General features: G+C 42.0%; 5 protein-coding genes across 10 annotated transcripts in view; 3 read left to right on the top strand and 2 right to left on the bottom strand.

Moving 5' to 3' along the window:
- The window catches only part of tead3b (TEA domain family member 3 b), a 62,726-nt gene extending 52,183 nt beyond the window's left edge, over nt 1–10,543 (bottom strand). For 2 of the 5 annotated variants that reach the window (XM_086040140.1, XM_086040143.1), the window contains exons 1-2: nt 10,358–10,542; nt 9,914–10,003 (exon numbers count right to left, since the gene is read on the bottom strand). The gene's annotated coding sequence lies outside the window, so the exon portion shown is untranslated. Of the gene's footprint in view, nt 1–9,913; nt 10,004–10,357 lie in introns of all 5 variants that reach the window. The other 3 variants (XM_086040142.1, XM_086040144.1, XM_086040139.1) reach the window with 2 other exon arrangements.
- Nucleotides 10,544–14,487: 3,944 nt separating this feature from the next.
- LOC147141737 (tubby-related protein 3-like) lies at nt 14,488–27,778 on the bottom strand. 2 transcript variants are annotated; one of them, XM_086041200.1, is made up of 13 exons: nt 27,551–27,778; nt 24,438–24,567; nt 24,231–24,344; nt 24,030–24,158; nt 21,578–21,697; nt 21,269–21,414; nt 21,117–21,194; nt 19,732–19,896; nt 19,067–19,179; nt 18,517–18,625; nt 18,343–18,441; nt 17,532–17,703; nt 14,488–16,429 (listed from the first exon to the last, which is right to left on the bottom strand). In XM_086041200.1, the coding sequence occupies exons 1-13, from the start codon at nt 27,563–27,565 to the stop codon at nt 16,296–16,298; spliced, it is 1,524 nt and encodes a 507-aa protein (XP_085897326.1). In that variant the 5' UTR covers nt 27,566–27,778; the 3' UTR covers nt 14,488–16,295. The 2 variants fall into 2 exon arrangements, with proteins under 2 accessions (XP_085897326.1, XP_085897327.1); XM_086041201.1 differs by having other exon boundaries at nt 21,269–21,411.
- Nucleotides 27,779–31,313: 3,535 nt separating this feature from the next.
- On the top strand, nt 31,314–55,752 carry adora3a.2 (adenosine A3 receptor a.2). Its single transcript, XM_086040445.1, has 6 exons — nt 31,314–31,393; nt 36,823–37,363; nt 37,490–37,713; nt 44,839–45,040; nt 49,035–49,461; nt 53,647–55,752. Exons 5-6 carry the CDS (start codon nt 49,082–49,084, stop codon nt 54,293–54,295), a joined length of 1,029 nt encoding a protein of 342 aa, XP_085896571.1. The 5' UTR covers nt 31,314–31,393; nt 36,823–37,363; nt 37,490–37,713; nt 44,839–45,040; nt 49,035–49,081; the 3' UTR covers nt 54,296–55,752.
- Nucleotides 55,753–59,067: 3,315 nt separating this feature from the next.
- On the top strand, nt 59,068–64,332 carry LOC147141735 (adenosine receptor A1-like). Its single transcript, XM_086040967.1, is given in 3 exon segments — nt 59,068–59,524; nt 63,671–64,297; nt 64,299–64,332. Coding segments are annotated over 3 exon segments (1,017 nt in total). The 5' UTR covers nt 59,068–59,168.
- A 3,968-nt stretch (nt 64,333–68,300) lies between these two features.
- Nucleotides 68,301–69,135, top strand: LOC147141734 (uncharacterized). The gene is made up of 2 exons (XM_086040966.1): nt 68,301–68,458; nt 68,541–69,135. Exon 2 carries the CDS (start codon nt 68,572–68,574, stop codon nt 68,914–68,916), a length of 345 nt encoding a protein of 114 aa, XP_085897092.1. The 5' UTR covers nt 68,301–68,458; nt 68,541–68,571; the 3' UTR covers nt 68,917–69,135.
- Nucleotides 69,136–72,089: the final 2,954 nt, after the last annotated feature.

The following is a 72,089-nucleotide window of genomic DNA, read 5'->3' as shown; positions in this document are numbered from 1 at the left end:
AACACACACACACACATATGCGTGCACGACCACTGGTGAAGTCAAACATTTGCACTGCGATACCAGCTGAGAGAAAAACAATAGAGTTGAGAGTAAAGTCTCATTCACAGAAAGACTCATTTACCGTATGGAAATCACATCGCCACAAATCTTACTCCCATTTGAAAAAATATTTCCTTTCACATTTCGCTAAATCGCTGAATCGCAGCCAAGACGTAAGATACAGCATTTATCAGCCCATGCCTTTTACACTGTGAACCCAGCAAAGGCGGAATATAGCCTCAACCGTGTGCGCTTTAACACAGTAACACGGCATCCCGCCATGAGATAATAGAGATGACGTCAGCATTTGTTTTGACAGCTGCTTTCAACACAATGGGACAGAAGAAGTCATTGTCGGATATGCAACTTCATACCGCTGAATCTGGAAAAATGGACAGACAACCTTTCTCCACCTATTTCATTTCGATACAGAACAGAGAGAAAATGTGGAAAAGACTTAACTAGTCAGCCCAGGCGTGATTTACAATCAAGGCCCAAGTGTTCAATTCCAAATGAATGCCATTCGCCACTTGATTTTACTGTTTGTTTCCATATAAATGTCAATTAACACATATCCCATATGGTAAATGACCCGCATGCGTAGATGCTCGAAATACACTTAATAATAAAGCATCAGATTCATACACGGCTTTTCTGAACACTCAAAGACGCTTTACAATGGATACAATATTGCCCTGGGCTAGGCTGATGGAAGCGTGACTGCCAGTGTGCGCTTGCGGCCCCTCTGACCACCACCAACCATTCATACCAAGCCATACACCATTGTGAGTGGCAATAGAAGGCAAAGTGGGTGAAGTGTCTTGCCCGAGGACACAACGGCACAGGCAGAGCAGTATTCGACCAACTGACCCCCCCAACTGACCCTCCTGAGCAACCGCCGCCCTAAATAATAAACTCTGCAAACATCAATATGACAAACGCCGCTATTAATTAAAAATACAGTGGAACCCCACTATTCATAGGGTGTAGAGACTTAGCACAACCATGACTAGCAAAAATCTGCAAATGATTGACACTACCTTATAAAAGCCATGAAATAAAAATTCAGGAAGAAAGCCCCAGTAGTAGTAGTAACAGAAGTCGTTTACATTTACAGACAATGTTTTCGAACATTTATTCGTGTTGTTTGGGCAGACGCGAGTGTATATACATCACCGCTTCTGATACCCGATAAGTATCAGGTTTTTATCCACCTTTGGAAGAGGCCTGACTCTGATCTGGAGATATCCGGTTTCATGCAAATTCGGAATTGAGTCACTCGAACCATGAACCATTTAAATTCAGCCTGAAGTGTTTGGAGGTCCCTCCAAAGTTTTACACAGAGATCCAACAGAATTGTCTTATTACAGCTGTAACAGATGAAGATGGAATATTGGCCTAACTATCCCACAATCACAAAATGAGATCCATGACTCTTTTAGACACATTTCTGAATATCTACTTCATATCCTTAGCCGAATAGCATAATTACCTAAGTATTTTTTTTAAATGTTTTCAACAAACAAGAATAACACAACAAATTCAACAAACAAGAAGAGTCCCATTGCCTCCATTCAACTTTTGTGGATAACCGTGACCTAGATGACTGAGAATCTACACAGACATATAGGAAAAAAAAATTTTTTTTAGCAAGCACACTGGCATTTCTGCTTGTGACAGTAAATTAAAAAAATATTTGGGCAATTATGCTTTTAGGTCACCAGTATGCTTAGCAGCTTATTCCATTTGTTTTCTGTCAAAATATGATCAGCCCCTTCCAACTGCCTGAGTTGCTGCCCCCAATATAAGCTCAACATTTGACATACAGTAATACATATAATGTTCGAGGAACTACACGTTGCCAGACCCCCCCGGCCTCTTTGACGGCCATGTCTGGCCCATGTACTTGAAACACAAGAACATCCTTTTATTTATAAGTTAATAAAGCTTAGATTGAAGATATATTTCCTCAGCAAACCTGCTCCAATTATGTGTCATGTGACTACTTTATCCGGTGACGGTCATCTGACCGGAGTGAGCAAACCGTGGCTACCTGTAATGCTAGCGCTGCATATTTATGCATAAACATGAATAAACTACTAATACAAAAACTGCTTTCAACACACCAGGACAGGAGAAGTGACTGAAACCTTCCCTGACCGTAGCCAGCTATGGCTCACAGTGGCCGTGTTTGTGATTTATAGTAAAAGCTAAGCTAAAGAACTAACATCTGATGTCATTTACTTGAGAGATGTTACAGTATACATATATAAGTCCTCCACAACGGACCATCGTAACAGACTAAACGTCTGCGAGAGGCACTTGACCCAGCGAGTGAGAGAAAGCCAGGGCACTGAATCAATTGAGATGAAACACCTCCAAATCTGAGACCATGGTCCTCAGTCAGAAAAAGGTGGAGTGCCCTCTCCAGGTCAGGGATGAGGTCCTGCCCCAAGTGGAGAAATTCAAGTATCTTGGGGTCTTGTTCACGAGTAAGGGGAGGAACGACAGGCGGCTCAGTGCAGCGTCTGCAGTGATGCAGACTCTGTATCGGTCTGTCGGGATGAAGAAGGAGTTGAGCTGAAAGGCGAAGCTCTCAACTTACCGGCCGTTCTACGTTCCCACCCTCACTTACTGTATGAAAGAACAAGATCCCGGATACGGGACACATTAAGCGGCCAAAATGAGTCGAGCCGCTGCTCCGCCGCATCGCAAAGAGCCAACGAGGTGGCTCGGGCATCGGATTAGGATGCTTCCCGGACACCTCCCTGGTTAGGTGTTTGGGGCAGGGCATGACCCACCGGGAGGACGACCCAGAACACACTGGAGAAACCGTGTCTCCTGGCTGGCCTGGAGAATGCCTTGGGATTCCCCCGGAAGAGCTGGACAAAGTGGCTGGTGAGAGAAACGTCTGGGCTAGTATAGACGATTACATAGATGGAAAAAAATGGGCTATGCTTAGTCAGACTAGTTTTAAAAGGTTTCCCATCAATCGTTTATCGCCTACAAAATGGGTGCCGTCACAGGCGGATAGGCGGACCGGTCCGTCACATCGACAGAACGCCCAGCTCTGGTAATTAACATCGGCTTTGATCACCTTCCACTCGTCATCCTCCACGTAAGAATTAAACATGAATCCATCTGGAGGGGAAAGACTGACAAGCAGTGAGGCAAGCACCGCGCCAGACTTGCTGCTGTTCTTTCTTTTCTTCTTTTTTTTTTTTTTTTTTTTGCTCCTGAAAACCTGAATCAGCATATTTTGAGGTAGAAAAAAAATCGGAAACATTCCAGAGAATGTAGCGGAGGGAAACCAATCTCGCCTGGATTGGTCATTTTGTGGCTAGGAGCAGTTACAAGTCGTAATGTGCGAACGCTCCAGGACATGCAAGGCCTTTCAGCCAGTGAATTCATCTCAACATATAAATTGTGGCATAACAAAGCAATTAAACACCACCAAGGCTCATGGCTTAGATTGTGAGGTGGGGGGGGGGGGGGGGGGGGGGTTGGTTGTGGAGGGAGGGGGGGGGGGCAATGAAAGGGGATTTTCATCAAGGGAACTCTGAGCCAACTTTGTTGCACACTTAATGTGGGCCTATTCAGGCCTACCATTCGGACAATTGCGCACTGTTATAAGAGCAACTAAAATTAATACCTCTGAGCCGCAGAGGGAGATCCTCCCCCAACCCAAACAGCCTGAACGAGGGGATTAAAGTGGTTTCACATGAGTGCCCTTGGGTCACCAGAACTGAAGTGTGACACACTGTGAGTTTGCGTGTGTGTGCGCGTGTATGTTACCCACAATGCTTATCACAGTAGCCCACACACTTGTAACCTCGAAGCCAGTTATTCCCCATCTTCCTTTTTTTTAAGGGTACTTTCATGTGGAACGTCATTCGGAGGTTGGGCAAGGCGAAAGCCATCAAAAACAAAGACGACAGTGTTCCCGAATACTCCCCTGCATTGCCTCAGCGAATTATCTGGGAAAAGCTCATGGTCTGGAGGAGATGGATGTAAACCTGCGCCGCGTATTATCATCCAGACAATAACGATGGACTGGACACTCTTTAACAACGACTTTTGATTGCAGTATGATGACTCAGTTTACATGCAGCCAATAAAACACAAATATTGGCAGTAATCGGGTTTTTAAAAGCCATGTAAAGGCACGCAATAACCCAATTATGCCATTATTCGGGTTTTTGAAATTCCGAAGATCATGCATGGCTTACTGCCTTTCCAACACGAATATGCATGCATGTAGGCGGTAATCGGAATATCCCGAATGCACGGGACACTCTCCGCATGCTCAACTGCTATTTAGCGCGAAATACTCGTTTAGCGATAAACGAAACGTGGCGAAAGCGAGAGTAAGTACGACACCGCACTTTTAAAGCGAGGAGGAAACCAACAGCTTCATTCGCGCGGTGAGTGACATGAATATAATGTGTTTTATTGACGGAGATGGCGTAAAAAATTGCGTCATGACGTCCGGGCATCTCCGTTTCAATCGGGTTCTTTAAATGTTGTGGGTGACTCTGTCCATTCAAGCCACGTAAACGGGTTATTTCGAATGACTCAGAAATCGGAATTTTTACCTTAACCCGAATATTAACTGGATGTAAACGTAGTCAATGTCGACATAAACAGTGGGAGAAATAATTTTATGATGAATGCTCTCACTTGTAAAGAACTCCTATTTTTATGGTTGCTTATTGATTCTGGTAATAGACAAAATAAGTCAAAACAGAGTTAGAAAATACACACACAAACACAATGCAAAAGTACTTGATCCCTTACAACTTGGTCAGAATTGTGACTTCCACAGATTTGCTGGTGCCCTTATGGCATGCAGCTGTGCACAATCAACCAATTAGCAATATTTCTGATCTTAACCGGACATGTGTATAAAGCACACCTGTTCTCGGAATCCATTTCTTACCTGTCAATCTCTATACCACCATGGGCAAAACTAAACAGCTGATGTCAGGGACAAGCCCTGAGTGACTTACAAAGCCAACAGCAAAATGCTTGTTGTGAAGGTGACAGCTATCGGTGGCATTATCACCTATTGGAAGACACAAATAAGTCCCCACGCAAGATCTTGCGCCATGTTTCCGCATGATCATGGGAAAGGTTAAGGGAGCAAGCTCATCGTACACAACAAGAACTTGCTAATGATCTGGAGGCAGGGACCTCAGTCACCAAGTAAACAGTTGGTAACACACTGTGTAATGGACTTCAGTGTTCTGCAGGTCCCGAGAGGTGCCCGAGAAGACTTGTGCAGGCCTCTCTCATGTTAGCCAGTGAACATAAAAATGACTTGAAGAAGGCTTGGGAGAAGGGTTGTGCTCCGATGAGACCAAAGTTGAACTATTTGGCATCAACTCAACCTGTTGTGTTTGGGGGATAAAAAGCACAAGTATGACATAAAGAGGCTTTTTGCGCCCCCCTCCCCCTCCCTCCCCCGATAAACATCTGACCTCCAAGCGACACCTGCTATTCAAATAAAATACAAAATCAGCATAGTAGTAAGAGAATGTAGCAAATCCAAGCCTTACTCTGCCCTGCCTCCAAAATGATTTTGTTTGTTTTTCCCAAAGCAAATCATATCATAAAGACATGAGTTAGACTTATCAATTAGACATACAATCATTTAAAGAAAAGTTGTTACAAAAGGTTACATTTTCCCACTATTTGCAGTGTCCAAGTTTTTGTGTCCCGGTGATTTGGAGGTGGGGTAAACAATAACTTTAAATATCATTAACATTTTTTAAACTGGCTGCATGTATCTATTTAAAAGGGCAAAGTGAGCACAATCATGGAGGCGGTTAGTTGCTTTACATATTAACCAGAAATGCATTAGCTTGAACCTAGACCGCTGCAATAAACAATTCCAAATAAATGTTACATTTAATTTAATGTGACTATTTGGAGACCATACTTGGCCACTTTGTGGTAATCAATTATCATGGAGACAAAATCTGGAACATTGAGTGTGATGAAAAACAAAGAGGTTAAAATTCTATAATTATTCATTTACAGCCAGATTTCCACTAGGTACCATGCATAATGTTTTGTACAAAATCCTACCAAATGAGGATTGTTGCATTGAACTTCACTTCATCCACATGCATTTACTTTAGAGGATATTTGGGAGTCTGTAGTGTCCTTACGGTGATATAAGCCACATAACAATTGTATAATACAACATTAGCTTCATCGATCAGATACTTCCTTAAGTTTTTTTGCCGATTGAGCGCGCAACATTAAGAGTCAGCAAGTGTGGCACAATCTGGCCTTTCGGCAGTGTGTCCATCAAACTGCATATTGTACCACATAATTGTCACATTAATGTCCTTCTGCTGAGAGCCTTGCGCTTCACTGTGAGGCCCGCTGTGTGTGCTCATCACACACACTCACGCATACGCACACACACATCCACACACACAAGTGGTATTTGTTCGAGGCTGGCTCGACAGAAGGGCAAGTGTCCACCATTTGTGCCGTGCGACCACTTCTGGTCCTGCTGCAAAAAAAGGCAAAAGCAAATTGCGCACAAATGGAGCCCCAGGGCTCATTACGTCCTTCTTCAACAGGTTTTAACACAAATGGGTGAAGCCGCCGCTGACAAACGGTCGACGGCCCGGGGTCCAAAACAAACAAACAAAATGTTGCACTCGAGGCTCTCAGTTGCATGAAATGGAAATATGATGCTTTCTCTTGATTTGTGCTGTTCTTCAGGAGAAAACGTGCTCTCTGAGCAGCTGATAAACATCCTGAAGGAACACAGCTGGGGCCGGTGAGGATGGGGTGATTGAGGAAAAAAAAGACAAACAGACACTTTAGGGAGATAACAACTCCCAAGTAATCTAATTGACCTCAATGACATGGCCTGAGTTAAACAGCCTTGCCTTTGCACAAGCTAAATCTGCAGTGATTGAGAAACACAGGGAGGCCTGCTACATTCACGCTGCTTAAGAACAATGGAGGAAATCTGTTGGAGCAGCAAAATGCTTAATCCCTTCCAGATTTTCCCTCCCCAACAGCATCTATTATAAAGCATCTTCTTGGCGTGTCACGTTTTACCCGGGACAACAATGTTTGGCTCGGCTTGTTTGCATTTCAGAACATCACTTCCACATGTTGCACGCCCGTCGCCTATCGGGGTGGCGCAAACGGCAGCCTGTCACTAAGCAGTTCAGACACACATACATGTGCCCATTTTGAGCACCTTAACCCATTTCAAAAACGCAAGAGACCCGACACAACAAGAAAAAAAATGCTCCTATTCTGGGTTGTTCTCAATTTGCCAGAAAAAAAAATTCTGATAACCGATTAATCGGCCAATCAGTTAAAAAATATATATAATGGATAAAATAACTTCCGTTTTTGGCCCTAAACACTTTAACAATCAAAATATGGATTACAGGCACAACATTTAACTGTTTTACAATAAACTGGTCTTTAGTATTTAACTTTACAAACAGAGGAAACAATTCGATTTTTTGTTGCCGTTTTCTTTAGGGTACATGTTTCAATGTAATCATCTTTATTTTATTTTGTAATAAGTTTATGTGTAAGAACAAAACTAGAAAAATCTGGCAAATAAATAAATAAAATCAGCTTGTTTTTGCCGATTTAAAAAAACGCCAATATTGGCCAATTAAATCAGCTGGCTGAATAATCGTTCGGACCCTAATGATATTTCCACTGACAATCGTGGAATCCTCTCCCAAACTAGAAGTCTGGCATGGTTCCAAAAGTGACCTTATCTGGCTTATCTGGTAACATGTGTTGCCATTACTTGACATTGCAAGAACTGTCATTTTGGACAATATTTAATTAAAATAAAGCACATTTTCATCAGTTACAAGACGCAATGGTACTATCAAGTATTGGTACTTGGCATCGGCGAGTATTCATATCTAGTAATTGTATTTCCAAAAAAGGTGGCATCACTGCATCCCCAGTTTTGCAGTGCACAAACATAGACTGCAATTCTTTTGTTGTGATAATTCACCAGAAGAAAATGTAGTATGCACTGCTATGCAGTATTTCTTTAAACAATCCCGCAAACTAACTAACTAAAAATGACAAAGTGACAAGATAATTAGTTTGTAACAAAGAGGCACCCAAACCGAAACATTAACAGGTTTTTCAGCTCATCTGCTGCCAACCGGACAGACAACATTCTACTGTTTGTGCCAAACCTGTGATTTCAGCTGTAAACACACAAAAAAAAAAAAAAAAAAAGTGCCATAAGAGCTAAACATTTGGCTGGTGTCAAAGAGGAGTCAACAACACAAAAAGCAACAGGTCGCTATAGGTTGAAGTGACACTCACGTTGTTACATAATTAGCCTGAGTACACTCTACAATGGCTTGTCACTGGGTGGTACTCTCAAAACGTGTCTGCTTTTGCACACTTGACCCTTAAACATTGACATTTTTACAGCTTGGGAACACACAGGTACCAGTTTTGCCACGGTTACGTTGGAGAGCAGTAATTACGCCTTTAGGCTAACATTAGCGTAGTAATGTACCTCAATTGTAACCTAGCTTCTGAATGGTACCCTAGATAGATAGATAGATAGATAGATAGATAGATAGATAGATAGATAGATAGATAGATAGATAGATAGATAGATAGATAGATAGATAGATAGATAGATAGATAGATAGATAGATAGGTCTGATTCAATTTTACTTTAAACACTGACAATATCATTTAACATGACACACTTAAAGGCCCATTCATTATTATCTGTATTGGACAGAATTTGAGTTTCACAAAGTGTAAAATGAAACCAAATTCACTTGAGATTTGATCCAATTTAAATTGAGTATTAATGTAATGAAAACAAACATCTGAATTTAAGACTAATGTTCCCATACAGATTCAGATCACCATAATTAGATAGTTGGGCAGACACAGATCCAATTTGAATTCAACACCGACAATCCCAATCATGAGGATCGGGCCCTTAAACTGGAGTTAAGTCGTATCCCATTGGTGGGTCAGAAGCTTTATCATGAAACCAAATGCAAACCAGTTCTGATCCAATTTGAATTTAATGCCGACAATCCCATTAACAGTCACTAAAAATCTGCTGAATATTTGAGTTGGACAAGAGTTTCAGGTTTTCTGTGCACCAAATACACTCCAGGTCTGGTCCCATTGATGTAATGAAAACAATGATTTGAATTTAATACTGAAATTCCCATATAGATATACAGATCAGGTCAGACACTGATCCTGTTTGAATTGAGCATTTAAGCATTCTCATGAATGTTTCTTTTATTTTTTTTAATTCCCATCTGCATGCCATCTTTTAATTTATCTGATGCTTGTTTTTAAATAATCATTTTAATCTAATCATTCGAGATTTTTGTAATGTGTTAATATTTAATTTCTCTCTCTGTAATGCTTTTATTGTTTTATGTAAAGCACTTTGAATTGTCTTGTACATGAAATGTGCTATGGAAATAAATTTGCCTTGCCTTACCACCAACAATCCCATACGTATGAAGAGGCAGTGAACCCATTGTGAAAAGATTTATCCGATTTGGTCTGCATCATGAACAAATTCAGTCCAGAACTGATCCAGTTTGAATTTAACACCGCCAATTCTGTTAAACAACAATCAGGCACTTAAAAATCTGTTGAATATGATAGATAGATAGATAGATAGATAGATAGATAGATAGATAGATAGATAGATAGATAGATAGATAGATAGATAGATAGATAGATAGATAGACTTTATATTCATTGTCACTTGAAGTGTTTAATAACGTTTTGGGCACTTTGTTCTACACCCAAATGACAAGTTTCAGACAAGCGTAGTCCAGAAAAAAAAAGTTTCTCTTACCTCAGCAAATGCGGAGTTCCGAACCAGACTCAACCAGTCGACTATAAAATCGCCGCAAAACGGTTCTGCTCTGCTTGTTTGGTGGAACCGCTGCGTGGAACGACACACACAAAGCACACATGTCGGTGCGATTGTTCGCTGTCAAAACACCATCACGGAGCTTTTTTTGTGTGTGTGCGTCGTTTTTCGTCCCCCGAGCTCGTCGGCGGTTCTTCCCCGCCGAAGACATCCCACTCTCCGGTAAAAGGAGTTCAACAGAACCGTATAAGCAACACCAGCGCGTTTCCTTCCTTCCTTCCTACCCTTCCCTCCCGCTCCGCGGAAAAATGTCAAAAATGACAATGATCCGAAAACTTCACGGAGGGAGAGCAGCGAGCGAGTGAGCGTGGAGGGAGGGAAAAAAAGAAGCCTCGGTGGTAAAAAAGAATTTTGCGTGGAACTTACCTTGTTACAATTTGCTCTTCCCGCCACACAATCTTGCTCAATATACCGACTTTTTGGGACAATTCCGGAGCCCTTGTTTTGCCCTAATATTTTCTCCGGAGGTTTGACAGTATACGTGGAATGTTAAGTATGACTTTGGTATGAAATCAACGCACTACACTGGAAGGCGAAGGGGGGAGGGAGAGAGAGAGAGAGAATGAAAAAAAAAGACGTCCGCGGAGGAGCCATTGGTGAGCGTCAATCAACAAACTTCTGGGCGGGACTCCGGCAAGCTGGAGCGCGGCCGAGGGAGCCTCACTACTCTGCAGCGGAGGGGAGGAACCAAATACACTGTACAGTACACATAAAGTACTTTGTTACTGCCCTCAAGTAGGTTTTTTTCCCCCTCGCAAAACTGGACTTTACACAACTACATGGGTGTAATCGTTTTACACCACTGAAATGAATGAAAATGACATTAATCCGTTCTAGTCTCGCACCCCCAAAAATAATAAACGTTTTTGCAATGTGTTTTTCAATGAGTCTATATTTCAATAATAAAGCATAGTAATAATAGAAATAGAAAGCAAAGAATTAATCCCATTGCGTGTGATGATTATGTCATTGCAATTTGGTCACCGGGGGGTAGTATAATATGGCCATGCACACAGACTTTCCCAACTGCTGTAAGTGACTCGGTAAACTGCAGTAATATCCGTCGTTTTTCGCAGAGGATAAAGAAAACTTGCCTCTGAATATTTGTCAGTCTACATGTGTTGCTGCACCATTTGTGTTCAAATATCAGTTGATTAAAGGTTAAAACACCACGACTATCGATGCTTTTCTTTAGCCCGTCTAGCACGTTTTGCATCGTTTGTTAGCATAAAGCTAGCAGAAGGCAAAGTTCTGTGCTAATTTTGAATGCAAAACGTGGAATTCTCTTTGATTGTTTACTTTGGCAGCCAACTTCAATTGGGAGTGGCATTAAACAGCTTGAAGCCTATTTTTTCCTTTCGGAATTCTTCATTATCCGCCAAACTGCTGCTTGTTGTGTAGTGCAGCACTCGCATCTCAGATTTGGCTCACAAGTCTGAGCAAAAAATTGGCTGAACAATGACTTGTACCTCAAACACTTTTAAGACAGGTCACTCGTATCTCAACTCACAACTGTATTTATTTTTTCTGATAACCTTTTACTTTTGTGTCATTCAAGAATTGGCAAACATGTTACTTTGCATTATTATTTTGACCTACCCCGCACCCCCATCCCCACACACACAGATTTGGGGATTTCGAAAAATCGTTATGCAACCCAACTATTTTTCTAGAGCACTTTTTTTTATAAACATATTGGTGGCCAAGCATTTGCACCCATACTAGCACAATGGTTCGACTCTTAAAATATTCCTTCATTTTTATACTTTTTTTCATTCAATGCAGGGGTGTCAAACTTATTTTTTGTTGCTGGCTGCATCGTAGTTACGGTGTCCCTCGGAGGTCAGTTTTGACTGTGAACCCATATAAATGAATGATCGCCTTATATGATCACATATACACAACATATTGATGGATAAGTAGTTTTGAAATTATTGATCTAATTTTTTGAAATTGTTCAAGAATTTGTAACTTTATTTTATAGGGCAGGATTGGTATCAAATAATATCTTATATCTCAGTGTTATTAAAAGTGAAAACAATTAGCACGAAATGTGAAGTTGACGCACATGATTTGTCTTCGCGGGCCACATTAAATGAGGTTGCGGGTCGGATCTGTCCCCCGGGCCTTGAGTTTGACACCTGTGATTTAATGTATGTGATTTTGGCATGTCTCACACAGTGCTCTGCTAACTACAGTGTGTGTAATAAGTGGTTGGATACTAAATCAAAAACAAATACATGGCTTTACCGTCAACAAGTTACTGTATTTGGTTAAAAAAAAAAAATGTACAGCATATTCTATTTCCATAATCATATTGAACATTTTGCATGTGTCAAATTGTTGTCCACCCTGTCATTATGAGGTAACTCCTACTTTAAGAAACCATCTGATGTTTTCAGTGGCATTATGACCAACATGTTGCCTTCCTTCAATGGAGTTTGAAATAGTGGATGGATGCAAAATAAGTAAGTACGCTTGTTTTGTAATTTTCCCGATATTGTGTGTGTAGTTGGATGTTGTCAAGCTTAACTTGTCTACTCTATCATAGTGAAATATCAATTGCTATAAAAAAAAAAAACTTTGGGAAATTTAAAATATATTTGTTAAACAGTACACAGTCACCTTGCTACCTGAATCACGTTAAGTGAAGTTAACACAATGTGCTTTACACTTTTGGAGAGAGGAGGAAACCGTCCCCTACATTCGTGTGGTGAGTGACATGAATATTAAGTGTTTAATTGACAGTTGAGAGTAACAAGCGGAAATGACGTCCAGAGTGAGTCATGATGCCGTGTGTCGCCGTACACAGTGGGTTATTCAAATGCCAGAGCAACTCTGTCCACTCAATCATGTAAACGGGATGTTCAGAATGTTTCAGAAATCAGAATTTTGACTTTAACCCGAATATTGACTGCATGTAAACGTAGTCACTATGGTGCTGGGGACAAAATGGAGGAGGAAGCACGGGCGTCGTAAAGTCGAAACGTCGTAGGCCGGGTATGTCGTAATATGAGGACTGCCGGTAAATGCAAAATTTTCCAAAATTGATCCCAATTAATCGTATTTTTCATCTACAACTTTTCACTTGAGTAAAATCTTGGAATTAAGTTGGAAAAAAAGTAAAAGCATATTTCGATTCAAAGACTGTTCTAATAGTTTCCTTTGATCATTGACTACTACTCATTTCCTGTAAAATACAACAGTTGAACGATACAACAGAGACGTCCAATTATTTGAATTTGGCTTTGCAAAGTGTGCAAATTATTTTGGATTTCTCGAATGAGCTGTCGAGCAACTTTTTAAAGTAAAACTACGTAAAAGTCCATCTTTGCGACAGTGACTCTGCTCTAAGTTTGGTGAGCAGAGATCAGCTGCTACAGGAAGTAAATTAACTGAGTTAACTGAGTTTTTTTTTGTGTGTTATAAAAATCTAATTAATCTCCATAGTTAATGCTTTAACTGTGACAGCCCTAATATATATACATACTGTATATACACACACGTGTATTTGTATTATATTGCCACCTGGTGGCCAAAGTGTGCACAACAGAAGGAGATGTAAAATGAATGCACAAAATCATGATTTACAAACAGTTTGAATCTTTACAATCTATTAAATGATGTGATTACGGTATTTTGTTATGACAAACAGTACTATAGAGTGCCATTTTTCTTGATAAAAATCATGTTGCAATCATGTTGTTGTTAGTTTTATGGGGCCTAGAACGGTTTAATGGCATTTTTGTTCATTTTAATGGGGAAAGATGTTTTGGCATAGAAGTGTTTTGAGAGGTTATTTGTTAAAACACACAAAAAACAGCAACATTGCATTTATTGTGTTTTTGAAGTGGAATAATGAAAATTTCTGTGTGTGTTTTGTTCAAGGGGGGAAAACAACTGCAGCCCTTGAACACATTTCCCTCCTGCAACAGCTCCTTCTTTTGGTCAACAGCACGGTTGCAAGCATTTCTGAAGCAGTCATCCATCCACAGCTTGGACAAATAAGGTGAACAGATGACCTGATGAACATCTAAAAAAGGTAAACAGCAGTGTTTGTTGCTGGAGCTCGCAGAGAGGAAGAGCTTTCCATTTAGGAGCGTCCATCCTGAAAAGGCGCCAGCTTTAAGGCTTCATTTAACCTGCGAGTTTGGACAACTGCCTGAGCAGGTTGAGGCAGAATACACACCTTTCTCTCACTTTGCCTCCGAGCTGTCACCTCAAACAGGTTTTTCATTTCAAGTGCGGCTTCGGGGCAACTCAAACCTGTCAAATGATCAGCAAGCCGCCGGCTTAACGCAGGAGATATCTGTAAAACTTAATATAAATCTACCACGTCAACAAAGCCTGCTGGGCATGGCCCCAGTAAAGGTGGAATACCTGCTGGGTTGTGCTTGTCCTCATTTAAAATTATTATTATTCATGGTAAAATATTGATGAAAAATGTATTCTCTGTATGCATGCTCATGACACAATCAAAGCTGAAGACGAGGACATTGATTTGACATCCTTTATTAAATAATGTTTTCATAGAACAGTGATCCCCAACCAGGGGCGGAGCTACATGGTGGCTAGGGGTGGCATTACTCTCTGGCCACCCCACTGGCCACTCCCACATCAAGAGGAAAATGTTATCTGTGATTTTTCTGCCATTTTCACCTTGATGCAGAAATGCAGTATTCTTTGACCCTTTTGTACTCTGCCATGTTTTTTATTAATTTTTAATATTAACTACATATCTAAAGCGGAAGTCGACCCAAACATGTTTTTTTCAAGAATATGTCCCCAGCAGGCCCACTAGTTGAAACGGCATTCTGATTAATTTTGCGTTTGTGCAATAAGTGTTAATCCACTCATTTTTAGCCATCTCTGGGCAACCATTTAGTCTTCTGTCGACTGAAAATGACATCACAACTGCTCACAATGACCAATCACGGCTCAGATTCAGAAAAACAGCTCAGCTCAGATTGGTCGTTGTGAGCAGTTGTGATGTCATTTTCAGTGGACAGAAGACCAAACAACCGCCCCCAGAGATGGCTAAAAACAAGTGCATTTTGCTGCTTTACTTATATTCCACAAACGCAAAATTAATCAGAATGCAGTGTTTCAACTCGTGGACCTGCTGGAAAGACATTCTTGAAAAAAAAAAAAGTTTGGGTTGACTTACGCTTTAAAGAATAAATGTACAATTGATCTGAATTCAAACTCTAAAAGAATCTGTCTTAAGGACATTCAATTCTTACAGTCAACGTCAATAAAAATCATTAGTTTTTACATATTACACCATTACACCATATCAAGCAAACTATGAGTTAATCTAAACAGCAGAGCTGGGCATTTTGCTACAAATTGAGTGTCCGTTATTTGTCATGTGTCTGCAGTGTGGCTACCATTCCGTCGTCCGTCATTCGCCTTTTTTCTCCGGGGGGACAAAATAGTAATCGTTTATAGGCCGGTCTTCCTCTAATTTTAAACGGGCGATTCCAACTAAACTTTCACTAGGACCCCCCCCCTAAAACCAGTGACGGATATGGACCGCTCCGTCATATAGGCCCAGCTCTGCTAAACAGGACCACATCTCACAAGAAGTCCATTGGTGAGTAAATTGAGATGAGATCATCAGTTCAAGACTGTGACAATGCTGTTTGGTGGCGTGGTGTGAGAGTTTTTTTTAATGTCAATTAAAACCATGTCTCAGTAACGGTTGGGAAACACTGTCATAGAAGACCTAAATGCAACAAAACGCATATTCACATTTTTTGACATATTCCAGCTGGCAAAAATTTAGATGCTTTTTATAGGGCAGCAATGATCTGCACATTTGTTCGAATACAGTACTGGTCAAAACAGAAGTGGTTTTATTAAAATATATCAGCACTTGTGGGGGGGTTTCATATTTAAATGTTACAAATTTCCATGTCACAAACTATCAAATACATTGCAACAGTGAACAAAAAAAAACGTTGCCTTGATGATGATGGTGATGAACTTTCCCGTAACTGAAATCGTCAAAGTGAAATGCCGACTGACAAAATGTTTCCACTGATTAAAATTAGAATCAAAACAAGACCCTCCATGTGCCAAGGCAGATCAAATGACAGCGTGAGCCCATATTTTTCTTTTTCACACCTCTACAGGGAGGGAACAACAGCAGGTATTGTCACATTCACTCAGCTGTCATTTGTTATCAGCGCACATCACTAAAGACATAACGTTTGATGGCGTATCCGAAGGCCTGGGTAGGTCTGACAAGTGTGTGTGTACGTGTGCATCGCATGCAACCCTCAGAGGCAACAAATGGGACTTATTCGCAGGCGATTTTCCCATCGAAGCTAGACAGTGCAATGGCGAAGGCCTGCACTGCGCACATGGGATACTTGTAGTCCAGCGTGAAAATGTCGTCAGCTATTCGGCCAAACTGCATCACAATGTAGTCCACTGAAAAAACAGATACACAAAAGGTTAGGCAGAGACAGTGGACAGGTGGATTGGTTGCTGTTTTGAGCGGGATATCAGCATGTACACTGCTGGGTTCAAAGTAACCATATACGCTCGCCGTCCGCCCAACGGATGTATATGTGTCCCTACAACCCAACGTCAACATTACATCATATTAATTGGTGAAAAAGAAGCAATCGGGGCCAACAACGTGTCAGAATCATTTCTACATGCTGACGGCGGCTTGGAGTTGAAGTGCCGATCACAAATTGGTCAGCTGTGACTTCCAGATCTTTTTTGTATAGTATTTGAATGCATGTGTGGTGCATTGTGTTGCTTGGCAACCAACTCTCACTCGCTTTGCACAGCTTCTTTGTGTTCAGTTATGAGCACGGTATTCTGATTAAATTACTTGTTTGGTTTAATTAAAAAGGGAATGCAAAAACACATGTTCCTTCAAAGTAGCCTGGAGATGAGCCACGCACACATTACTGGCGACAATTACTATAACTTCCGGATCCACTACGCAAGTGAATTTCACATTTAAAGTGTGACATATTTTCCAAATGGATTTCTGTGGAATTCACCATGTCTGATGAAAACTCCACGATACGGGAATTAGGGCTACCCTTAAGCCAATATCTCACTGGGCAAGGTTTGCAAGCGTGTGCGCATTTAGCGAATGTTTTTTGCCACGGTTCGTTCAGCGTTGTAAACAGTTGCAAAGACGTTCGCCAGACATTTCCAAACAGTTTTTGGAACTTTAACACAAATTTGGATGGTTTGAGACCAATAAAATTGTGGGCGAACGTCTGCGTTCGTTTTCGACCTTGAATGAAGCCTAATAAGAGGAATAAGAATTAATCCACTCGTTTTTAGCCATCTCTGGCCGACCTTTTTTCTGAAGCTGAGCCGTGATTGGTCGTTACTTGAGCGCTGAGCAGTTGTGATGTCATTTTTAGTCGACAGAAATACCTGCTGGGAACATATCCTTGAAAAAAATACGTTTGGGTTGATTTCCCCCTTTAAGCTCGAACGAGAGAATATGCCTCTATATTTGGAGCGCTGGGCGTTTACAGGAAGTTAGCCCGATTGGACTCACAATCTTTGCTATGGACGATCTGGAAGTTCTTGATGGAGGCTTGGGTGACCCTGCCGTTGAAGTTGAGCACATGCGATGCCGTTTCCTCGTTCCACACGGGCGTCTTATTGTGAAGTTCAATCAGATTCTCCATTCTTCTATTCTGGTGTCGTATCAACAAGCCGTCATAGTCCTGGGAGGATCATACATCAGCGGCTGAGGGGGACGTGCTTTTTCTCACACTTACCATGTTTTGATTTTACAGATGTGGCGGTACCTTGACTTACAAGTGCCCCAATTACAGACCGGGACAAATTCTACACAAATGTCATATGAAAATACTAGCGAGAGACTGCTGTTGGCCACAACTCATACCGAGACGCTCACATGCAGACCAGCCAGCCAATGAAAATTCATTTGATATACAGTGAACACCTACAGGAATATTTGCAGTTTCACATTCGTGAATTTGCCTAGTCATTGATACTGTTAACAGTATTATTGCTTTGGTGCTCTCTGGTGGTATCTTGTGGGCAATTACAGTAAAGCCAACTTTAAATCCCCAGTGTGGCGATTTTAAAGGGAATGAGACGAGCCCTCGTCTGTTGGCGGCGAATCAAGTCGGCTTTCTTCACATGCCGCAAAACATCTGTTATAAATTGCATCAAGCATCCTGCGTCTGCGAAAATAAGTCCAGCCCATCCCTGAGCAGATTTACACCATGCTTTGTGCCAGACTTGCACCGGCTATGAAAAGAGAGTATCTTTATCTATCTATCTAATATCCTTTGCAAGTCTATCCACAGCTCTGAGCTCGCCTCCGTTTCACTCACGTTTCTAGGTCGGAGGGGTACTCGCTCGTTGTCCTTGTCCATGCCTGGAATGATGACTGACATCCTTCTGGGCCCTTTCATCCCCAAAACATTTGTTTCCTGATACGTGGAAGTAGAGATTTCAATTCCAGTGTGACAAAATGTTGAGCTTTTGGAAGATTTGCAATGACTTACATAGATGATTGCTGCTAACTCCTGCCGCGCATTGGACATGTCCGGAAGAGCTTTTTCTGGATTTAGAGCATTGTCAAAGACAGTAAACTTGGTTCCCATTAAATTTGACCTGGACAACGTGTGAAAAAAACGGATGTTGAATCAATGCTTACTCTGCGTCTGCATTTTGGGCTAGATTTGCACTGCATGGTTCAAGTCACACAGGGAAGAGGATTCCAGTGGCAACATGTTAAGCTCAACTGAACTTTAAGATGAATACCAATTAATGATGGCCACACAAAATATGGGCACAGTTGGGATCTTTTCACGTCACTTTTGTTGCCAGTTGACATCAATGGCTGTGTGTTGTTTCGAAGGCACTGTCAATTTGATTTGTATACAAGCTGACGTGTCATTTGTTCAGTGTTATGTAAGATATGATAAAATATTTACAAATATCTGAGGGATGTACTTACTTTTGTGAGATAGCGTACATGTGAATAGAAAGTGAAGAGATTTGGGTACTTGGACCTGCAGTGTAAATCCAGCCTTGAATGAACGGCCGTGGTACCTCAGCTTTCCTACGAAGTTATCACCACCTCTTGACAAATCTGTGGCGTCAATGGAGATGAGATAATTGGAGGTTGCGCTTTTCTTTCTCTTCCTGCCAGCCAACAGGAACGTCTACAAAGAATTGTAAAGTATAAGTCGTCGTAATTGGATCCTTCACACTTTTACCAATTCAAAAATTGCATAACATTCTCAAACTTTTTAGGTCCAGGAACCCCTTACAGAGGAGCATTTTTTTCAAGTACCTCTTCATAATTAAACATAAAAAAAACCCCAAAAAAGTCATTCCGTGCCAAAAACGTTTTTATATCTTATATGTCTTTTCACAGTCCAGCCATTCAATCCCAGGAATTTATTTATATTTTTTTCATACGTTAGGGTAAAAGAGGGTTTGAAAATATCTGGCAGTTATTAATAAATAAATAAACAAATAAATAGATAAATGTAAAACAATAAAAGTTGCAATGTTATGGAAAAAAAAATACTACGAAACTGTTGAAGTGAGTTGAAGAGCCTCATTTTGACAAAATGAGTGCTATGTCGCCATATTGTGGCGCCTATTTTTGGTGGCTGCCCTGGGCCAAATTGGAACCCACTTTGTATGCCACTGGTGATAGATATGTTCTTTAATGTCGCTTTAATAAAGGACTCAAAACTCCAACAGACCTTCTTGTCGTTGTCAAGATGAAAGTAGTAGAGAGGATACATGCTCTTATCCATCCCCCGCTGGTCTCGAGTCACTCTGCATTTGACGGTCGCGCCTTGAGGCGCCGGCTCCATCACAAACTTTTCCAAGTTGTCAAACTCAATCTCAGGTGATGGCGCTCTCTCCTGCTCACAAAGGGATTCAATGTTGTGGGCAACAGGCCGAAGCCAAAAAGGACATTCAAGGCTCCCTGAGGATGTGTTCAAACTTGTCAAGTGTGCTTCAATAAACTCTGGGACCATTGCTTTAAGTCAAGTGCGATCACGACATGAAATTTGGTGGGCACGTCTGTCATAACAGCACGAGTGGAAAACTATCAAGGATCCATACCAGAAATTGACCAGACAGACACTCATTTTGGTTTGGAGCGGCTATTTGGAGTGAATCCTCTCAGCTGTGCCCCATGGAAAATCTTTTTTTCACCAAACCACACAAATTGGGTGGACAACAGGAAGCATGAAAAATTCTTGAGGGTCCATGCCCGAAATTGAACTGGAAGTCAGAAATTTTGGTTGAAAACAGCTACTTAGGGTGAATTCTAGGGTTCATTCTTAGACATCCAAATCCCAGTTGGAAGCGGGTTTCTTAAATTGACAAAGTCAAAGACCGTCGGATGACTTTCCGGCTTGTCAGAAATACGATCTCATAACATTTAAGATGAGTTACTGGAAGGACTTTTTCCATCACTCGACAGTGGGAAGTTTCCTTTGAGTTTTTGGAACAGAGAAAGACATTGTTTTTAGTCTTGGCATTCCGAGTCCACAGAAGGCAGAAACATTTTCTTTTTCTTGATTTGTTTTGACAGTTGGCGACATTTTGACAGCACTAGTGACATCTACAGCACTTCAGCGGAACAGCAACAATACAAAGGTACGGTGTGAACACTTCGATCATTAGCAGGTGATTCATTGGTACGGTGTGAGTTGGAATTTAAAAGTAAGACTTTTAAAGATTTTAGATGCATTCCAAACTGCACTAAATGTGCACTATCGTGTGTGTCTTTGTTAAATTTAAGTCCCAAGCAGAGTATCAAACCCCAAGTGTCAACACAACCTTAAGCGAAGTACGCACATACCGATTGTCAGGCAAAATTTGAGCTTTTTTCCCCATCTTCCAATTGTCTCGTGTTGAAAAGATTTTCCCATGATGTGTGGCGTGTTAAGTGATCTTTCCTCCTCAATATACTCAGGGCCGACAATCGTAAATGTTAAACATGTTCAATATTCATGATCGCAAATCCTAATGCGTGCATTAACACCGACTCCGTATTGTGCCGTGAGAAAAAACTCATTTAAGATGTTGAAAATCGGTACGTGTGTACCCAACTTTAGCATCTTGCTGATACCTTCTTCTTTTTTCCTTTGCCCTTCTTCTTTTTGGATTTTTCTTCTTTTTCTGACTCAGAATCATTGCTCTCTTCTACCTTTGCTGAAACAAAAACAACACATTTTTGAGTTAGTGCTAGTGTTTGAAAAGGTGGAGCAAGCATGAGGTAACCTTGCCTTTTTTCTTTATTTTCTTTTCTTTGTCTTTGTCTCCTGACGTTTGGAACAAAGACGACGTGGAGCTTGCGGCAGACTTCTTTTTGGACTTTGTCGACTTGGCTTCCTCCTCGCTGTCGTCACTTTCCGATTTGGCGGCTGCTTTGGTTGGGTGTAATTAAGAACACAAATTAGGGTAATTAACTTCTTGATGCGTGTTGACTTCAAATTTATTCCAGCAAACTGAATCACTGTGATAATGAAAGGTGAGCTGTCAGTCACAGGAAAACACCGGGCGTGTTTTGGTAATCACTTTTTTAATCACCTTTTTTCTTGCTCTTTGAGTCTTTGTCGTTGCTTATCTGGAACAGGGACGCTGCTTCCTTCTTTTTGTCTTTCTCTTTTGACTTTGACTTTTTCTCTTTTCCATCAGAATCCTTGTCCTCTGAGCAAACAAAGGAAAAGAACAATTAGGCGATGTTCAATCAACAAGGGTGGCAATAATGCACATGTTCTTTTTTTTCCACAAGCTTTTATTTTGATTGGCATAAGTGAAAACACAACTGAAAAAAAAATCCTTCTCTCAATTCTTTCTCTTCAAGGCACATTGGGCCCAAAAATCACGTTCTAACAGAATACGATAATTTTTATTGTAAATGAACACTGATTTACTTTTAATTACATTTTTCAAAATGTAGAAAATGAGAACAGGAAATTTAGTTGGCTCTTTGATTTCACACTTTGGGTGGGCAGGCACTCCAGAGATCCACCTATTTGTATACAAACTTAAAAAGTCAATTTTCCATAAATGTCCCCTTTGAACCGATTTATGCTGTATTCTCATGTGTGTGTGTGTGTGTGTTTTTAGAGGAGTATAAAACGCTGACTGAGGGTTTTAAACTCTTTTATGATTTTGAACAGTATCGGTTAACAAAGATGAGGACAGATTTGGAGCACGACTAACATTCGAGCATGTGATCCTGCTTTCTTTCCAGGTGTTTTTCTTTTTTTTTGGTAAGAGCGCTTCAGCAGGAGTCACTCACATCTGTCAAATGAGTTAACGTCGGGTCCTTTCCACCTCCAGCTAAAACGTTTAAGAGGCCGAGGCATAAAAAGAGCTGACGGAGCGCTTTGGCAACGTCTGGTATGACTTGCAGATATTTGCTGGTGGCGAGCAGATGTTTCGCGAGGTAAAAGCACGATGACACGTTTCACTTTTGGGACTCACAAATGAATGCCACCGTGAGGTATTAGTACAATATTGGAGGGAAAAGTGTTGACAGAGGAATGCAGCTTGCTTGCATATCGCTGTTCTTAGCTTCTAAATCTCGGTACTACAACACACCCAACAAATCCAGTCACAAGCTGTCAGTTGGTAGATTTTTTTTTTTTGCTTTGTAGGTGCGAGCCAAAGTTTGGGAACAAGCTTCAGATATGACATCGCTCAAGTGTAGTTAAAAAAAAAAAAAGGAGCAACTAAAGAAAGCACTGTAATGCCCTTGCATGTGGGGCAAGGAGAGCCAAAGTCAGGATGCACTTTTCCAGCCATTTATTGAATTCCGGCTGAACAGTAAAACACATAAACACATTGAATGTGCATGTAAATGCTGCTGTCAGCCACTACTGACGCCCAGGCACTCACACACTTTTTGTGTACAAATATGTTTACAATATATTTTAAAAGTGTGCTTTAAAAAGTTTACATATGTTTAAAGCATGTGGGAGGGCTAAAACAGTTCATCACAACCTAGTCGACTCCAGCTCCTGTTGTCCCTCAGTAGGCCACACCCCTTAAATGCACACTGACATACCACACCAACAACAGCACTATGGTCATTACACTTTATACAACCAGTGTACTTCATTATTTTCTCTTATTACGTTTTTGTATAATAGGGTGGTATTTTTCAAAATTGTAAACTGGGGGGCTGGAACACATTAGACAGAAACTTGCAAATCAAGGTAAACTGTATACACACACAAAAGATTTGATAATACTGGGCCCTGAATTATGAACCACAATTTAGAACTTGCCAGTTAGAAAACTGCGGTTGTTTGTTTTTACGGTCAAACTTCAGCTTGCAGGCATCACGAGTGACGTCACGCACGCCCTGGTACTGGTCAGTGGAGATTTCGATCATCTTCCTCTCACCAATAACCTGGATGCCAAATGCTCATGTGAAGGCAGATCTTCATGTGTACTTAAATGACAAATGAATATTTACTTTTCTTCTTCCTATTATTATTATTATTACTATTATTGTTATATTCATAATGTTTTATTTTTGATCTTATGTTATCTTATTTTGTTATCGCTGTGGCAAATTTTTAAAGTGCTCGATCAATAAAGTTGAGTTGACTTGAATTGAGCAGAGGGGAACACAATTTCCAATTTTTGGGGTATTTTGACAAAATAATGTCAAGGATTAGTAAAACACTTAGGAAAGGTTATAAATTGTGAAAAAAAAAATGCATGCTCTGTCTTCTTTAAGGGAAATGTTTTTTTCTTGTTTTGAACTGTTCCGCTTCATTTGTAATGTTAAAGTCTGTCTCCGCGGCAGTTTTCAGCTCTAGACATTCTACTGAATTACACAGATTGCTGTCGCAACTTGACTGTGAAAATATTTCCACTCTATTCTCCACAGTCGGGCCATGTCAGCGTGATATTCATGTTTCCTCGTCCCACCTATCGCCGTTGCACAATCAAATCATGTGCGGTAATCCTATTAACAACACGTCAGCTGTGAGGTCACGTTAAGAAGTCTTTCTATGGATACCTTTCGATTTGGATTTCTTTTCTTTGGTGGCACTGGGGGATGGTGAGCTGTCTTTGGTTGTCTTCTTCTTGGTTTTCTTTTTAGGAGTGTCTTCCTCCTCCTCTTCCTCGTCGTCGTCTGTGACTGAACCTGATGATTTTCATCAAAGAAATAGGCAATTTCTTGAGTTGTAAAGCACATTCAAAGCTAGGACTGCCTCACCTTTCTTCTTTTTGGGGGCACTTTTGGCTTTCTTTTTTGTCTCTTTGTCTTTTTCCTTTTCTTTGTCCAGTTCTTTATTTTTGTCCAGCTTCTTTTTCTTCACCTTTTTGTCATCTGCAATGACGTCAGAAATGAAAGGTTCAGACTGATTAAAAGTCATCACCGTTGTCTCCAACACCCCCACCCCACCACATTTTTTTCCTTTACTTTGCAAGACCTGTCTCTCCTCAGAAGCCTCCTCATTCTTTTTGATTTTGATTTTTTTTATCTTGGCTTCGCTGCCGTTCAGCTTGGCCTCACTTGTGCTGTTGGCCTCCTCCTTCTTCTTCTTGGGCTTCTTTTTATTGGATTTGCCTGTCATACATTTACAAAAAAAAATTGTCAAAAACAAGAGGTCCCAGATAACACAGCCCTCATAGAAAACAATTAGTAATAAATAGGAACCAGTAAAAACTACAAATGGAAGAGTAAAAACAGATCCACACTGCATATACTACAGTACTGCAACTAATAGTAATGACTGAGTGAAATTTGGATTTTCCTTATGGGATTAAAATGTATATAGTAAAAAATAACCAAATACAACTAAACAAGAGTACAAATAAATGCAGATATAAAAAATAATAAAAACATGACCAAGCATTAGTGTCATCTGTGTCATCTCCCACACCGCTTAACCTGTACAGGGTCACGGGGAGGTGCTGGAGCCTATCCCAGCTGATTATGGGCGAAAGGCAAACTACACCCTGAACTGGTCGCCAGCCAGTCGCAGGGCATACACACAGACACAGTCACTTAGTGGGAACCAATCCCACGCTGCCCGCACACAACTCAGGCGAGTGTACCACTACACCATCAGCGACCCACACCAAGCATTAGTTTATAAGTGAAAATAATGTGACTGACATGAGCAAATTTAATGATAAGTGAAAATGAAATGTTTCTTCTGGGATTAAAATAATTTAAATGATTTTTAAAATATGATTGAATTAAAGTGAAAGTCAAGTCAAATTTATTTTTTACAATAACATGTTCTATGAGCCCCCACTAGTCTAAACCTAAACACAGTATTCCGATTAATACTGGAATATGAATTAAGCGGCAAAATCCACCCATTTTACCCATCCCAGGGCGCGGCCAATTTGACACTTGTTGTCAACTGAAAATGACATCAGAGTGCCTAAGTGATCAGTTTTCCAAAGTTACATGACCCAGAAAACAGGTGCGCCACGGTCGTTACCTGAGCCTTTAGGCACGGTTATGTCATTTTCAGTCTACAGAAGTGACAAAATGGCAGCACCCTGAGATTTTGCTGCTTAATTCTTATTCCACAAATGCAGTATTAATCAGAATGCCGTGTTTAGACTATTGGGGGCACATAGAACATAATATTATTGTAAAGAAAAGTTTTGACTTGACTCCACCATTTAAAAATTGCATACTGTAAATAGATACATAATTAATAGCAATACTAACTATAACAACAACAATAATAATAACAATAATACAATCAATGTAATTTAATTTACAATGTGCATGGTAAACAAAATTTAAAAACAAATGAATACACAAAATAATAACAGTTATAACCATGATAACAAATATAAAAAAGTAACACATATCCATCTGTATTTGTGACATTAACTCACCAATAAAAGAACCAGATCGGGAATGCAAGGGAGAAAAACAAAAGAGTTACATCACTGCAAGTCATACTATTGTCATTATACGGTCAAACACCAGCACCAATACTGTCCTCAAATATGAGCATGGAAATGGAATTATGCTGGAATGACTTGAACTAGCTTTACACTCAATCACAATGCCTGTAAATCATTGGCCGTTTCACATGCTACACATTCCAGAACATGATGTGACTTTGAGACATGTGAACGAATGAAAATGATGAAGAAAAGATCTTCACGGTGAGAAATGACACATCACGGGAAAGGAGGTCAGTGGATGTAATCCTGTTAGATTAAGAGACATCCTGCATAGACCTGCCACCAGGTTTATGCAAGACCTCACGCAACCCAACACTCGACCGCATTACGACAGAGGCCCTGACCAGGTGTCATGATCTGTTTTTCTTGATGTAACTAAATTCAAAGGTAAACACTCCACTTTCATAATCAATAAATGAGAATATCATGTAAAACGTAAATTACTGTATTTCAGTAGTGCAATTCAAAGGCTATAAAAAGTCTGCATACCCCGGTTCAAATGTCAGACTGTATTATGAATTGTATTATGAAATTCAAGTTAAATGGGAGTCAGCACACACCTGCCACCAGTTGAAGTGCCTCTGAGTAACCTCAAATAAAGTTCAGCTGTTCTTGTAGGCTTTTCATGACATTTTGTTTTACTTCCGTTCTCAAGTAGTTCTCATTTTTTTTAATTGGTTTATACAGACAGGTCACATTAATGGTAGAAAAACGTTTAAAATAATCTAGACATTTTATCTAGTGTACAGGGTGTCCACAGTGACTGTACTATATCAAAGCAAGTATTACAAAAGCAAATAATATGATATGGTAATCACAAACTCCTTCGTTACCAATGTTTATAATCACACATTGCATTTGTGAACATTTCAGTTAGCCTGTTGGGGAAATAGATTCTTTTTCTGATTGATTGCAGTCAGAGTGAAAACTGAGACTTTATGGTGACCCTGTAGGCTATTATGTAGATTCACAACAAATATTTCCTGGTTTTTTTGTTTACATAAAATTTGATTATTATAGGTTACAGTAGGCTAAAGCTAATAAAAACTCGCAAATCACAGGAAAGGGTAACAAAACACGAGAAAAGCAATTGGCCTACTTTGAAGTATTTTCCTGTATTGAATGAATCTGTATAACACAAGATTTACTTTCTGAATTTATCATTTAAAATGAAAAAACGTTCTACCATATTTTAATTTACTGAGATCGATCCACCTGCACAAAAGTTATCACTTTTGAAATATATGTTCAAATCAAATCATAACATGCTACACAGCCGTTTCACCCTTTTTTGAGAAGGCCTGTCGTCCTAAATAGAATGATGTCAAGGCTTGGAAATAAAATTGATCAGAAATTATTCTGATTTTAGACAGTTTCTTACTAAGAAACACTCCGAATCCATTCCTAAAAACATTTTAGTACACGCAGCTATGATCTTAGCTGTACTGTAGTCGGCCACCAAATCTAATCAAGTGGAGTACTTCCCATCCAGGTATGTGGCGAGGTTAGCATTCAGCATGACAGCCAGAAAGGCATTTAAGTAATCGTAATCTCAATCTTCTATGGATGGATTTGCAGTCTTAAACATCCCTTTACCTTTTCTGCAGACATGTTGTGGCGACCTCTGACGGTTTCTTGGCAGACGTTAGAAAATACAACAACAAAAAACACAGGCCCCTGAGAGCAGATAATGAAAGAGCGAGAAAGCGCTCTGTGTTCAGCGCGTCTCCATGTGCAGAAAGTTGTTAATAGGATTTATGTGTAAAGCCATCTGCTGTGTAGAAACACGTCAACGGGTAAGACCAAACAGGCCCGACAGCGGGGAGGACAGAGGGAGGGAGGAGACCGCTTTGTTTATCACGGGCAGCACAGTGACCACGTGGTTAGCACGTCTACCTCACAGTTCAGAGGTTTTGGGGTTCAATCTGTGTTCTCCACCTTCCTCCCACCATCCAAAAACATGCATGAAGACTCTAAATTGTCCATACGTGTAAATGTGAGTGTGAATGGTTGTTTGTATGTGCCCTGCGACTGACTGGTGAGTGGTAAGGGGTGTACCCCCAGAGGCGTACCCAGAAATGTATCATTGGGGGGGCCAGGACAACACAAAATCTCATTGAGGGGTGGCCAGAATAACGCTCATGTGTGCACGCAATTCTAAACATTGCTTATTTTGATCAACACACACAATCATAATCCAAGCAGCATCAAGTCGCAGCGTATTATGAATGTGTTGGGCAAGATTGGTAAAAGTGTGCAAGTTGTTTCATGAAAACCTGACTGTGGATGTATGATAAACAATGACACTCCAGCTCACCCTAATGAGAACAAGCACAATAAAAAAATAAATGGATGTGTGCTTGTTTGTCTATGTGCGCAATGATTGGCTGGCCACCAATTATGGGTAAGCCAGTACTGTGCTGGGGATGCGACACAATTTTCTTCCTCCAGATCGCTATTGTGTGGATGGATTACAAAGAGAGGTTTGTGTAAAAACAAGAGGTATGACTCACTTTTATTTCAATTGGCAAATACATAATGTAAGAATAATAATGTATTTTATTATTCATGTGTTGGATTCTTGTGGACAAGGCCTGTTAGCTTTCTTAGCTTGTGGGTTTAGCTTTAGCTTTTTCCAAATCTACGCCCAACTTGCTTGATGTGCTTTGCTTCCAAATATGTATGCTAATGGCTCACACACACACACAAGCACCCCCCCCCCCCCCCACACACACATACACATAGACAAAACAAGTTCATAGTGTTCCAGCTGCTTTCGCTCCCCTTTCTCTTAGAGCTGGAACACCTTTGTAATCAGGGACTCCGAAGAAAATAAAGAGAGGAGACGCGGGAGCCGGGCAGAGGGTTTTAGGAACTGTAATCGTACACTTCCCTGCGCTCCCCTTGCAAGTAAAAAGACAATATTGTTGTAGAGTGTCTTCTCTCCTCATTGTGTACATTGTTTACTAATGTCTCACTTGGTGTGAACCTGACACATCATTAAATACATTTTGCATTGATTAAATTGTGAAATACAATCTTAAATAATTACAATTATTTTGAACTATAAAATAATATTTTTTACATCAGATTTTATATATTTCAGTTATTTATTCTTTTTAATTATTTAAAAGGACAATGTGTAGAATTCAGTGTCATCTAGTGGTCAACTAATAGAATGCAACGACCAAGATGGAAGCGCATGCATTAATAATGGTATTTTTATTTCTAAAATTATTGAATGGCCTTTAAAATTATATAATAAAGACTTGTGTTTATTTAATAGCCCTTCAAGCCATTTTTATAGAAATTGTGAAAAATAAGGAAGGAATCAGTCTATTTCAAAGAGGTGATGTAATCAACAAGTTCTGCCTTGGCCGCTGCACCAACGAACTGTGACCCTACTACTTCACCGTTTCACAATGTCAAAATCAACAAATTTCATTTTTTGAGGTCATTTTGTACACAAAAATGTCTCATGGTCTGTGGCCTCCCAATGACCAGGTCAGCGCGTGAATTTGGAGCAGATTATGTAAGTCGGTTTGCGTGGCAGTGACAGGAAGAGATTTCCCTTTGACGCTTATTGGTTTAACACCACTTGGCTAGTTCTGTTGGAAAGTGGTACAGTGTAATTATCATTGAGTGGGAATTTAAAAAATAAAGTAGGATGGAGTAAGATTGGATGGGCTCATAAAATAAAAATGTACAGTGTGGGAAATAATTATTTGATCCCATGCTGAATATGCAACTTTGTAGTGTGTTACCAACTTTTTTCTTCGGCCACCTCTAGACAGGCCGATTCACAGTCATGTTGTGTGTGTTCTGCTTAGGAATAATGGCATCAATAGTTTCACTTTATGCCAAGTCGGATAGAGATCGCAAAGTCAGAAGTTGTTCCTGGTCCCTAAAAAGAGGTATGCGAGAGCAAGACTATCGATAATTGGTTGATTGTGCATGACTGTGTGCTACATGGCCACCAGCCAATCTGTGGGATTTGAGTTGTAAGAGATTAAATATTGCGTTCTTTTTTAGGCCTTGATATTATGGCTATTATCAAATTCAATAAACAATAACATTTAAGACTTTTAATTTCTTTGAGAGTGAGGATACAATGTTTTTTAGGGGATCGAATAATATTTCCCCAACTGTATGCAAAGATATATGAGTGTGACGCTGGACCGACATGGCCGATGTGTAAGGAGCCAAAATGCACACCAGTAAGAGGCTCCACTATAAGCATTCAAAGGGGAGTCACATGACCTGGCCTTTAAGTGCATCATCCCCCGCACTGCCTCCCACCCGCCATTCGATCCCCCCTGGCCCTTCAGTCTGGATTAAGTTAATCAGTCCCTCGCCATCTGAGAGCATTAGTAGCATTCGCAAAATGGAAGGACAACAAAATAAAATTGTTGTTGTTGGGAGGATTTTCTGCTGCATGGAGAGCAACTGAGACAGCAGGGAGCGCTGTTGAGACACTTAACCCCTGCTACTGTACTTGGATGCAGTAAACTGGGGCCCAGCACTGCGGCCAAAAACGCAAAAACCATGAGTAATTGATGCCACAAACTATGATGCCAAAACAATGTAATTATCCTCTTACATAAACTCACTTGACAACAATACTTTTACAAATGGCTAACAGGTGAATTGGTTTTGAAAAATTACACCAGAAGTGCGCATGTGCTGTACATGTACTTTGTACTTGCACATGCGTCAAAAACTCTCCGCAACAACCCAGGCTAAACTCAGCCCCTCCACCGCAAAGCTTGTCTCTTATTCAAGATGAATCACTCCAACATACCTGTACATCCTTGCAAGATTTACAGTAGTACCTATACCTTCGTATTTAGACAAGGGTTCACCAGTTGGCATTTTGGCCTATAGGCATGGTAGTATGTTTTTTAAAATTATTATTATAATTATGGCCAAAAACTATGTACTTATTTATAGAAAATATGTAAACTCTGCTCAAATAAGCCCCAAGCCTGCTGGAAATCTAACCTGCCACCCACCAAGACATTCATTTGCTGCTGTGTCTGTTGTCTTAAGTGTAAAACAAACATAGCACTTCTCTGATTCAGAGAAAAAGAAAATGTGTAATTGACTCATTTGTCCACTAGATGCTACTGTAGCCCAATAGCCAAGATTTTTAAACAAGAAAAACTAGACAGGAAGTAGCTGAGAGAAAGTGAGGGTGCATAGAGGTAGTGAGAGAGAGTGCGTGTGTGCGGGTGTGTGTGAGCGAGAGAGAGAGAGAGAGAGAGAGGGAGAGAGAGAGGGAAATTTAGGGATTTATACACACAGTATACAGTATACACATATGTTTGTGTGTGTGTGTGTCGGGGGGCTGGGGGTCACGCACGTGTGTACAGAAAAATCTATTATGGCTTTGTACAAAAGACAACAAAGAAGGCTGGGCCAGGCCCCTGAGATCTACGGGTAAGAAACCACACATCAGCTGTTTTAGTTAGAAATTAGGCCAAATGGCAGCAAAAAGGATTTATGGTAATTAGGTCACATAGTCAATACTGTTGTGATAATCACTAGACGCCCACGGGTCAAAAGACACTTTGGCGAGTACATTACCTGGCTTGCTCTGTAAGTTTGTAGTGAATCATCAACTTACAGGCAGTGAAAACAAACAATAAACATGCAACAGGAAGTATCAATGTTTGCTGTATCGAAAGTATACCCAAAGACGCTTGTTTGAATGGGAAACGTGCCCGGACAGCAGAGAGGTGCGAGACAAGACTCGACAAGAAAATGCAACAAGGCCTTCTGGCTGCTAAATGTCAAATAATATACTGTAATTACTGACAAACCCGACAAAAAAAGAGAAAGTTGTGTTATTTTTTAAATTTTGTGGCAATATACTGTGAGCAGAATATATGATATGGACAGTATTGTAGAGTCTCTTTAAAGGGGGAGTCAACGCAAACATATTTTTTTTCAAGAATATATTCTATGCAAGCCCACTAGTTGAAACAGGGCATTCTGATAAATATTGCGTTTGTGGAAGTGTTAATCCACTCATTTTTAGCTACTTCTGGGGGCGGCCATTTTGTCTTCTGTCGACTGAAAATGACATCACAACTGCTCACTACGACCAATCACAGCTCAGATTCAGAGAACAGGTCAGCCGTGATTGGTCGTTGTGAGCAGTTGTGATGTCATTTTCGGTCAACAAAAGACAAAATGGCCGCCCCCAGAGGTGGCTAAAAACGAGTGCATTTTGCTGCTTAATTTATATTCCACAAACACAAAATTAATCAGAATGCCGTGTTTCAACTAGTGGGCCTGCTGGGTACATATTCTTGAAAAAAATATGTTTGGGTTGACTTCTGCTTTAAGTAAGACAACAAATAATTTGTGTTCGCAGTAAAACTAGTGAAAGGCAGAAGGTTGTTTTGTGCCTAGGTGAAAATTCCATCTATACACGCTGCGGCTGCTTTGGCTCGCAATAGTTTTGCCAAAGTAGGACTAAACATGGCATCAAAACCAGAGGAATCCAGAACAACAGCTCAGTGGAACATCGCTAAACTTACGAGCGCCACTTTGTGTTGTCACTGCTTAGATCCAGTGGTTTTGTATCACAAAACACCCAAACCAAGGCCTGAAACACCGTAACAATACACCAGAGTGTATATTGAATTTTCCCTTGACGGATTATAATCAGTAAAACACGTCCTTTCGTTTACATAGCGATTGTCTTCATTAGGCTCACAGGTGAGCGACAGCCTATCCCAGCTGGCTTTGGGCAAGAGGAAGTCAGGTCACCGACAAATCGCAGGGCACATATAGATGAACAAACATTCACATTCACATCTATGGACAACTTAGTCATATGAATACTGTGGAAGGAAGCCATCCATCCATCCATTATCGATACCGCTTATCCTCACAAGGGTCGCAGGGCGTGCTGGAGCCTATCCCAGCTGTCTTCGGGCAGTACGCGGGGGACACCCTGAATTGGCTGCCAGCCAATCGCAGGGCACACAGAGACAAACAAACAACCGCACTCACAATCACACCAAGGGGCAATTTAGAGAGTCCAATCAACTTACCATGCATGTTTTTGGAATGTGGAGGGAAACCGGAGTACCCGGAGAAAACCCACGCAGGCACGGGGAGAACATGAAAACTCCACACAGGGAGGCCGGGGCCGAGATCGAACCCACGACTCTGAACTGTGAGGCGGACGTGCTAACCAGTCGACCACCGTGCCGCCCGGAAGGAAGCCAGAGTACCATAAAATCAAACAAAGAACCTCTGAACTATGAGGCGGACGAATGAAAAGCTTATAAAGAACTGCAAGAAGATCTCCACTTGTGGATGATGTAGAGTTGGCCACTGTGAAGTGGGCACTTGGAGATTGCCTTCAACCCCTGCATCATGCACGGCCCCGGCCCCCACTTTCATTGGATAGTTTGGCTTACTCCCATATTGCAAAAACATGAATGCTATGTCGAAGACTCCGAATTATCCATAAAGTAAAATGTGTTGATGGTTGTTTATCTATTTGTGTCCAGCAATTTGCTGTCGACCAGTCCAGGGTGAAAATAGCTTCTCGGGCCCAAAATCAGCTGGGATAGAGTCCAGCTCATCAAATAATATCAAAGCAACCCAGAGCGCCTCAATTTCTGTATGTCTCATACATCCTGTTGACTCTCTAATATACTCACACATGATAAACGCCACCCTCATATATTCTCACTTGGGGAGTTCCTGGCTCTGCACATATAAGGTTGTTTTTGTGCCGCTGTGCCAGATGTGCGCTCATGTTTGTTTCATCTGGTCTTCAGTGGACCATCAGGGTTGACTTGGCAAACCAAAAAGTTCCCCTTTGAGGCTCGAGCGAAAACTGTGTGTGCCAAATGGACAAAACCAGCCTCTGCATGTTAGCGACGGCTGTTTCTTGTTTTTGAAACAATAGCGATAGCGTTCTGTAGTAATAAAACACATAACATGCTTACTTGCCCTTACTGACCTGTTTTTGTGGAGAACAAAAGATTTGGATCTCCTGTGACTGCTGCAGGCTTCGATTCTAAACAGACTCCAGCGGCGTCAGATTACTTTTGTCCAGTATTTCTGTTTGTAAGAGATGCTTTTAGAGGAAGCCAACCCAAACATAATTTTTTCAAGAATATGTTCTATGCAAGCTCACTAGTTGAAACAAGGCATTCAGATAAATAGTGCCTTTTTTTGTGGAATAAGAGTTAATCCACCTGTTTTTAGCCATCTCTGGGGGTGGCCATTTTGTCACTTCTGTCGGCTGAAAATGACATCACAACTGTTCCCGGCTCAGGTGACGACCAATCACGGCTGACCTTTTCTGAAGCTGAGCCACGATTGGTCGCTACCTGAGCCCTGAGCAGTTGTGATGTCATTTTCAGTTGACAGAAGTGAGAAAATGGCTGCCCCCTGAGATGGCTAAAAAGGGGTGGATTTTGCTGCTTAAATCATATTTAAGATATTTAATCATATATCACACCACAAACGCAATATTAAAGATGGATGGCCATGTTTTCACTAATAAGTAAATTTTATATATTTTTTGATCAGGAAAATGAAAAGAGTTGTCATGTCATGTCATGTCATGTCATCTTCCAAACCGCTTATCCTATATAGGGTCGCGGGGAGTTGCTGGAGCCTATCCCAGCCGTCAATGGGCGAAGGCAGACTACACCCTGAACTGGTCGCCAGCCAGTCGCAGTGAAAAGAGTTGTCATTTTCTATTTTATCAATTCATTTTGGAGAAATTAGGAAATAAGTGACTCCATGACTAACGCCTCTTTTTAATGAGGAAAATGGCCACGCCCCCTACTGTTCTATCCCTGTTCGGTCGGAGTCACTGGAGGGGCCGATTACAAACTTTCCATTGGAAATCATTGTACTTTCATTGCTGATAACGTCCGAAAACGGTGATCAATTGTCACCAACATTTATGTGGACATCCCTACTAATGCCCACTTCAACATATCAAAAGGATTAACCTCTCCGTGTCTGATTTATATGAGGATGAGGAAATGTGGAAGTGAGCAGAGTTGCATAGATTTATGCTGGGACGAGCGCACGCTGCTTCTTTGCTTGAAAAAAAAACAAAAAACACTGCGGTTAGGTTAGGAAGGGCAAGGCATTAAACAATTAAACACCAGTCAGGATATTTACAGAGACTGAAGTGGGAATGACTAGACGTGCACATTTATTTGGATGAGGAATGGCCCCAGTTTTTCGACCAACAACACGCCGTCCAATTTGGAACGTAACAGCCGAAATGGTGCATTCCAATGCGGCCACACTCGGCTGTGGAGTCTGCCTCTTCGCTGGAACTTTTTGTACGCTGAACCTTGACGCTCCCGAAGCGGCCCCAACTGAAAGCACGTGCCGCTCCTCAAGACAGCCCCGTTGTTCGATGAGGTATTTTTCTGAAATTGACGCCCACTCACTCTCATGCCGAAGCTGGCGGCTGCAAGCAGTGTAGGACAACGCATGCGACTGCTTGGGAGGCAACCCTGCGACATGAAGACGCAGGCTGGGTGGACAGTAAGGAGCTAATGTTGTGCTAACGCCTTTTGTTTTAACGGCCTGACGCTATTTGTTGCTATTAGCCGTGCCGCTATCCTACTGTTAACCGGAGAGGGAAGGGGGTTTAATGTCAATAAATCCAAACTATTGTGCAGAACACTTTTATACTTTTACAGGTTGAAGTGGACAAGAGGAGTAATAGTAAAGTGCATGTGCATTTTGGTGGCGATCGGTCGCCGTTTTAGACAACAGAACTGACAAAGCGCGCAATATTACCATGCTTGCCTCCCTCCTGTGACGTAGACCGAAAAAATAACAAGCCGAGCCCCAAAAGGGGGCGGGCCAATTTGTCGTAAATCTAATCACAAAAAAAGCCCTTAAATCACTACAGAGTCTTTTGGGGGGGGGGGGGGCATTTAGAACTGATGTCATGTTTACATGCAAACCTTTTATATAAGTGCCAATGTTAAGCTTATCCGAGTGTCTCTTTAATCAGAATGCCGTGTTTCTAGTGGGTCTGCTGGGAACATGTTCTTGCAAAAAATATATTTGGGTTGATTTCCCCTTTAAGGAGGCATGCGGTGCTGTTACTTGTTTTGTTTGGTCATGTTGCTACTTCACACTGTATTTTTGTTTGTTGGAGGGAGGTAGTTGTGTTTAGCAAAGACCTGCTTCATTAATTGACAAGGACACTCCTGATACAGTTTGGTGGGAATCCACAACCAAAGATCTGTTGTTACCAATTGTCCATGAGTATGTTTTTAAGGTGCAGTTCACACGAACGCACTCGCATTTGCAATGTTGTTCTGTTCAAAAACTTTTGGTTGTGCTAATTTGCGAAACACTGAGGGATGGGGGGAGCTGGATTCTATCCTAGCTGATTTCAGGTCAAAAAGACAGACTACCCTGGATTGGTCACTTGTCAATCATAAGGTTCATTGAGGCAGAAAACCATTCCCACTCACATTCAAATTGTCACTGAGTGGGAACTGAACCCACGTGGCCTGCGAATTCCATGCTGGTGGTACCAAACACAAAATTGTGTTGGCCAACGTGTCCACTGCATGCGTCACATGCACGTGTCTGTTGTTGTTTTCATTTGAGATTTTTTCTTTATTTGGCGGCGTGTCTGCTTGTGCGGCGCCTGAACTGCTCCAGCTGATATACATGGACATGGCAGAGCTGCATACTGTTTTTGTGTACTATTCATGGCTTCTATATTTTTGCAGCTTGACAATAGTGGTATTTAGAGGTGGATTAGGTCGGGTGAGTCCCCAGGTACAAAATGCATGACCCACCACTGCCCAGTACCCTGCAGCTATAACACAGTTTTTCATTTGCAGCTGCAAAATTGAAGGCCGGGCAGCCCGGAAACGAGGCCCGAGACGAGACGCAAAGCTGACGCCCGCCAGGAAGCTGAGCTCGTAGTGTGTACTTCCTTTTACCGCCGCCACTTCGTCACAAAGTCCCGAGAGTGAGAAGTCACTTCCCGGCGTCCCCAAGAGAGAAAAAAAAGGAGCACTGGAGAGCAAGCGAGAGAGAGAGCTGCCTCGTCACCCCTGTTTCTCCTAAATAAGCAGTGATCTGTTGAACCGCTGCCAGCGGAGGCTGGCTCAAACCCTCGCAGTGCAACGTTTACAAGCCGAGCCTTCCAGCAGGAAGGCAAAAAGACACAGAGCCCAGACTTGTGAGAGAGGGGAGCTTTTGCTCCTCTACTTTCTTTCTTTTTGCCATAAAAAAAAAAAAAATAATAAAATAATTGTTTGAGGACGGAGGGAGGATTTTTTTTATGCTGACGTCACAGAGGAAGCTGTCTTGGATATCGCCTGAGGAAAGATGAGTGACACATGGTGGACACACTTCCAATAAAAAGAGTCCTCAAAGGTTTGTTTTTTTAATGCTCCTATTTGCATTGCTCTTACTTCTTCGCTATACGATCTTGGACACCTTGTTGACTGTAAATGGTGGAGTAAAAGGTTCACCATTGTCCTCGATTGACTCTGCTGGCAGGAAATCTCGGACCAAAAAAGCACCCAGGCAGGTGCGGGACGACTAAAGAGACGAGCAGCCAAGAATGGGATCTGCCAGGCATGGACTACCTGGGAAGGATGCCAAGTGCTGACAAAAGGCTCAGCGAGGAACAAGTCGTTTGCAGCGAAACGCGTCGGGAAGCCGTTTGGACGGCTTCATCCGGAACGCCGTCAAACCTCGTTGGCGTCGCTTCAAGTCCGCCTGTAAGTACTCACTTTGGATTCTTTTAAGATGCCTTTCCCCGTCCTGCTCAATCCTGTAATCCCGCAAACAAATGAGACGTCTTTGTGAGGACACCACGGCCCTAAACCGAGACTCCTTTTGAAGTCGCTCAGTCGCTCGGGGATAGCATCCGCTATGAGGGCACAACACAAGCCGTGTTGTAATACTTTGCGACTTCTTCCCTCCTGGTACAACCTGGCAGGAAAAGAGAGGAAGAAGGGCATGGCTTCCACCACTCAGCCTCTTTTATCATTTTAAAGCCAAGAAGCGTGAAAGCGTTCCTTCCCGCATGTTTTAAGTTCTGTGACATTGTATCCTCATTTTTCTAGTATGGTCACACGCAAGTACAGTATATTTTTCCTTTTATCTGCATTTCAACATTTCTGTTGTCGCATTTTTTAATCGCAGTGCTTAGGTTGCACCACAAACAATGCGCGCAACCCCCCCCCATAGTAATGGCTACACTCTTGTTTCCGACAAGCTGGGACTTTGTCCTGCATGATGTTTTGAGAGGGGGAAAAAGTTTAATTATTTGTAGATAGGCTTGCTCATCTTGGGAAATGCACTAAAGCACACGATCGTAGATGAAACGATGTCTTAGATCGCATTATTTACATGAAAACTCATTCGATGACGTTTTGGTAGTAAATATGCGTGATTTATCAGGGCTGCTAACTTGTGGTGCATTAGGCTGGATTTACAACCTGCCCAATTCAGATTTAATGCCTGTATTATATGATATAACTATATATTATCTTATACTATAAACCATTTCAAGTGACACATATCCCAGAAGGCTGTCTTTACATTTGCAGAATGCATGAAAGAACCCGCATGAGCAGATGCCCAAATGGAATCTAATAGTTTTCCTCCATTGATTTAAATGAGAGCAACTTCCACGTTAGTCCACTGGCCACCATCAGCAACAACTTTTAGTTGATCTAATAATAGAAACACTTCTAATGTAGCATATTTAATTGTCTCTGCTTTTGCTGCAGTTACGATATAGAGCAGTTTTTTTTTTAACATATTTGTGCAGATGATATGAGTTTTATGTCAAGTTGTCATTGATGGTATGTTCCATCTGTGCATTTACCCTGCACCCACATTGGCAAATATGCAAGATGTATCAGATTTGAAGCTACATTTGAAAGAGGCTGGATTTCAATCTAGATATGTTTTCTATTTACACTTTATATTTTATATATTATTGATATCTATCATTATAAAAATCCATTACAATACACAGTCAGTGGAGTGAGCTACTTTAGCTCCATAGTTCATAACGTATTGACGTAGTCCAACACAAATGCATCCACAATGAGTCAAACAATTATCTTTTTACCAGCTTACAGTATCAATTACAAAGGGACAACGCACAATATATAATAGTGATAGTAATGATAATAATTCTGAGCTACTGGTTTCGATAGGAGGCGACATACTGACTTTTTTCATGAAATTGAATTCTTTGCTATAGTGATTATTATACTATAGTAAACTTTCATTAAAAATGTATTTGCAAAATGTGATGTATTAGTTGAGCTATTTAAACTGTTTTTTTTTTGTTACTTCATTGCAAACTGCTGTAGGTTGGTAATCTTTTGAAATCTTAGGTTTGTAAAAAGTGTCACACATAATACTATCTTATATATCAGGAAATAAAAAGAATACGTGACATTAAAGGACATTTTTGTCATACAAATATTGTCAAATAACTAGCTATAGCCCCATAAATTATCTGATATTTTCATATCCATTTTTTGTTGTTGTGTTGGGCTGTTTAAATTGTTCTTTATGGTTGGTTCACTGCAAACTACTTCATATGCACTGTATGTATATTTGTAATCTTAATGCCTCACACACAATACTAGGGGTATACACAAGAAGCAAGTAAAAACGCAGCTTTGAGAGGTTATTAAAATCTGAATTAACTTAATGTTAACTGCAAATAGCAGTGTGCAATGCAGTAGTTGCGCCAAACCCACATGAACCCGTTCCAGATAGAACCAGAAACCCTTGTTTGCTGCATGAAGGGGCTTGCAATGCAATGTAAGATTGGAGCAGCTTGTGTGTGTCTAAACCACACTCACACACTCAAACACGCACGCAAACACACAAAACAAGTACATATGTGCAGATGTAGGCATTTTACTAAATTTTTCCTGGTTCGTTATTCGTCATCCGTCAGCGGCCAGGGTACCCGTTCGTCATACGTCAGTACGTCTTTTTTCGTGACGAACTGAATTGTAATTGTTAGTCCGTCAATCAGTCCGTCATTAGTAGTCACCGCCAAATCGTCAGCAAAACGGGCGTCCGCCAGTGACGGACTGTTGGAACGTCACTGACGGACGCCGCTGTTGACAATTACACTGACGGAAGAAAACACACTTCCGTCATTCATCAGTCCGTCAATTTCAAAAGGTGTCCCATCATTCGTCAATCTGACGAAATGCACACCTCTGCATATGTGTGAGCGTTATTGTTTGTTGTCGATAGTGTAACAGTCGATATGTTAAGGATGGTCGATTCTCTTCTCCTAACGTAAACCCAACGCTTCCCACGTGACCAAACTGTCTGGATCAAAGTCTCATTTTTGGGTTTTTATCAGAAGATACACACATCTGCATATACACACACACTGCTCTTCCTGTTTGTTAGCGCCGCTGTGCTACGGCCTGTAAACAGCATTTGATCAGCCCTCTCAGACTCGAGCGACCCCGTTGACCACTTTAAACAGTTGCAGCAATGAGCAACCAATTACCAAATGTAGAAAGTGGGGGGAAATGACATTCTCAGTTTGCACTGTGCGTTGTGTGTGCGTGTGTGCTAGCCATGTGAAATCAATCTTGGGATTAACATCTGGATGGTCCAGATGTCTTGTTAATGTCTGCACATTTGTCTTAACTTCAGCAGGTTTCCTGTGAGTCTAACCTCACAAGATCGTTTACAAAATTAAATATTGTAAAACACAGACACTTTTTGTTCTTTTTTTCCTGTATATTCTTCTTCGGAAATGTATTTGAATAACATAAAAAAACAAAACAATATTACCAAAAGGAGAAACACAAGACGGTACTCAAAGGGGGCAGGTAGAAGTTCATGAACTTGTAACAGTCCTACCCCTTGTTGTACACAGAACAATATCACATTTTGTGTACTAGTTTATGGTTGTACAGTACAAGAATAACAGAAACAAAGTCATAACTTACTCTTGTATGGTGGTACAATATAAGGATAACTGAGAACAATATCACATTTATAGTCGTATAATTTAAGGATATTGAAAACAAAAGTCATGATGGCATGTCATGAGAAAAATGGCAAAAATAGATTACTCGTTTAAAAATGAGCAGCACAGTTTGAGTTGTTTCTAACTGTATAAAATAAACACAATTGAACGAAGTAGCGAATTCTCTGCGCTTTTAAAGCTAGTTCTACAGTGACGTGAAGTACATTTCTTTTTTTTTTTTCTGGAGACTGATCGGTGTCTATCTGAAATTCAAACCACAACCTTACGTAATTGTTGAAGTTGACTGGTTAAAGTCAAGACAATTTTCTTCAGCATCATTTTCTTCCTCGCTTGCAAGATGGACACAAACTTCCCTAAGGTAGGCAAAACTTTCACATTATGGTATTTGATGGAAAAAAATGCCTCTTAAGTTGGGTTCCCCTTGAATTTTCAATTTCATATTGTTTAAAACAGATAGGTCAATAGTATTTTGTGTGACGTGGTCACATGTGCTACACGACCAATCGGGCGCTTTAGCACGGTATTTAACATGTTTGGTTGAAGCATGTGTACGGCATCTAGAGTGACAAGCTGCACGTGACTTTTTTTTTGGACTGATGAGTACCGCAGCTGACTCCATTCAATCAGTGAGCGTCATTTGTCGGCTGCTTGATAAACACTATTTCTATTCTCCGAAATGTAACACATACATAAGATATGAAAAGTCAAGTGCCCTTGAAGGAATTTGATTGCACTGAAGTGTTTGTGGAATTGTCACTCTCTACCCCGATCTTTAAAAGAAGGCCTCACCACCTTATGTGAGTATTGATTTGCGAAAGAAAAAAAAAAAATGTTTTAAATTAAAAATGAAAAAAAACTGTAGGCTTTACTCATGTGACTATGTTGGCCAACGGACTATGTAATGGACTTGAGTATGAAATGTTAATTGTTTTGTGCCTTTATTCTTCTGTCTGTTTTTCTGCCATTTAATTTTGTAGGTGGCCCCAATACTCTGCCAGCCAGTTGCCAAAGTTTCAAAATGAAGGGAACATTCATTCACAAAGAGATGCTACACCATCCAGACAAGGTGTCTTGTCAAATATGTAATGTCTATTATCGCCGCTACCTCCATGGAACTGAATGCCAGACTGAAGTGCTTTTACGTGTGGGTACTGAAAATGAATTCCCTATTTTCAGGAAAAGTGTTACAGTAATATCTTCACGACGATAAGACATTTGTTTTGACCACAAATGTTACAGTATTACTATGGGTTTTGACGATTACCTGAATTCATTTAGAATTGAGGAGGATTTGTTCACTGTTATTGGTGTGTCTGAACTGATTTTATTATTGGCATCATTGACAGTTTTCACATGAAAATTATGAGAGAACATACATTGTGCCCAACTGCTGTTTTATATGAGCTCTCTGAAATGGATTTAATAAAACAGAAGTGTTTTGAATTGAAATGTTGCAATGTGTTTAATTTAAGGGAGGGGGGATATGGGGCATTTTTTCCACACTGTATAGTGTTGGCATGAACTCTCAGTGTTAAACTAAACACTCAATAGTGTTAATATTACTGCACTGTTGACACTTTGTTTTGTTGATTGCAACATACCATTGGATGTTGAACATTTAACAGTTTAGTAAATGTTACTATAACACCAGGTGGTGGTGGATGTATATAGACACTCTGCCAGTGTTAAAATTAACACCCTATGGAGTTGAATTAACACCAACAGATTTGCAGTGTAGTTTCTGGTTCACAGAGGACTAGGCTACAATTCTGCTTTAATGGTCAAGTAAATTCCTCTCCAAAGTAATGAATGCTGTTTTTTCCATACACTAGTTTGCAATCAAGCTACTACTCAATCTACTTCATGGAAAATGGCTTCATACATTTGGATAGACTTGACTCTAACATTTACATTCTGGCATGGGAGGCACAGTTCTATCCTAACTCAAAAAGACAACGTACATTTCTCTCTCAACAGGTTACTTCCTAGTTCATGGTGAATAACATTGGCATGATTGAATGGGACTGTACCATTTATATTGTAGGTCAGGGAACAGTTCCATTGCAATTAAACAATCACCCCCCACAAAACTAAATTTCTCCAGAAAAGGGGAAAATGTTGCAAATCTTGTGTCTGTTTGTCCATAATCATGTTATTTAGGAGGGTATTTTCAAGTTCAAGGAGAATGGCATGAAACATAGGTGATTAAACGGAATGGACTGTACCATTTGGCATTTGTATTCCGGGGTAGAACCTGGAGGAAGGAGGTAGTAAGAGGGGAAAAAAGTAATGTTTTCTTGGTTCTCTTGAGGTCGTTTGGTGCCAAGAAACCGGGCCGTTGTCCGCATGCATAGCTGCATGCCAATGAGGCAAAATAAAGGGCTGGAAGAAAGGGTAAAAAAAGGGGAACGCCGCACAATAAGGCTGCCAGATGCTCCTCGTAATGTCTGAAGTTGACACTTGTCAGAGGAAAGCCCACACAATGGACAGTCACTTTAGTCCTCATCTGGTCTGCAGGAGTTTATATCCATCCAAGAAGAAGAAACTATCTTTTTCAGAGTGACGGGGGTACGCAAGGCATCAACTGGGAGGTTTGATGCCTTGCTCAAAAGCACTGTAGTAGTCTTTCCACATCTTTCCAGCAATCTGTCCAGCCTCCACACTCCTAAGTCCTGAAAGCAATTTCACTGTCACAAGGAATTTTTTTTTTTCATTTTTTGTCTCATTAATTGCCAGCAATTTTCTCTATTGCCAGCTGTTTAACAAAATTTGGACTGATCTCTCAAGGCCCAAAGAATATTGTGTTCTACGACAACAGGGGCACCGAACCCAACCAAAGAAAGAGTATACTCTCTTTACTAGAAAAAAAAAGCTTTTTTTTTCCAGCTTTTCAAATCATCAGTAATGATAAGTACCACTCACCTTGACCCTAATGAGGACAAGTGCAATAAGAAATGGATGAAGGGATGATTGTTTGTCTATATGTGCCCTATGACTGACTTGACAACAAAGTGTACCCCACCTCTCACCCAAAGACTCCAGCTCACCCGTCACCCTATTGAGATCTACAAAAAAATGGATGGATGGATATCACGAGCCAAAGCAACTTCGTTTGTTTGTAAAGTCAATCATCCAGCTTTTGTTTATACCTTCTAATTAATTCAACATCTCAGTTGTGGAGCCCCACTCTCTCATGACCTCGTGCCGTTACGTTCTCAGCCCCTGCGGCCCCCCCAGCAACGTGCACATCCTGCCGCGGCCAAAACATTTCAATCACTGTCACCACGAATTGGGCCAAAGAGGAATCGGGGACGATAATGAACAGCCCAGACGCTATTCAGCCACTGCTGTTCACATGCTAATTTATGCAAAGAGTCCAACGCCCTTCACGCTGGTTCATCACAGCCCAACTTTACCGACATCTAAATAGTCTATAGAAGAATACTCTGTTTATGCGGTTAGTATAGTATATAAAAGTATTGCTTGCTTCAGCACCATCTTGTGGAATTTTGGTGCCAAGGCACTATGTTGAAGTGAGTTGAGGACCTTCATTTTGACAATATTGTTTTGTCCCCTTCTTGTGGCAACTTGGTATCAAGAAACTGCGTTAGTGACTTTATGAGCTTCATTTAAACAAAAGTAGTGCTTTGCTGCCATCTTGTTGCCAAGGAACAATGTTGAAGTGAGTTGAGGAGCTTCATTTACACAAATGTAGTGCTTTGACACCATCGCCATCTACAGGCGGTTAGAAACATTAGGTGCACACTTTGTCAAACCCTGATATATTTTGCCACATTATTTCACTAGCAACCACCATCAAATTAATTAATTGTGCTATTTTCTTGTGTTATAGATGAACAGATGACGTGATCTTCTGCCTTTCCTTTCTTCTGTCCTTTCGGCTGAGGTAGTAGATTGAATAGTTGTAGGGTTTGTGTCCCCTCTGAGATAACTATACAATCTACTGTCTTTGCCCGTGAGACAGCTTGCTCACCGAGCAGGTGGATAAAATTACCGCAAACGGAGCCCATCCTCTCTTCGCATTAAACTTAATGGTGAGTGGAGCCTAGCGAGGTGAGGTAGTAGGTTGTATAGTTTGTGGGATGCTGCCTGTCCCTCAAAGAGGTGCTAACTATACAGTCTATTACCTTCCTTGAGGGGCACAAAGTGAAGCTCATATCATTGCACACTGCCATCGTTGGGAACAAACTGTGTTTTTTGTGGGGCCTTTATGATCATCATCTGCATTATTTTTATAATATTGCTGCTCAACCTTGTGAGACTGATAACAGTTGGCTATCAGGTTTCAAAAGTGCATTTCCCCCCCCAAAAAAAAAAAAAAACGGAAAAAAAAAAACGTTGTGTATGTGGTTTCGATTTGTTTGTCAGCAATCGTAACAGGGCCAAAAACAAGAGGAAGTTACATAACAAATATGCAAAACTTTGCTTCTTCCGTTCGCCTCACAGCACTGTGACAAAACAACAGCACTACAGCACTTAACCAAAATAATTTTTGCATGTTTCCCTAATGGTTAACACAGCGTGTAGGCGCTATTGAACCCAAATTATATTTTCAATGCAAAAATATCCTTATGAATTTTCAAATGTACATTTAAAAAAACAAAAATAAAATAAAAAAATATAAAACCCATACTTTCTGGATTAATGTGTCAATATGTTGTTTACTTGCTTCCCTGAACAGAAAAAAAAACTTTTGTGATCAAATCTTAGTGTTAAAAAAAGTAATGTGAATTTGTTTCCTGGTATAGTGCTATACAAATTGAGATTGACCGGAAATAGTAGTAGAAGAAGAAGAAACCGTAGCAACTTCCGTGTCAACAAAACATCGCTCCGTCCGTTTTTACTTAAAACATTAGCATTATTGTGAAGGCGAAGGTCTACACTGTCACTACACTGCTCTGCTGCGTTCGCATGACAAAGGAAGTGAGAGCGAAAGAGAGAGGTTGGGTGTGTGTGTGTGGATGGGAGAACATATCACGGCATTATTTTCACACGTTTAATCGTGCAGCTTTTCTAAAAGATCGTTTCAACAGTGACTTCAGTAAACTGTTTAAAAAATAAAGATTAAGAACTTTCCAAAGGGCACTTTTTCGAGAGCGGGCAGAGGGGCAAGTGCTTCAGCACCACCTGAGCTCTATCTGTGCACGCTACTGATACGAAGTAGGCCCTTGTCTGGGACATCTCAAGAGTGTAAAAATCTCTCCAAACCGTCATTCATGCTCATGCCAGCGCCGCCGTACACTTAAAGCTAGCTATGACCCAGCAGTGGAAATCTTTCATTCTCCTCCTAAAATAACATTGCGTTATTTTGCAATATTATATTTTATTACGGAATAACACGATAAAGCCTGAAAATGTATTGCGTTATAAGATGAAAGTTTTGCAATAAAATGCAATCGTATTGCATTATAACACAATCTTTAACTGTTGTCCCCTGACAGGCTCCGTAGTCTGGTGATCGACGGTGGTTATGTTGGCAGCTAAATGCTATCTTGGTTGACACTTAAACAGTTGTAAACAATTCAATCCACTCACGATACTCCCAGCCGGTAAGTGGATGTGAATAGGGAATTAGCCAGCTAATGAGCTTTAGACAATGAATTATTCATGAATTATGAAACCTCTGCCGTTATGAAACCTCATCTCTCCCACGGCGTCATGCAGGGCCGCTTTTTCGGGGGGGGGGGGGGGGGTGCGGGGGGGATTGTGGAAATATATGGACTGAAGCGTTTTTAAAGGACGGGACGGATGGGGACCGACGGAGGACGATTATTTTATGAATAAGGATGGAGGGCCGAAGGGTGCCCAGGTTGTGGATGGACCGGCAAAATAGTTAAAGTGCCCAGTCACAGCACTACCATCCTAATGGGTATATCCTTCCATTATCTATACCGCTTATCCTCACAAGGGTCGCGGGCATGCTGGAGCCTGTCCCAGCTGTCATCAGGCAGTAGGCGGGGTACACTGAACTGGTTGCCAGCAAATCGCAGGGCACACAGAGACAAACAAACATCGAACCCACAACCTCTGAACTGTGAGGCGGATGTGCTAACCAATCGACTATGGTGCCGCCTCTAATGAGTATATTAGACCCAAATTCCAAACCACTGCCTGTGTTGAATTGAGTGGGATGCATCAGGAAAGGCATCCTGTGTCAAAACTATGCCAAACATATAATGTGGTGACATTGCAAGACGTGCCCCTGTGGAAAAACTCACTGACTGCAGTGTAAACTTTCCACCAAAAGAGGGTGCTAATAGATAAGAAAAATGGCCCTATTATGTGGCCTATAAATGTCTGCGTGAATGGAGTAATGTACAATAAAGTCAGAAATGCCTCGGGGCAAAAAAAATAAAAAATGTGTCGACTATCTTTTGAAGTCGGCTTGGTCGACTTTTTCAGTCATCAGTAGTACTGTGTGAGTAATAGTGAAAGTAAATGCAGAGGCATTTGGTGCCCTCAATGGAGAAGTGTAACTGGAAGAGAAGCCATCATGAGATGTGAGAGTTGACACTTTAACACGTGGAAGTTGAGGTTTCTTTTTCTTTTTGTCTGTGTTTGCGAAATCGGCCCAGACACATGGGACACATATATATGTGTTTTCCTAAAATTAGATCAAACATCACTAGTACTTTATGCCTTGTGTGGACAAAAGTCTTTAGACACATCACCTTTACATCTGCAGAAGTGGGGGGAGGGTGGGCGGACTTAATCTCCTTTGCGAGGACTTCTACAAGATGTCTTCCGGTCATGCTAAAGAAAAAAGGGGCCTTCCTCAAACGGTTCCTAACAAGTTGGAAACATACAATTGTCCAAAATGTAGAAAAGAGATAAAGAATTAAGCAGCTCAAATCCTTATGTGTGTGGTTAATACTAAATTCAGCCTTCCACGGACACCAGACTAAATATTGACACCCCTATGAAAAACAAATGTTGATAATTTCATATTCACGTTCCTGTAGTGTGAAAGTAATTGTCTTCTAAATTTGTAACAACCTTGTTAAATTTGCACGATTAAAAAAACAGTAATCACTAAACCGGCATAGTGGTCGACTGGTTAGCACGTCTGCCTCACAGTTCACAGGTCGTGGGTTCGATCCCGGCTCCGGCCTCCCTGTGTGGAGTTTGCATGTTCTCCCCGGGTTTTCTCCGGGTCCTCCGGTTTCCTCCCACATTCCAAAAACATGCATGGTAAGTTGATTGGACTCTCTAAATTGCCTAGGTGTGATTGTGAGTGCGCATGTTTGTCTCTGTGCGCCCTGCGATTGGCTGGTAACCAATTCAGGGTGTCACCCGCCCACTGCCCTAAGACTGCTGGGATAGGCTCCAGCACACCCGAGAACCTTGTGAGAATAAGCGGTATAGATAATGGATGGATGGAGGGATGGATAATCACTAAACGTATGAAATGAGGCTTAAAATGAAAATCCATCCCTTTTCTCCGCTCGATCACTGTGGGCGTGTCCAGATGGATGCTACTTCGTGTAGCATCTTTCTTAGGCCTACACATCCCTGCAACCAATGTTTCAGCTGCAAATATTCATCCAACAGCTGATGGTATAGATCCCACCAGGTCATGGTGGTGCTTTACACGGCACAACGAGAGGCGCTAACCACCAACTAGCTTGTGAGCTGACGGACTTGATAATAATAACTAAGTAACACAATTGTGCCAGATAACTACTGACACAAAGGAAACTGCTCAAGTTCTCGTACAGTAGAGGAGAGAGGGACAGTTTAATCTCCACAAGTGAGTGCTACAAAGTCGTAAGTCTTTGCAAGAATTTTCAAACAGAAGAGACAAATCTCCGAATTCACTTAAAAGGTCATTAACTGTGTTTCTGAATATTTCTGGTGTGATATATTTCCCATCCCTTGGTTATGGCAATTCATCTGAGCACTGATTCACTTTTGCATCGTGGCATTCATTTGCTCATGCACAGCACTAATTCAAAGGAACAAACTAAAGTGAGGGCCTCTTCCTGACGCTGCACATTCACTAGTGTCAAAGTGTGTCACTTTTAACAGGAATAGAAAGAAGCACACTTGACTTCCTCTAACAATTCAAGCCAGAGATGAACATCAAAGTGTCACTGCGCCGCATGGTGAGCCACAGAGGAGACGTGATGCACGCGGACGAGGTGGTCTATGCCTCGTTGGAGGTGCTCATAGCCATCGGCTGCATCCTGGGAAACACTCTGGTCATCGTCGCTGTGCGGACCACCAAAAGCGTCGGGCAGCCCACCTTCTGTCTGATTGCGTCACTGGCGGTGGCTGACTGCGCGGTCGGCCTGGTAGCCATCCCGCTAGCCGTGCTGGTGGATGGCAGGGTGAGCACGTCCTTTCGCGCCTGCCTCTTCATCAGCTGCGTGGTCATCCTGTTGACCCTGGTGTCCATTCTGTCCCTCATGGCCATCTCGCTGGACCGCTTTCTCCGTGTGTACATCCCTCTCAGGTAAACTTTTGTTTTTAATGATTTCTCGCAGGATTTCTGAACAATATTTGTATCTCCGTAAAGTTCAAGGTATGGTGTCACAAAAGCTCTACTTAAAATCCTACCTGGACATCGTTGAGGAAGTATTAGTTTTACAATAGTGAGTGTTTAGTATTGTGCTAGTGCTGTGCCCTGGTGTACAACTGCAGTATACTGCATCATACTGACAGTTTTATCTAATACTTCCGTTGGCTCTTTTATCCAAATACAGGAAAACTATAAGTACATTAAAAATAGAAAAAAATGGGAGCCCTTTAGGAACCACTTTTATAACTATAGAGGGTGGTCAAAATGGATCTTGCTGAGGCTGATTTTTGGGGGTTGGAATTTAAAAATGACATCATTCAAATTTACATAATGTCATACAAATAATAATAATAAGCGGATTGAATAATGGATAATAATAATAATAATAATAAAAATTGTATATGACGTATACATGAGGCGCCATGTCTCAGATCAGTGATAGAGTGGTCATTTCCCACAGGTTGTGAGTTTGATCCCTGGCTGTTGCAACCATGTCGAAGTGTCCTTGAGCAAGTTATGTTAAATGTACCACAGTAATTTGAATTTGAATATTGGACTAACCCACCAGAACCAGCAAAATGGACTACCAAACCAAATTAACAGTTTTTGATTATCTATGGAGATATTGTTCCCAATCCTTTGGTACATCATAACATGCATGCATTTGCTCGTTCAAAATTTAATTTCTGTCACTGCACTTTCACAAGAGTAGATGGAGACATCAGCTTTTTTTTAATTATAATTTTATTTTATCATAGTTTTCATTTTTGGTTCGTGAAATAATCATGTTGCTTTGTTTATAACTAAAACATTTGAAATATTTCAATAAAAACAATTGTGTGATTTTGTTTGATTGAGGATAAGATGTTCGAAAAATGGATGGATTGATGATAGCGAGTCTTATCAGCAACAGCCAATCAAGGCCTTACTGAAAATAATGTTAGGCATGCGGGCTGAGCTCAGCTCAGTCTGAGATGCGACTGAAGGACCAGAATTTCATCGAAGCTGTCCGGAAATTATTCTCGCCGAACTCCTCCCATATTCCGCTTGGCCAACCGCTAACCATGAGCGGCGGCGGAAGACGGGGACCTTGGCGGTCCGATCCCCGGCAGCAAAAACTAGCTCTTGGGACATGGAATGTCACCTCTCTGGCAGGGAAGGAGCCTGAGCTGGTGTGTGAGGCTGAGAGGTTCCGATTAGATATAGTCGGGCTCACCTCCGCGCACAGCTTGGGTTCTGGTCCCAGTCCTCTCGAGAGGGGTTGGACGCTCTTCCACTCTGGAGTTGCCCAGGGTGAGAGGCGCCGAGCAGGTGTGGGCATACTTATTGCCCCCCGGCTTGGCGCCTGTACATTGGGGTTTACCCCGGTGGACGAGAGGGTAGCCTCCCTCCGCCTGAGGGTGGGGGGACGGGTCCTGACTGTTGTTTGTGCTTATGCACCAAACGGCAGCGCAGAGTACCCACCCTTTTTGGAGTCCTTGGAGGGTGTGCTGGAGGGCGCTCCACCTGGGGACTCCATCGTTCTGCTGGGGGACTTCAATGCTCACGTGGGCAATGACAGTGAGACCTGGAGAGGTGTGATTGGGAGGAACGGCCCCCCCGATCTGAACCCGAGCGGTGTTCGGTTACTGGACTTCTGTGCTCATCACGGATTGTCCATAACGAACACCATGTTCAAGCATAAGGGTGTCCATATGTGCACTTGGCACCAGGATACCCTAGGCCGCAGTTCGATGATCGACTTTGTAGTCGTATCATCGGACTTGCGGCCGCATGTTTTGGACACTCGGGTGAAGAGAGGGGCGGAGCTGTCAACTGATCACCATCTGGTGGTGAGTTGGCTCCGATGGTGGGGGAAGATGCCGGTCCGACCTGGCAGACCCAAACGTATTGTGAGGGTTTGCTGGGAACGTCTGGCAGAATCCCCTGTCAGAAGGAGTTTCAACTCCCACCTCCGGCAGAACTTTTCCCACGTCCCGGGGGAGGCGGGGGACATCGAGTCCGAGTGGACCATGTTTCGTGCCTCCATTGTTGAGGCGGCCGATCGGAGCTGCGGCCGCAAGGTGGTCGGTGCCTGTCGTGGCGGCAATCCCCGAACCCGCTGGTGGACACCAGCGGTAAGGGATGCTGTCCAGCTGAAGAAGGAGTCCTATCGGGCCTTTTTGGCCTGCGGGACCCCGGAGGCAGCTGACGGGTACCGGCAGGCCAAGCGGAATGCGGCTCTGGCGGTTGCTGAGGCAAAAACCCGGGTGTGGGAGGAGTTCGGGGAGGCCATGGAAAATGACTTCCGGACGGCTTCGAGGAAATTCTGGTCCACCATCCGGCGTCTCAGGAGGGGGAAGCAGTGCACCATTAACACTGTTTATAGTGGAGATGGGGTGCTGCTGACCTCAACTCGGGACGTTGTGGGTCGGTGGGGAGAGTACTTCGAAGACCTCCTCAATTCCACCGACACGCCTTCCACTGAGGAAGCAGAGCCTGGAGACTCTGAGGTGGGCTCTCCTATCTCTGGGGTTGAAGTCACCGAGGTAGTCAAAAAGCTCCTCGGTGGCAGAGCCCCGGGGGTGGATGAGATCCGCCCGGAGTTCATAAAGGCTCTGGATGTTGAGGGGCTGTCATGGTTGACACGTCTCTTCAACATCGCGTGGACATCGGGGACAGTGCCTCTGGATTGGCAGACCGGGGTGGTGGTCCCCCTTTTTAAGAAGGGGGACCGGAGGGTGTGCTCCAATTACAGAGGGATCACACTCCTCAGCCTCCCCGGCAAGGTCTATTCAGGGGTGCTGGAGAGGAGGGTCCGTCGGAAGGTCGAATCCCGGATTCAGGAGGAGCAATGTGGTTTTCGTCCTGGCCGTGGAACAGTGGACCAGCTCTACACCCTCAGCAGGGTCCTCGAGGGTGCACGGGAGTTTGCCCAACCGGTCTACATGTGTTTTGTGGACTTGGAGAAGGCGTTCGACCGTGTCCCTCGGGGAGTTCTGTGGGGGGTGCTTCGGGAGTACGGGGTACCGAGCCCCCTGATAAGGGCTGTCCGGTCCCTGTACCACCGATGCCAGAGTTTGGTCCGAATTGCCGGCAGTAAGTCGGATTCGTTTCCTGTGGGCGTTGGACTCCGCCAAGGCTGCCCTTTGTCACCGATTCTGTTCATAACCTTTATGGACAGAATTTCTAGGCGCAGCCGAGGTGTCGAGGGGGTCCGGTTTGGTGGCCTCAGTATTGCATCTCTGCTTTTTGCAGATGATGTAGTACTGTTGGCTTCTTCAAGCCGCGATCTCCAACTCTCGCTGGAGCGGTTCGCAGCCGAGTGTGAAACGGTCGGAATGAAGATCAGCACCTCCAAATCTGAGACCATGGTCCTCAGTCGGAAAAGGGTGGCGTGCCCTCTCCAGGTCGGGGATGAGATTCTGCCCCAAGTGGAGGAGTTCAAGTATCTTGGGGTCTTGTTCACGAGTGAGGGTAAGATGGAACGGGAGATCGACAGGCGGATCGGTGCAGCGTCTGCTGTGATGCGGACCCTGTATCGGTCTGTCGTGGTGAAGAAGGAGCTTAGCCGAAAGGCGAGGCTCTCAATTTACCGGTCGATCTACGTTCCTACTCTCACCTATGGTCATGAGCTGTGGGTCATGACCGAAAGAACAAGATCTCGGATACAAGCGGCCGAAATGGGTTTCCTTCGCAGGGTGTCTGGGCTCTCCCTCAGAGATAGGGTGAGAAGTTCGGCCATCCGGGAGGGACTCAGAGTCGAGCCGCTGCTCCTCCGCGTCGAGAGGAGCCAGTTGAGGTGGCTCGGGCATCTGATTAGGATGCCTCCTGGACGCCTCCCTGGTGAGGTGTTCCGGGCATGTCCCACCGGCAGGAGACCCCGAGGACGACCCAGAACACGCTGGAGAGACTATGTCTCCCGGCTTGCCTGGGAACGCCTTGGGATCCTTCCGGAAGAGCTGGAGGATGTTGCTGGGGAGAGGGAAGTCTGGGCTTCCCTGCTGAAGCTGCTGCCTCCGCGACCCGACTTCGGATAAGCGGGAGATAATGGATGGATGGATGGATAACCATGAGCTGCCTCTGGCCTTAAGACACTTAAAGCGAGCTAATGAAACATCCGTCTTGTCTTGTTTCCAGGTACAAAAGGACGGTCACACAAAGACATTCATGGTTCGCGGTTGCTGCGTGTTGGCTTGTCGCTCTGCCTCTGAGTTTTGCGCCCATGCTCGGCTGGCACAACGAAGACGCCACCTCCCCCAACTCCACGTTCACCTGCCAGTTCATTGCCGTGATACCCATGTCCTACCTGGTCTACTTCAACTTCTTCCTCTGCAGCCTGACACCGCTGCTAGTCATGTCGGCGCTGTATGGCTATGTTTTCTCCGTCATTCGCGGCAACCTCCGAGAAAAGCCGGGCAACGGATCCCAGGCCAAATCTCACATCTACCTGAAGAAAGAGAGGCAGCTAGCAAGCTCTCTTGCCCTGGTCTTGACCCTCTTCGCCCTCTCCTGGATCCCGCTGCATGTGCTGAACAGCATTACCTATTTTGAAATGGCCGCTGTGCCGGTGAGCGCGTTCCATGCGGGCATCCTGTTGTCTCACGCCAACTCTGCCGTGAATCCGGTGGTGTACGCCTTTAAGATACACAAGATCAGGACAGCATACCTGAAGATCTGGAGGAGATTCCTCACATGCCGGGACGAGCTCCAAGGCTCCCAGTCCAGCCAGACCACAGACAACAACCAAAGTAGCAACAGTATGGACAATGTGCCATTACATGTTTGAAGCAACACTGTCATATGTCAGTTTTTGTTGATTATGGCTGCGCCATGTGGACAAAAGCGGTAGTGTTTTGACAAACGTCAACCACATTTCCCATGCGCGCCATCGCGTGGTGTTGTGAAATCCTGAACTCTCGCTGGCCTGCAAATTGGACTGAATAACATTTCTATTTCCAGTGGCTGTGTGAAAGATGATGAGCGATGAGATGATTAATCAAATTTCTTTTCAAACAATACTTTAGTTTTTTTTGGTTGTTTTGGGGCTTCTGCCATGACACCAGAAATAGCGCGTAGACGTTCGAATCGATTTCTGTCCTTATAGTGAAAGGAGGAAGTGAGTATGCCGTAAAGCAGGGGTGCCCATTACGTCGATCGCGATCGACCGGTCGATCGCAAAGGCATCGTGGGTAGATCACCATCCTATCATCCATCCTCACTACTGTATTGCTACGTGCACACCAAATGCGTTGGGAGCGTTTCTGGCAGTGCGTATCAATTGGAGTCAATGTAGTTCGCGCGGGCGGGCGCGGTTGCGTGCCGCGAATAATACGTTTGGAGCGGTGGGATGCGGAGCGAAGCACCGGAAATCCGCCCAGTCGCTCCATTCGGCGCGTATAAAACAAGTCAACTTTTTTGCCATTTTACCTCAGCCAATCAGCATCGGGCATACTACGTCACACACAGCCACACAGTGTCCTGTTCACTCGGCTGCTTTTTTTTTTTTTTTTTTTTTTTTTTAACAAATCTTGAACTTTACCAAGACAGCAATATCGATAGCATTAGCATAGTGTGCAAAAAAGTTGACTTGTTTTATACCCACCGAATGGAGTGAATGGGCGGATTGTTGTTGCTGCAAATCTGCTTGAGGCTGGCTATCAGCAGCTTCTGTCCGGACTACGCATCCCTGGCTGATTCCATTCAGTGCTAGTCATGAGAGTAAGGTAATCACAAAACATTTTTTGTTTTATTGTGCTATATAGGTTGATGCAGTCATGCAAGGTACACCAGCATATAAGGTACATATAAAAATAATTGTCAATATATTCATAAATAATATGTTTTGCATTCTTAGTAGGTGGTAGATCATTTTAACTCGGTCATATCATAAGTAGCTCTCAGGCTGAAAAAGTGTGGGCACCCCTGCCGTAAAGCAATTCAGGGCATTTGTAGTTTTTTTTTTTTTTGTGTGCCAGAGTTGCTCCCATCCTCCTCAAAGTTCCTTAGTGCCAGAAAAAACAATACAAACCCCCCAGGGCATGACAAAAGTAACATTCAACTACTTGTAAGTCAAGTTTCATCAAAAGAGTTGTGGAAAGGTTTTATTAAGGTCGAATTCTTGCCCAGTGCTGCTTTAAGGTGGTTATCTTATAGAATTGATTTTTTAAATACTTGTAAACAGATAGTTGGTTTTCTGGAGTGCCTGTACACCTATCAAGTGTAAATAAAAAATATATATACATATTTTGTTATCCGCCTATTTCCGAAAACATGTCAGAGTGGGATGATCTGCACTTCGGCCCCACTGATATGTCATGGTGTGGCTAATTTACATACACTTGTGGTGACCTGGCACATCCAAGCACTGCATACGCACGGTGGTGTGTGTGAAGTGCTGCCTCCATGAGTGAAAATTGCTTTTTTTTTTGTCTTTTTCCCCACACTCTGGACTATGTTCCCGCAAGGAAAAGCAAAAAAAAAAAAAATGCACAATATGTCTCTTTTATTATTAATCACCAAATAGTGACCAACATACAGTAGTTTTATTGACTTCATTAACGACAATTGTTAGAGTGTAGCTATACTGGGGACAACAGGTTTGAATAAATTATAGGGAATGGTTTGTGTTAATACAAGGTGCTGTATCTTAAATGAGCATCTTACCGCCCCCTGGTGGTTATTTAGAGTGTATAATATTGCAATTCAGTTATGGCCCAAAAAATAATTGTCACAGCTATACTAAATAACAATAATGATAATAACTGACGATGATGATAATAATAATGACCAGATTATAAGGAATCATTTCAGATTATGTTAGATAGAAAATTTGTTATGTGAGCATATAAAGCACGAGTGGGCTATAGTCTCTATTCTTTTAGTTGTTTGACCAAGCATTTAGTTTATTCAAGAGTCCTGCAATATTTGCTGCGTTAATTTAGCAGGGTTTTTTTTTTCATTCTAAAATTGGTTAACTAATATGTATTCATTCATTTTTGGATTGAAATAGTTGTTCTTTTAATAAATACTGTAATGAAATATTAGTCAAATGAAAAATATCTACGCTGTTTATGTTTTTATTATTTTTAAATCAATTAGAAATAATCCACTTTAAACAGAGGTGGCACGGTGGACAACTGGCTAACCCTAATCCTAACCCAGCTTTCTTGTGTGGAGTTGCATGTTCTCCCCGTGCCTGTGTGGGTTTTCTCCGGGTACGCCGTTTTCCTCACACATTCCAAAAACATGCATGGTAAGTTAATTCGTAGTGTGTATGTTTGTTTGTCTCTGTGTGCCCTGCGATTGGCTGGCAACCAGTTCAGGGTGTACCCCGCCTACTGCCAGATGACAGCTGGGATAGGCTCCAGCATGCCTAATGTATAATAAGATCTGTAAAATAATAGAAAGTAAAACAACTCACCCTTAGAAGCTGCATGAACAGGACAGTATTTGCAGAATGATGCTGTCACCTGTTACTGCCCACGGTGTTCAGTGGCCGTTAGATTGTGCATGCGGGAGCTCTCCCCCCTTCTCTCCTGGTTGGTGGCCTTAGTCTCCATTTCAACCAGCCAATCAGCGTGGGGTTAGAGTGACTGATTTGTTTCAGGTGTGCCACCATCAATTAGTTTAAGAGGGACTTGCTTGCTGGTAGACCAGGCTGGTTTTGTGTTGTGTAGTCCAGTCTTTTGGCAGACTGGCTTTGTATTGTCTTGTGTGTTTCAGTCAGTCACTATGCTTTCTGCGTTTTGTACCACTGTCTTTTGTTTAGTGTACATCGTACCTTCTTTGCCATAAATTTCATCCGTCCCTTCGTTTAGCCAATATATCCATTCGTTTTCGCTGTAACATCTTCAATTCAATGAGCAGTCAGTCCATTTGTGTGTGGACTTAGTCGGGATTCAGGAGTGTAGGACTCCATTGTTGTGGTATAGTGTGTCTCTGTGTACACTTATCTGTCCCTATGAAAAGAGTAAAGTAGTTTGACAAACCTCAGCACAGTGGTGTCTTTCCTGTATTAGTGTTGTAAAAAAAAGTGCAGATTAACATGCAGCTAATTGTGGCTCGGTGGCACAAGTGACGAGGCACTAATCAGGATTATGATGGAGTACCACAACAAATTCAACACGACGCTGGATTCATTAAAAAAAAATCGAGAAATGAAAGAAATATAGTGGCACCTTGCAATACAAGTTTAATTCATTCCATTTACTCGCTTCATTAAACGTACTAGAAAAAGCCATTGATCTGTTCCAACCCCAGGAAAAAAAAAGTAACAAACATTTGGGGAATGTGTTTTTAAATAAGAAAAAATAGCACTCTACAGTATTGTATTTTATAAAAATGTACAGTAATAATAAAAACAAATACAATGTATACAATTAAAAGAGTACGTGCACCATAATTTCATGCTTCAATACCAAGTGACATTGTGCTCCTTCTGGTGTGCGCACCTTGGCCAAGGATAAAGAAAAGTTCCACAACTATGTGACTCGGTAAGCTGTAATAATAGTAATTTTTCATAGCAGATAAACACTATATGACCTGTGAGTATTGTTATATTGCCAGTCTACATGTGTCGCTGCACTATTTGTGTTTTAATATCCGTCGTTTGAACGTTTATAAATATGACAAAATTAATGCTAGTTCTGTTAGTCTGTCTGTAGTGTTTTGCATTGTGTGTTATCATTAAGATAGCGGATTTTGACATGTAGCTATCTGGTTTATGTTTAAACTTCAACTTAGAATGTTATAACTATAACTCTCATCAGCATTGATAATCAAGCAATCGACTTTAAATAAAGTGCTTCTTATTGTTGTTATGGGATTTTCCCGACATTTTTGTACTGACACGGATTAGTGTTTGTTGCCAATATTGGTGGAAAAAGCTTTTGAAATTATTATCTTGGTCTCAACTTTATTTGATCACATTTTCCGTTGACAGAAGTGACAAAATGGCTGCCCCCTGAGATAGACAAACCGGGTGAACATTACTGCTCAATTCATATTCCACAAACACATTAATCAGAATGCCATGTTTTGACTAGTGGGCCTTTATAAAACATTCTTGTAAAGAATTTTTTTCGGTTGACGTCCACTTTAACTCAGACACGTACTGTCGCTTAGGTTGAGCTGCTAACCGTTAGCAAACTGTTAACTTCCAGCACTACCAATACGAATATTGACCTTTCTCTGCATGCTCTTGAAAAGTTTAACATCCATTGATCAATGTATCACTTAGTCAAAAATATATATTTTTTGAAGATGACAATAAATTTCTTGACATTGCCTCGCTTGCATGTATGCGCGCAGCAATCAACGCTAATGCATCCATCTCCAATTAAAGTTATATTCAAAAAGCCTTGCCAAAAAGCATCCTTCCTGTAATTACACTGAGACCACATCCTTCGAGACCACTCACGCACACACGCACGCACGCACGCACACCCACTTCTAACTACTACTGCAGAAAACAACGTCCCTCCCCTCAATCACTGGCCTGCATTCACAGACTAGAGAGAGAGAGAGAGAGAGAGAGAGAGAGCGTGATACTCTCCAGAATCTGTGCAGCCTTCATTCGGCATTTCCAATTTAACTACACGATGGATGGTAGAAAAGTGGAAGCCAGAAGTTTAACCCATTCGGATCCATAGGGGTGAACCATGTCTTCCTCTCCTGGGGTGAAGGTACGGGAGCACGTGGACACAGTGTACGTCTCGGTGGAGGCGGCCATTGCCCTGGCATCGGTGGTGGGCAACGTCCTGGTGGTGGTGGTGGTGTGTGTGAACCGGGCCCTCCGGAACACCACCTTCTGTTTCATCGTGTCCCTGGCGGTGGCCGATATCGCGGTGGGCATCCTGGTGATCCCGCTGGCCGTCACCATCAGCCTGGGTATCAGCACGCGGTTCTACACCTGCCTGTTCCTGTCCTGCCTGCTGGTGGTCATCACTCAGGGTTCCATCTTGTCGCTGCTCGCCATCGCCATCGATCGCTACCTGAGGGTGAAGATACCCACCAGGTGAAGGGAGAGAAGAAAAAAAAAAAGCAGCCTACATGTTTTGCTCCTCTCACCATGATTTGGGTTTTCTTTTAAGTTCCCCGTACACCTGAAAGTTTTTCAGTTACTGCTGAGGCGTCGTTGAAGTAACTAGAAAGAGCTGAACTGTAACCCTAATTTATAACCCTAAGCCTGGCTTTAAACGTTAACTTGAAACCCTAAACTTTGTGTGAAACCCTGACCCAGTCTTAAAACTGTCATTACAAATCATGCCTTGAAACCTTAATTAAAAATCCTAACCTAGGCTTAAAGCCCCAACATGAAACACAAAAAATTGTTTTGAACTTTAATTTGAAACCATAACATTAAACCATAATCCTAGTTAAAACCAAACTCTAGTTTGAAACCGTAATTTGTAGGGATGTCAAAATATCCAAATGTCACGATACAATATCACAATATGAAACTCGCGATGCAATAATGATCATGAAATTGTGGGGAGGTTGGCGATCACGATAGATCACGATACTGTATAAAAGTTCACAATATTGTAAAAAAAAACAAAAAAAACCCATCATAATATTCTGTTTTTGTCCATAACAGCATTCACATAGAAATAGGCTTGGCCAATCATAGCTCCTATTGGCGATTAGCGTGGGTTTTAAACATCGGTGGCATCAAATTAAACTGCACTAATAAAATAACCACTAGAGAGCGCTAAAACTGCACAAATGGAACACAACTTTGGTTTTTAAACAGATTTGCTGCTATTAATATTGTTAGTTACTTTTGTTTTCTGTGCTTTGCTTTTGAATGTTGTTAACTGTTGTGTTTATAAATGCTTGTAAATGTTGTTTTTGATTGTGTTAAGCACATTGAGTTGCCTTGTGTATGAAATGTGATATATAAAACTGCTTTGCCTTGCCCATTAATATCGTGACATGATGACTGATATATTGTGGCAATTTTCATATTGCGATATCACGATATTGCGACTTTCCTACTAATTTACCTTCACCTACCGTAACTCTTGTGAGAAACCCTGACGCAGGCTTGAAAGTGTCTTGAAACCCTAATTTGAAACCCAAACCACAGTTTTAAACCCTAATTCAACACCCAATCCCCAATTTGAAATCCCAATTTAAAATCCTAGCCCTGGCTTCAAACACTAATTTGAAACCCAAATCTTGACTTGAAAGTCTAATGTGAAACCCAAACCATGACTTGAAACATACATTTGAATCCTTAATCTTTGCTTGAAACACTAATCCAGGTTTGAAAACATAGTTTGAAACTATAACCCTGTCTTGAAAGCCTCATTTGAAACCTGAATCCTATTTTAAATCCCTAACCTTGGATTCCAATCCTAATTTGAAAACCTAACCCTTGATTGAAACCTTAACCCAGGCTTGAAGCCCTAATTTATAAACCTAAATTTGGCTTCCAACCCTAATTTGAAGCCATAATTCTTGTGTCCTAATTTCAAAACCCTGTCTTGTAAGAATATTTCAAAATTCTAATTCTAGTTTGAAACCCTAATTTGAAACTCCAACTTCAAACCCTAACCCAGGGGTAGGCAATTCTGGTCCTCAAGGGCCGGTATCCTGGATGTTTTATACAAAGTATGATCACCTTATCAGCAAGATCTGCAAATGGATAATGATCCTGATCCTTTGAATCAGGTATGTTGGAGCAGGAAGACACATAAAACATTCAGGATACCGGAGGACCGGCGTTGCACACCCCTGCCCTAACCCAATCTTGAAACCCTAATTTGCAACCCTACCCTTTCTTTATACAACAATATGAAACACTAACCCAGGTTGGAGACGATAACAAAAAAAAATCCAACCATGGCTTGTTGCTCTTTTTGTTTAGTTTCCATCAATGGTTGTCCAGTTGCTTGTTATTTTCATTCCAAACCAAAGTGGCCGTACTCATTTCATCTGCTTCGGTGAAACATTTGACATAACCTTCATTTCTAAAATCTTAGAAAAACTACTCACACTCAACTCCACTTTCATTTAACGCACAAAAGCCTTTTCAGTTCGGTTCTCATCCCCTTCAAAGCACTGAAACAGCCCTACTAAAAATGACCTCTGATGTCCTCGTTGCAGCTCTAGTTCACTTTCCATTCTCATCCTCCTTGACCTGAGTGCGGCCTTTATCACCATCTCACACAGCGTCCTCCTCAACCTGCTCCTCTACCGGCATCGCTCACACCGCTCTCGACTGGGTTCATTCATACCTCAAAGACCGCACTCAGTTCATCCGGCTAAAGTCCATTTCAATGAACCCCCACCCAGTTACTCCAGGTGTGCCCCAGGGCTCTATCTTGGTCCCTCTTCTTTTCATTATCAACCTCCTCTCTCCTGGCACCCATCCATCCATCCATTATCTGTACCGCTTATCCTCACAAGGGTCGCGGGGCGTGCTGGAGGCTATCCCAGCTGTCTTTGGGCAGTAGGCGGGGGACACCCTGAATTGGTTGCCAGTCAATCGCAGGGCACACAGAGACAAACATCCGCACTCACAATCACACCTAAGGGCAATTTAGAGTGTCCAATCAACTTACCATGCATGTTTTTGGAATGTGGGAGGAAACCGGAGTACCCGGAGAAAACCCACACAGGCACGGGGAGAACATGCAAACTCCACACAGGGAGGCCGGAGCCGGGATCGAACCCACGACCTCTGAACTGTGAGGTGGACGTGCTAACCAGTCGACCACCGTGTCTCCTGGCACCATTTTCTGTAAATTGAATAGCCTCTTACACCAATCTCTACGTCTTCTGCAAACCCGGCACTTTACTTCCTCCCTGCTTCCTAACCTCCTGATTATCAGAAATCACCACCTGGTTCATCTCTAACTTCATGAAACTAAACAGTCACAAAACAGAAGTTCTTCTTATTGGTTCTACATTATCCAAAGTTGGCAGTTTCTCCCTCTCGGTTGACCACTCCCTAGTTTCCCCTTTCCCTGAGGGTAAGTGTGTGGGTGTCAGCCTTGACAACGCAATTCTATAAGCATATCAATGACAAAACCCTGTCAACTTACTTCCATCTATCAAAGAACTCCGCCCATCCCTCTCCCCTCCTAGACTGCTTCTACCTTTATCCACAGCCTTTCCCCTAGTGTTTATTATTATTGAGTACTGCAATTCTCTCCTCTTCGGCCTCCCTCACAAGTCCCTCCATAACTGGTCCGGAACTCTGCTCCACGTGTCATCACAGTAACCCGCTCCTTCCACCACATTTCCCTTCAGCTGCTCTGCTCCCCAGCTCCGAAAGTCGTTGCTACCTGACCACCGCAAGTCAGTCTCTCGTATCACTTTCAAATTCAAACTCAAAACACACATGTTTAATATTGCCTAATCACTGTAAACGCACTGCAATGTATTTTATTTTATTTTTTCTGTCTAGTTCTGTTTTTAAAGCGGAAGTCAACCCAAACATATTTTTTTCAAGAGTATGTTCCCAGCGGGCCCACTAGTTGAAACATGACATTCTGATTAATTTTGTGTTTGTGGAATATAAATTAATCAGCAAAATGCACTCCTTTTTTGCCATCTCTGGCGGCGGCCATTTTGTCTGAAAATAACATCACAACTGTCCACAACGACCAATCACGGCTGACCAGTTCTCTGAATCTGAGCTGTGGTTGGTCGTTGTGATCAGTTGTGATGTCATTTTCAGTCGACAGAAGACAAAATGGCTGCCCCCGGAGATGGCTAAAAACGAGTGGATTAACGCTTATTCCACAAACGCAAAATTAATCAGAATGCCGTGTTTCAACTAGTGGGCCTGCTGGGAACATATTCTTGGAAAAATATGTTTGGGTTGACTTCTGCTTTAAGTGTTTTACTGATGTACAGTGTCCTTGAGGGTGTATTGAGAGATTATCATCATCAAAAGAGCAAACATCAGGTCGTTTTGCCAATATGTTCAAACAAGTGGCGGTCGACTCCTGTTGTTTACGCCTTCCATAGCACCATATATCCTTTGGCCGATCAATGCACTGTACATCGCAGGCTTTCAGCAAAATTAAAACGTCTGCCCAAATAACTGACACAGGCGGGAGTCTGTTAAAATGTAGCAGCTGTCTTTTTTACATTCCCCCATATCTCACTTTATGGTGTTATTGGTTGCGGACTGTGATTTCAAAAGGTACAGCACCATCGTGACGCAGAGGCGTGCGTACATGGCCGTGTGCCTGTGCTGGGTGGTCTCCTTCCTCACGGGCCTGGTGCCCATGGTGGGCTGGAACAACCGGCATGTCCTGGGCAACCTGAGCGGCTCCGACTACATGGTGTGCGAGTTCACCGCTGTCATGCGGATGGACTACATGGTCTACTTCAACTTCTTCGGCTGGGTGGTGGTGCCCCTGGCCGTCATGATCGCGCTGTATGCCGAGATCTTCCGCGTCATCCGCCAGCAGCTCAACCGGCGGGCCGAGGCCACGTCGGATGGCGAGCGCTACTACCGGAAGGAGATGAAGCTAGCCAAGTCCCTGGCGTTGGTGGTGTTGCTCTTCGCCGTGTGCTGGTTGCCGCTTCACATCGTCAACTGCCTTGACTTCTTCCACCCGGGCCACGCCGCGCCCAAGGTGGCCGTGTACGCAGGCATCTTCATGTCGCACGTCAACTCGGCGCTCAACCCGCTCGTGTATGCCTTCCGGATCAAGCGCTTCCGGGTCACGCTGTTGGAGGTGGCGCGGGGCTGCCTGACGTGCCGCGGCGGCGTGGGGGCAAGCCCGTATCCGGCCAGCACGCCGGCACTCACGGCGAAAGTGGATGCAAGGTCTGCAGAGTGAAGATGACGCTAAGTGAGGCGCTCGTAGTTTTGAATGCGGGCCTGTTCAGTGACAGTTTTAAAGCAGCGGTTCTCAAACGGAGGTCCCAGGACTTCCAGGGGTCTGCGAGCAGTAGTTTGGGGGTGGGCCTGAATAATACGTTGAATTCAAGATGACATCGTAATGCAGCAGAATGCAATCCTTAAATTGCAATGGCTGCAATTTGGAAAAAAAACTAAATAAATCAAAACACTGTTTTTTTGAATGTATTTATTTATATAATTATTTACGCTCAATAAATTATATGCTTAAGAAGTGCAGTCAACATGTTTACATATCATGGATTCATGACATGAAATGCTGTGGTGCTAAGATTTTTTTGGGAATTATTATTGTAGTCTGACTTATGATTTACTGATTTACAGTATGTTCAGGCCACATTTGTTTGATCGAATTTTGTGAAGTTGTCATAGTGAATGTTTGAAAGACTGCAAGCCAAAAGTGCTTGGTTAAGTTTCCAACTCTAACTGTAAGGTAGTTACTGTTTTTCATATCAATTGATAGCTCATTTGCTCATATTTTAGCAAATGCCTAAACTATAAGACCAAAACTTGTATGTATAATAAATCATACTGTTTATTGTAATACAGATTCATTTGCTCGTTTTTTTTTTTAAATACATGTGAAGAGGACCTTGAAAAAAATAATCACACATCAACTCGTAATCGCAAAATTGAAGACATGTTGACCACTCATCCACTGTTTCCATCACCTGTATGGTTATTGTTTTGAAATAATTGATTTTCCACTTGATTCACATTGAACTGCAATACACACAACACATGCACATCTTTTGAGAGCCAAATCATAGCTCATAAGGCTGGTGCAGGTGTACCTAATGAAGTGTCCAGTAAGTGTACTTGTACAGACGAGAAACTTTACCCGAATAAAGAAACCGTTGTTCTACCATCACTGTTGTATGCTTGATTGTCAGAAGCGTAACTACTATACAAAAGCACATTAAAGGGAATGTTATTTTAACCATAAAGCAATCTTAGAAACCTGATCTTTGCTTCAAACTGTAATTTGAAATCTCAACCCTTATTTATAAATATAAAATTAACTTGAAACACTCATCTAAAACCTTAACACTAATTTAGACAGTCTTGCAGATATAATATTAAACCACAACCCCAACTTGAAACCCTAATTCAAATCTATGAGTTTAGCTTTTAACCCCGACCCTCGTTTGAAACCCTAACCCAGGCATGAAAAACTCATTTGAAACCATAACACTGGCTTCAAATCTTACATCTGAGGCCCTAACCTGAGCTTCAAACACTAATTTTAAACCCTGATCCAAGTTTAAAACCGCAATTTGAAGCCCCAACCTTGGCTTCAACCTCTACTTAGACATCCTAATCTTATTATGAAACCCTGATCATTGCTTGCAATGCCAACTCAGGCTTAAATCCCTAACTTGGGCTTCAAATACTAAAAAGCCTAGCCATTGTTTAAAACCCTAAACAAGTCTTGAACCCTGAATTTAAAAGCCTAAACCAGGTTTGAAATGCCAATTTAAAACCCTAAACGTGGCTGAAAATATTACTTAGAAAGCCTAACCCTTGTTTGAATCATTAACTTAGGCCCCAATTTCAAACTCCAACCTTGATTTCAATTATTGTTTAGAAACCTTAACCCTTGTTTAAAACCCTAATATAAGCTTGAAATGTCAATTTTAAACCATAATGCAGGCTTGAAAGCCTAACATTGGCTTCAAGTAATAGGAGACCGTAACTATTGTTTAAAAACCAAACCCTAGCTTGAAACCCCACTTTGATATCATAGCACTTATTTGCAACGCTAACCTTGTCTTAAAACACAAATTTGAAGCCATCATTTCAAACTCCAAACCTTATTGAACACTTAACCTTATCTTGAAATCCTGCTTTGAAACCTGGCCTCCAATTGCAACTGTATCATAGATGACATCATGTTGGCATGCAGTCTATTAGTGGCAATTCAGTTGATTACAGGATGCAGTGACTGGCTCACGTCCTACTAGAGCGGCTGCGGTCGGCAGCTAAAAAGGCTCCAACGCATTTGAGTGAAGCCACAGCAGCGTCAAGTCACTGTGATTCATGCCCTGCCTCCCTGTGGAGCTGTGTCAGCTCTGCTTTGCTTGGCTTTGACGTGGGCTCTGGTTCAGATGCAAGTTTTCCACCGGCAGCACAAAACTTGTTTGATGAGCTGATGTGCCGGCCGCAATATTACTAATGTGCATCACAGGCTTTCAATACCTCTGGTGAAAGCCATACAGGGGATAACGGCTTGGAATCCTATTTTGAAATCCAAATCCGAAGATCTAACTTTTGCTAAACATCCATTTTGAATCCTTAAAGCCTTGTTTAAAGTTCTGACGCTGGCTTGGAACCCAATTTAGAAATTCTAGCCGTGGTTTAAAACCCAATTTTTGAAGCCCTAATCCTGGCTCAAAACCCTACTTTGGAAACTCCATCCCTTCTCTGAATCCCTAATCCTACCTGAACTTAGTTTCTTCTTTTATATGAAATAAAAAGGTTCATAAAAACATTTGTGAACTGAACTTTGAATTAGTTCGTGTAGAAAATGAACTTTGCCAACACTGACCGCTACAATCTATTTTTTTTGTATACTGTGCAAACTATATATATATATTACACCAAATTCAGAATCACAGTAGCGCTTTTGCCTGCTAAAACATGTAATTTGAGTAAAGCTGGTTTGTTAAGAATGGATCGCAAGGAACTGTAATATAGCTGTAATCACAAGAACAGTTCTGAGTCTTCATCTTTAAACACAGACTACAGATTTAGATTTTTTTTAAAAATCAAACAAACAAACAGAATCAAGAAAAAAAAAAAAAAAAACATACACACCGGTGATGGCCGTGCTGTTTAATGCCAAGTCATGCAGCAAAGGCTTGGTGCATGATGCTCTTAAAGTGACAGTAACCAGACCAATATTGGTTTATTTGAGGAGTCTCTTATCAGTTCAGTTTTGTTAAGACCGATGAATGTGCTGTAATTTCTTTTCCCAAGTATCAGTCTCATAGTTATCGTGCATCCCTAATTTCAAACCCTAATTTGAAACTGTAAGCCCTATCTTAAACCCTTACTCATTCCCTAACCTTTGCTTCAAAGACTAATTTGGCCACCCTCGTCTCTCTCCGGCCACCCCAATACTTGAATTTTCTGAATTGATTTATACCTGTGATTCTTCTTCCATTTTCACATGAGACCTACCCTGCGCTTCAAACACTAATTTTGAACCCTGATCCAAGTTTAAAACGAATTAGGAGCCCCAACCTTGGCTACAACCCCTAATTACAAATCCTAATCATGACACCCTGATCCTTGCTTAAAATGCCAACTCAGGCTTAAATCCCTAACTTGGGCTTCAAATACTGAAAAGCCTAGCCATTGTTTAAAACCCTAACACTGGCTTCAACACTAAATTTAAAAAGCTTAACCCAGGTTTGAAACCCAAATTTAAAACACTCGTCTGAAATCTTAAGATTTCAAGCCTAAACCATCAGAAAACCTGGCTTCAAACCTTAATTTGAACTCGAACATGAATTAAGATAAAAAAATTCATTTTAAACGCTAAAATTTACTATAAACCATAATTTGAAACACTCACCCAGGCTAGAACCCCTAATTTGAACCCTAAGATTTGCTTCAAAGTCTAATTTGAAAGCCTAACTTAAACAGGAGTCCAGAATCCAGTCTTAAAATCAAAATAAAAGCATTATTTAGGCTTGAAACCCTAACCCTTGTTTGAAACCGTTATTTGAAGCCCAAACTTCATTCACTGGCAGCCCGAATTTGAAACCATAACCCAAATATGTTGGACGGCGCTCTTGCCAACCCTTTTCATACGATTGAATATTATCACTATGACCATTACCCTCGCAATGACACTGCTGCTTATACAGTATCACCATCTGCCAGCTTCATCCTTGATGAGGGATTTCAAAAGTGCTGAGTGTGTTCTAATCCCCAGCCTTCATCTTAGTGAGGCCAGGTGTCTTACATTTATTACTTCTGCAAGGGGCTCCTGAACCCACTCAGTACAAAAGTGGCCAAAGCTGGTTTTATCTTCACTTCCTTTCGTCTTCCAGGGTAATCTAATTAGGTCCTTTGTATGAAATTCCAAGGGACTTTTTTTTTTTTCCTAACAACTAACTTTCATTGTGGTTATCAGATAAGAAGGTTCATCATTCAAGATCTGCACAATGACTGACACGCACGGAGCCGGTGGAAGCCAAGATGCGGAGGCTCCCGAGTCGGACGTGGACGAAGCTGAAATGGCCTTGCTGCACTTCGGCAAATACAACGAAGTCCGGCAGGCGCGTCCGTGGGAGCAGTGGAGCTCCAGAGAGAAGGCCAATTACTACATCGACCGCTTCTTCTTCGGCTTCTTGGTCGTCTTCCTGCTTGTGCTGTTGGCCGAGTGCGCGTACAAAATGTGGTACGTGACCAACGTGAGGACAATTGTGGAGTTTGCGTCCGACGCTGTGGTCTTCCTTTTTGACCGGCTCCTCGCTCAGGAGGGAGGCGAGGAGATGGCTGAACTCTGAAGTAGACCTAGGTTCTTTTTTGACAGTGTTTTAGGCATGAAAAATATCAAATAACTTACTAAACAATTTTCAACACACAACTGTGGTGTAAATATAACTTTAATCTCTGCTTGTCATTTCAGGCAAATAAATAAGTACTCCACAAACTGGGTCAATCTGTACTTTCATAACTTAGTCACAAAAATCTGTGGTGGGAAATAAAGTACAAGTTCTTTCATACTAGTGGTTTAAAAAGTGTTTTTTTTTCTGCTGTCTGTTTTTTACTTGAGCATTCGTTTTTCTGATGACTTTTTACTTTTACTCCCTACATTTGAATACATTTCTACTTTCTATGCCTTACTTTGGAAAAATAGATTCGTTACATTTTTTTAACCTCTGCAGATGATACAAAAAAGACAAATAGAGGCAGGAAAGGTTAAGCACGCTTTAGATCTTGAATGATGAACATGAAGCAGTGAGTAGTATTAACGATGACAGCGACCGATTTGGTGAAGCAAATGGCCACATTTCACAGAATTGTTGATTGGTGTTATTGTAAATGTCGAGCCAGCTTGTCAGTTAGCTCTCAGTTTAAAACAGATTTATTTCCTTCCTCTCAGTGCAAGCTCTATGTTAAAGGGGGAAACTATTATTTTGTGTGCAGTTTTATGTCAAATGCGACATTATTAAAATGGGTATTGTATGTAATTGACAGTTTAAAAAAAACCTACAACGTCAAGCCTACAACAACTTTGATAGTCAAATTCAAACTTCTATACACAATGACAGTAGGGCTGCAGCTATCAAATATTTTGGTATTCGGATATCCGACTGAAACGTTTATTCAATAATTGGATATTCGGTTAAAATAAAGAATATATATACCGTTTTTTGCTGGTTAAAGAGCAATTATAAATACAGAAGACAAATAAAACAAACATTTATACTCAATAATGAACGATCAACTGATTTTCATGTATAGATGATAAACATCCATCCATTTTATACTCAAATGTAAACTGTAGCAGCACACTATTTTCCTCTCTAGAAAAATTTGTGAGATTTTAGACAAATGTCTCCCATAGATTTTTCTATATGAGACTTAGTGACGTCAGAACCACAGATGCAACTTTGCCGGCTAAAACAACGCACTCGAGTAAGCCTGGTTTGTTAAAAAAGTGATCATATGGAATGGCAACTGTGTCAGGCCGTCAGCATCAAAGTGTGCAGTCATTAACATCTATTAAGCTGCCTCTGAAAAGTAATCCGACGGGTCTTGCCAGCCTATATGGGCACTTGAGCGCTGCTAGCCGCTAGCGCTGGAGCCGCCGCTAAACGCTGGCAACAGTGGTCGCACAATAGAGTGTCAGCGTAGTTAAGTTGTTGTTTTTTTTTAGCACCCTTAAGTATTGATTGAATGTTATTTCAGGACGACATTGTGTTGTTGACAGTAGATGATGAAATTGTGTTGTTGACGTTGGAAGACGAAATTGTGTTGTTGACGGTGGATGATGTGTCAAGTCAGCCATTACACGGCAAAACGCTGCTGGGAACATCTTGAAAATAAAAGCGTACCAAAGTCATTGATGTCATTATTTGGTAAGGTTCATTTTGAAGTTGGCCTTCTCACCGTTTTGAAGGAGTGTTACTGTCATGCATAGCTTGAACAATTGCTGCTGCGGTTTGCTTGACTACTTCTTCCTGACAGTGTATTTGTAAATAAGCAGGTGCAAGAGTGGCTGTGATGTCAAACAACTTAGTTGTCTACACCCATGATTAAACAAGAGGTCCATTCTCATAATTCTTGAGCAAACATGCCACAGTGTATATTTGATTAATGCTGCCAACAAGCCATGGCGGAATCTCAGACTCAAATAACGTGTGCTCCTTTACTCGGCGAATACTACGCTCCACATGCATCCTGAGATGTTCTATTGCCTGGGTCTCCCTAACATCAATTGCTGACATTTGAGAGTTTCCAGATAGAAAGGTTGGTCTATAAATCTTGCACGGTACAATGCCATCTATGAGAAAATCTTTATCAACCATGACAGCCATCTCAGGTTTTAACAGCGATATGAGACCAGACTCATGCATAATTTGTTTGTCACTGATCGATTCTGCGTACAATGCAGAGACGAATGTGACTGCCCCGTGCGGAGCTAGTCCAATGGGTCGTTTCAGAGTGTAGTGGGACTTGTAGTGTGAAAAAGCCTCACTCTGGAGTAGAGGGGAACCTGGGCTTTGACACCTCAATGTAGTACAGTCAAGGATGACCGTAGTGTCAGAGTAGTCCTCAAAAGCAGCTGGCATATGCTTCTGGATCTGCTCATGAGGTATCCAAATCCTCACTGAACCTAGTATTGTACACAAAAAGTTGCTCCATGAAATGATGACCCAGCTGACGGTTGCCTGGTGGACTCTGAAACGCTCAGCAAGGTCTCGCTGATTTGATCCCAGGGCCAGGTAGTTCAGGAACATAAAGCACTCATCAATGGGCTGCAAGGCATGGCCGCCAGAATATTCCTCAGTCAAAGGGTCTCTAGCTAGCCTAAAATTTGTCATAGATGAGAGACGCCCAGAAGCGCATCAGTAGATTACACGAGGCAAACCTAAAAAAAAGAAGAGATATTGAATATAAACCAGTTTTTCATTGGTCGATATTAGACTCAGAAAAAGTTGATTTCAAATTGGACTGATGCAGGGGTTACCAACCTTTTTGAGTGCCAGTCAGTGCCAATTCAAGGGTACTGATGAATGCAAAAGGCTAACAGTTTGATACACACTTGTGGAATAAATGACCACAAGTTACCTTTGGTTGTCAATAACACGACATTTAAATATTCATGTATTTTAAGACACTGATCATGGTCATTTTGCACAACGATTATCGGCAAGGTTTTAAGAACCTAGGAAATGGATGCATATAAATATGCAGCACTTTAATGGACGTGGAAGTCAGGAACCCAACTCTATGTATCCATATTCAATACACAGTCAAGCAACTTTAAAGTACCATTAAATACATTAAACGTACGCATGTTACTTTGCTTGTGTTGCCTGGAATTGGCTTCCCTGGTGAAGAACCTTATGTCTTTATCCGAGGACGCAAATCTGTGAATGCCAAATCTTTGATTTAAAGTCGCATTCTCGACCTGTTGTCTACTCTGCTGATGAATTTCCTCCCGCAGAGT

This window comes from Filicampus tigris, chromosome 9 (assembly GCF_054856515.1).
Source record: "Filicampus tigris isolate MCC_2025a chromosome 9, RoL_Ftig_1.0, whole genome shotgun sequence".
Taxonomy (NCBI): domain Eukaryota; kingdom Metazoa; phylum Chordata; class Actinopteri; order Syngnathiformes; family Syngnathidae; genus Filicampus; species Filicampus tigris.
Note: the sequence above shows the minus strand (reverse complement) of the source record. Positions and strands in the feature narration are given on the sequence as shown.

Coding starts and splice junctions, on each gene's coding strand:
- adora3a.2 (XM_086040445.1), top strand. CDS start 49,082: ATGAACATCAAAGTGTCACTGCGCCGCATGGTGAGCCACAGAGGAGAC. Junction 49,462..53,646: donor CGTGTGTACATCCCTCTCAG/GTAAACTTTTGT, acceptor TCTTGTTTCCAG/GTACAAAAGGACGGTCACAC.
- LOC147141734 (XM_086040966.1), top strand. CDS start 68,572: ATGACTGACACGCACGGAGCCGGTGGAAGCCAAGATGCGGAGGCTCCC.
- LOC147141737 (XM_086041200.1), bottom strand. Junction 21,698..24,029: donor AAAGAAATCCAAATCGAAAG/GTATCCATAGAA, acceptor TTGTTTGCTCAG/AGGACAAGGATTCTGATGGA. Junction 18,442..18,516: donor AGTTAGCAGCAATCATCTAT/GTAAGTCATTGC, acceptor TCCACGTATCAG/GAAACAAATGTTTTGGGGAT.